At 44.6% G+C, this 72,089-nt stretch overlaps 1 protein-coding gene across 2 annotated transcripts; it reads right to left on the reverse strand.

Moving 5' to 3' along the window:
- Positions 1-7,290: 7,290 nt before the first annotated feature.
- On the reverse strand, positions 7,291-50,372 carry PPIA (peptidylprolyl isomerase A). 2 transcript variants are annotated; one of them, XM_040346027.1, is made up of 5 exons: positions 50,237-50,372; positions 20,621-20,651; positions 19,947-20,035; positions 11,437-11,609; positions 7,291-7,874 (listed from the first exon to the last, which is right to left on the reverse strand). In XM_040346027.1, the coding sequence occupies exons 1-5, from the start codon at positions 50,303-50,305 to the stop codon at positions 7,724-7,726; spliced, it is 513 nt and encodes a 170-aa protein (XP_040201961.1). In that variant the 5' UTR covers positions 50,306-50,372; the 3' UTR covers positions 7,291-7,723. The 2 variants fall into 2 exon arrangements, with proteins under 2 accessions (XP_040201961.1, XP_040201962.1); XM_040346028.1 differs by lacking the exon at positions 20,621-20,651 and having other exon boundaries at positions 50,237-50,292.
- Positions 50,373-72,089: the final 21,717 nt, after the last annotated feature.

The following is a 72,089-nucleotide window of genomic DNA, read 5'->3' on the forward strand; positions in this document are numbered from 1 at the left end:
TTTGACCAATGGTGTGTAGGCAAGATTGATGAAAGTCAGCTTCATCGGATATCCGACGAAATAATCCATCGGATTAGATTCCATCAGATATCCGATCGTGTGTACGGGGCTTTAGTAGAGTCTGATCTGACCAGGATTTTGGCTCCCACTTACAGATCATAGTGGCACACATAGAAGAGGACAAGCTGAGAGTGCCAGTGAGGGACCCGAGGAAATGAGGATCAGGGCTGCCCTGTGCAAAACCATTTCATAGAGAAGGTAAATATGACGTGTTTGTTATTTAAAAAAAAAAATGCTTTTAACTGTACAATCATTTAAAGGCTCCATTCACATGGCCAAAATAGCCAAGGTGCAGCAAGTATAATGTGAATATCTGTGGCCCAAAGAGCCCAGGTGTTTGCGGACAGCCTGCCCATATCTATGACAGGCTGATAAGATCTGTGGTTTCAGCACATTGAGCGGTTACATGTGGTAAGGGACACATGCAGGGCCAGATTAAGAACATCATGGGCCTGGTGCTGAGGATTTTGGTGGGGCCTTTTATAAATAATAAATAAATGTGTGGGAATGACATCAATGCAGCCCGGCCAAGGCAAGTGACCAATGGCTCAGAACCCAGAAGGAAGACCGGGTGAAGATGTAAGCGCCCGGGCCCCGCCTGATTCATCACAGCGCAGCACTGGAGGGCTCAGTCTGAAAATTTAAGTGTACACTAATGTGCTAATATGCTGTGCATACTTGCTCATTGTGGCATAACCCCTACCCCAGGGCCTCTAAAAAGTAGTAATGTCAGGAAAGTTTACTACCGCTTTATTATCACAGGATCCCAGGAGCCTCTCATGGGGCCCCCTACTGACCCAGTGGACCTTGGGCAGTGCCTAAGTGCACAGTTGCCAACATTTAAAAAATATTTTCAGGGACACTTTTTTTATATAAGTGCTATATTTAGAGTAGCTGAGATCCCTGATGTTCCTCTATACATCACAGTAGTAATCACAAAATTAAAGGAGTACTAATAATGGGGCAGAACAAATATGAGAACTGAGATTTCCTTTTGTTGAACTAACAAAAGTGTGTCTATTCTAGAGCTGGTAACATTGAGGGTATTCAGTATAATTTTAAAGAAATGTTTTTGTGGGTAAGCGACATAAGGGAGGAGTATGGACGGTATATAAGTGGGAACTGGGAAGTATGTGCAGGTGAGGGAGAGGAATGTGGAGGGTCTAACAGTGGGCACTATGTACAGGAGAGGAGTGCAAAGGGTACGGCAAAAGGCACTATGTACAGGAGAGGAGTGTGAAGGGTATGACAATGGGCAGTATGTACAGGAAGAGTGTGGGGGTATGACAGAGGGTAGTACGTACCAGAGAGAAGTGTGGAGGGTATGATGGGGCAGTATGTACAGGAGAGGAGTGTGGCGGGTATGACAGTGGGCAGTATGTACAGGAGAGGAATGTAGACGGTATGATAGTGGGCACTATGTATAGGAGAGGAGTGTGGAGGGTATGACAGTGAACACTATGTATAGGAGAGGAGTGTGGAGGGTATGACAGTGGGCACTATGTATAGGAGAGAAGTGTAGAGAGTATGACAGTGGGCACTATGTACAGGAGAGGAGTGTGTAGGGTATGACAGTGGGCACTATGTATAGGAGAGAAGTGTGGAGAGTATGACAGTGGGCACTATGTACAGGAGAGGAGTGTGGAGAGTATGACAGTGAGCACTATGTACAGGAGTGGAAGGATATTTAGGGACTGCGTGGTTAAGCGGGTCATACATGGATTGAAATTACGCCAATTATGCAGAGACCAGCCATAGTTTGGTTGTGAGTGGTTGTACCGGCGCAAATAAATATTAAATATTACGTGTTAATATAAATTAAATTATTTGGTCTGCTGCAGTTGTGGTGTACTCCACCAGGTGGTGCAGTTGTGCAAAATATTAAAGTGTATTCGTACAGTTTGTACTCCTGCGCTGACCTTAAAATATAAATGAATATGTATATATCCGTGACATTCATACACCAGCTCTTGTGAATCGTTATCTCTAAATCTGTGATACATTCACATATATAGAATCTCTGCGCTCCTGAAGGAGCGCAGAGATTCGGGAACCAGAAGAGGAAACCGTACACCATATGATTATATGCAGTTTACCTTTTTGAATCTGGTGAGAGCATAGCGCAATAGGAGGTGGTGGTAACACTATAAGGTGGCAAAGTCACAATTTTTTTTGCAGCAAGGCACAAATTCCTGCACTTACTGGAGGCACGCTTTTTGAGGACATTGTATTAATGCACGATTGCACTGGACCATTTAGTGTATTTATAGTTCCGTATTTTGATTAATAGCGCAGACGCGCTTAAGAGTTTTCAGGGGAGAAGGGGTTCATATATTTTGTGTTTTATATAATTTTTACATTTTGTTTCTATATATGTGAATGTATCACAGATTTAGAGATAACGATTCACAAGAGCTGGTGTATGAATGTCACGGATGTATACATATTCATTTATATTTTAAGGTCAGCGCAGGAGAGACCAGCCATAGTCAATCTATGTATGGGCTAGCTGGTTTTACACAAGTCAATCTATTAATCGACTTGAGTACAACCAGCCTGTTAGGTTTTTCCCAAAACAATCAGTGCTGCCAGCTATAGTTAGCAACACTGATCATTGTACGCACTGGCAGAACACAATAACACTGCAGTAGTGATTCCCCCATCCACAGGTCAGCAGGTGAGAGGGTGTGTGGGGACAGGCTGGGGAGAGATACTAGTCAGTGGCTGGGCAGGCACTGGCTAGTATCAGAGCCAGATACACACAGGTTACATACGCCACGATCGTTAAGCCTCGTACACACGGCCGAGGAACTCGGCGTGCCAAACACATCGAGTTCCTCGGCCAGTTCAGCACTGAAGCCGCCGAGGAGCTCGGCGGGACGAGAGCTCCCATAGAACAACGAGGAAATAGAGAACATGTTCTCTATTTCCTCGTCGAGCTCCTCGTCGGCTTCCTCGGCCGAAAGTGTACACACGACCAGTTTCCTCGGCAGAATTCAGCCAGAAACTCGGTCGGAAGCTGAATTCTGCCGAGGAAACTGGTCGTGTGTACGGGGCCTTAGAGCGAGAACAATAATTCTAGTACTAGACCTCCTCTGTAACTCTAAACATGTAACCTAAAATAAATTTAAAGCATCGCTTAGGATACCAAAAAAAATTGTGCTTACTTAACTAACTAGTGTTTTTTTTAATGAATAAAAAAAACCTTTTTTTTAAAAAAAAACATGTTTGAAGAATTGCTGCGCAAATACCGTGCTAGAGCTGCACAATTAATCGTTAAAAAAAATCGAGATCTCGATTCAACCCCCCCTGACGATCTCCAATGCAGAGTTTGTTGATTCTTTGATATAACAAGTGGAGAGACTTTCAGCTATCAAAAGAAAATATCTGGGCAGTCTGACAGGTTTTTAAAAGGAAACATTGTAACTAACGCTTCCTTTTTAGATCAAAGGGATACACTTCTATGTGTAAAGAAAAAATCTGGGCAGTCTGCGAAGTTTGTAAACAAAATGAAACATTGTAACTAACATTGTAACTAAATTTAACCACTTAAAGTCCAACACTTGTTTCTTAAATTAAAAAGTAATATTATTTGCTAGAAAATTACTTGGAACCGCCGAACATTATATATATATTTTAGCAGAGACTCTAGGGAATACAATGGCAATTGCTGCAATATGTTATGTCACACTGCATTTGCCCACTTCAATGAATAATAAAAACCATAAAAACAAAACAGTGAAGTTAGCCCATTTTTTTTTGTTTGTTTTTTTGTTTTAATGTGAAAGATGATGTTACACCGCAAGAATCGTGAGAGAATCGTCATCTATCTTCTAAGCAAAAGAATTGCAATTCTCATTTTAGCCAGAATCGTGCAGCTCTGTACCGTGCAACATAAAAAGTGCAAAGACCACCATAGAGTAATTTTCTAGCAAAAAACAAATGATGATTTTTACATGTAGTAGAGAAGTGTCAGAATTGGCCTGGGTGGCAAGGGGTTAATTACCATGAGTAATATACAAATAATTATTATAAGCACTGTGATCCTATCAGTCTGCTGCAGTGTGTCAGCTTGTATTTATATTGGCCGCTCTGAATGTAGCTTCTGACAGGCTGTGCAAGCAGGCCCGTATGTCCGGAACCATAAATGATAGCCGTCCCATATTTTGACCAGTTGTGGGGTAGCTCTTCCCATGCCTACCCCCCAAATGTGGGGTTTCTGTGACCTTTGGTCGTCGAGCTACAACCCCCCAAAGTCGATCTTTTTTTTTTTTTTTTCTGAAATTATTTTTTATTTTTTTTGGCAAATGGGCCTATCTTGAGAAAGGGGCCTGGAGCTGCAGCTCCATCAGCCCCCTTGTTAATCCGGCCCTGGACACATGATTATCCTTGGTCATCTAAAAAAATCATCCAAAAATTTTTTTTTTAGATTTTAAATGGTGAGGGATTAGAACTATTGTCAGATTTGTATTCCTACATCCCCATTAGGAAAATTTGAAATAGTCATCAGTGTCACCGGGAATGACAGTAAGGGCAAACCCATAATTTTTATCAGAACAGGAATAGAGGGGAAATATTTCAATTAGGACATGTGTTCTTGTGACAACTGTCAATTCCAGCTTAGTCCTCTGAAGTGAAGGGAAGTATCTCTGTAGGTTTGCTACCTGTCCAGGATTCACCCAGACAGTCCGGGTTTTAAAACATGTATCCATGGCTCCCAACTGTCCCTGATTTCGAGGGACTGTCCCTGATTTCGAGAAATGTCCCTCTGTCTCTCATTCCTCCTCATTTGTCCCTCATTTTTGTCTTATCCATAGAGTTTATCTATCAAAAAGTGTTTTCCAGCCCTAAACCTTTCATCTGATTTCTAAATTGCTGCATTGTAAATATAAAGGAATAGTAGTGGTAAAAAAGCACCTGTGGGTTGAAACAATCTTGTTTTTTGTACAATTCCCCTTTAAGGGAGCGTGGCAAAAGGTGTGTTCTACGCCTGCATACTTTTGCTGATAGATCTCCCTCATTCCCATCTCAAAAAGTTGGGAGGTATGTGTGTCCGAGTTTCAGTCCACCTGAAACCGGGACACATTATTTAGACAGGAATGTGGCTCAGAACAGGGCCTAACAGGAGGGCAAGGCAGCACTATGTGTGCCGCATTACTATTCTCTTTGGAGTGCCCAAAGGTGTCCCAGGTCTGTTACAATCCTGTAGTGTATGTTAAAAAAAAAATTGCTGTGCTCTGCTTAAAGCGGGAGTTCACCCGGAAAAAAAAATTTTTAACATTAGATTGATGCTCATTTTGTCAAGGGGAATCGGGTGTTTTTTGTTAAATCGAAGCAGTACTTACCGTTTTAGAGATAGATCTTCTCCGCCGCTTCCGGATATGGTCTTCGGGACTGGGCGTTCCTATTTGATTGACAGGCTTCCGACAGGCTTCCGAAGGTCGCATACATCGCGTCACGAGTAGCTGAAAGAAGCCAAACGTCGGTGCGGCTCTATACGGCGCCTGCGCACCGACGTTCGGCTACTTTCAGAAAATCGTGACGCGATGTATGCGACCGTCGGAAGCCTGTCGGAGGCCTGTCAATCAAATAGGAACGCCCAGTCCCGCAGCCCATACCCGGAAGCGGCGGAGAAGATCGCTCTCTAAAACGGTAAGTACTGCTTCGATTTTAAAAAAACGACCCGATTCCCCTTGACAAAATGAGCATCAATCTAATCAATCTAATGTTAAAAATTAAGTTTTCGGGTGAACCTCCACTTTAAGTGTTCGGTTTTGGCTTGAAGAAAAAGTGGCAACCCTAATTATACATATGCAACTTTTATAATACAGTGTATTTCATGATAGTGGCTCTTGATCTGACTTGGGCCAATTTCTTCTAAAGCACCCTCCATCTTCTGGTAAAATCCTGGGTTACATTGCACTTTGCCAGTGAGCCTTTTTTTGTTTCCTGGAGCGCTTGCACAGTAGCACGGACTGTATAAGCTAAATGCCCACCACTGATCCCCTCTGACACTGTCCCTTCTGGTGTCCCTTTTATGCAGTTGCTCAGTGAGTGGGCCTTAATGCTGAGCGGTTGCATATATGTGGCTCTATTAAAACAACTTATCATAACTGGAGATGTGCAGCACCCATAGCTGACTTTCTACACAAAGTGCCCATTAATAAAATCCTACTGGCAGGGTATTGCCTCCTGTATCAGGGAGGTCACTTCCATCTCTATCCCCATGTCCATCGAAGTATGTCTTTTGCATATAGTGGAGCCCATGGCCACTACCATAGATATACGGACCCTCCTTACCCTGTTACTATTCTATGCTAAAAAATGTATTATTTTATCATGGAAGAGCAATGTAGCGCCTACTATGGAGTCTTGGAAAGTATTGGTAAATAAGGCTGTGCCTTTCTTCATAGCTACGTACTTGAATAGGGGGGCCCTAACTAAATTCGATAAGGTTTGGGGGGGGGGGTGTGGTTGGCTTCCATGGATACAGCGTCTGATTGAGTGAGTGCTTGCAGAGCCTCTATGCTAAAATTCTGATGGTCAGAAAACTCTCCAATTCATTAAACCATTTCTCTGTTGGGGGGGGGGGGGGGGCTTGGGAAAGTAATCTCTAAATACAGTATCTGGTGGAGGGGCATGGGGAGCTGTGGGACTGTACACTTACATCATGTTTGACCGCCTCCAGACAGAGGTCGGCAAGTTTCCGTACCTGTCTAGTCAAGCATTGGAAGGGGTGATGACTTTTCTGTTGTTAATTTTTTTTTTGTATATGCCGGCACTTTTTTGACCGGTTGCTGTCCACGTTGTGTGGCTTGTTATAATCTGTATTGTATGAAACTAAATAATAAAAAAAAATATTTACAAAAAAATGAAAAATTATCATGCTGAGAGCATGCTCCCAGCACGGTAGCCGGCAGGTACCAAAAAGCTCCCGATGCATATCAGCGTTAGGGAGCTTTCTGATCATGTGACCGCTGTGACAGCCAATCACGTCGGTCACATGATCAGAAACCCTGCCTTCTGGCATCTAAACCCCTTAAAGGGTCGGGAGGCGCCAAGGGATTAAGCAAAAAGACTAAATGCATATTAACAGTGTAACCTGTAGCATCCAATAAGATTCAAGCTTTCCGTTAACTGAAAATTACTGAAAAATGAAGGTCGGAATCTGACTTTACCATAGATGAGACGGCTCTACTTTTTTATTTAATAATAATAAATAACACCATATTTCCATCATATTTTATTTTTAAGTATAAGTTTAAACATGATACAAACATTCAATTGATGTAAGAATCCTGAGTGTGCTTTCCCAGGTGTAAACAGTTGATTTGCAAAGTGTGCTCCAGCAGAGGGTAGGAAAACATCAAAGGCAGTTGAGAGAGAGAGAACTACATGTAATAAACCAGCCATTAGTCAGAATCCATCGATTTCAACTATTGGGTATAATGGACTATTTCAGTAGTATGCAAAATGCGCAGGCAAGCTGCTGAAATGATCTGGTCACACACTGTGTCAATAAATAATGCTATTATATATACTGAGACTTTGTAGTTGACAAAAAATAAACACATGTCGTCACTGAAGTCAGCTTGTCTGCATTGACTATGATGATGGTATTTGTTCAGGTCACAGGATATAGTGTTTCATTTGCGTGTCATTGTCAAGCAGAAGGTGTGTCCTCTAGGACTCCACAATCATCGATCACAATCTTCTTGCTGGTCTTCCCACTGTTGGAGCCATAACTTTCCATCTTTTTCACGACTTCCATTCCTTCCACTACATTACCAAACACCACGTGTTTCCCATTCAGCCTTTGATTTAATGATAGCAACAGAGAAAAACAAAATATATGAGTATATTGCAAGTTGAATTTATGGAAAAACATTAATAGGTAGCACCAACAACAACATTCTAAGTATGTAATTACTTTTCTTCAGTGTTTTGTTTCTTTATGCAACCAAACTGACCTGGTGGACATTGATAGGTGGGAAATTGGTGTTTGGGGTTGCAAGGAGGCGGGTGTATCCAATCTTTCTATGCACACACAAGTTCCTGATTGTCTCTAACAATGCGTTCTAGTTTTATGTTTTAGAAGCAATTTATATTTTAATTACATGGCATAATGCCCTATGTATCAAGGTACCTAAGAACTTGGGATACATGAAACCTATAGTTCAGGGTTTCTCAACCAGGGTTCCGTGGAACCCCAAGGGGTTCCTTGAGCAATGACCAATTTTTGCCTCTCAGGAGCACTCTTCCACTGACCATCCCACTAATATATCATGAGTTGTTGATATAGCCATTTGTAACAGGGGTTCCCTGAGACTGAAATAGTATTTCAAGGGTTCCTCCATGTTGAAAAGGTTGATAACGTCTGTATTTTTACTAGTAATAGCGGCGATCAGTGACTTATAAGTGGACTGCAATATTGCAGCGGACAAATTGGACACTAACTGACACTTTTGTGGGGACCAGTGACACTAATGATCAGTGCTAAAAATATTCACTGTCACTATACTAATGACACTGGCTAGGAAAGGGTTAACATCAGTGGCGATCAAAGCGTTGACTGGGTGCCTAGCTGGTGTTTTCTTACTGCGGGGGATGTGCTTTTACTAGGGGAAAGCATGGATCCATGTCCTTGCTTTGCAGGAACACAGGATCTACGCCTTCCTTACTGACAGAGCGGCAATCTGCCTAGTTTACACAGGCAGACTACAATTCTGCCTGTGTACTGAAAAATCAGCGGGTGCTGGTGGACATCAGGTCCGTGGGACCAGCTGATCGGCCTCTGCTGTGTAAAATCACAGCAAGAGCGGCTCGCTCTCGCGTCCCCTACCCGGAAATGCAGGATCAAGTACAGTGGATATAAAAAGTCTACACACCCCTGTTACAATGTCAGGTTTCTGTGATGTAAAAAAATTAGACAATGATAAATAATTTAAAAACTTTGTCCGCCTTTAAGGTGACCTATAAACTGTACAACTCAATTTAACAACAAACTGAAATCTTTTAGGTGGAGGAAAAAAAAAAAAATAATAATAATATAGTTGCATAAGGCTACTTTCACACTAAGGCGGTTTTTAGGCACTAAAGGGCTAAAAATAGCGCATGTAAAGTGCCTCCCCTGCCCCCCCAGTGTGAAAGCTGGAGTGCTTTCACACGGGAGCGGTGAAAATTGGCTTGGGCAGGAAGGTGCGTAAGTGTCTGGTATGGAAGTGGTTAAGGAAACATCTCTATAAATAATCCATTGCATAATGTATTGCCTTACTGAATACAAACCCCAACAAACAGTCAAAGTCTCTTACTTTCAAAAATTGTTTTAAAACAAGATTTAAAAAAAAGATCTATTAACCTATTTACAGCATGTTTATAGATAAAGATTTTAAAATATATAGTTTGGATAGAAAATGGAATGGTGAAACCCCCTGTAAGGTTTTTTACTTGTGAGGTAGATAACCTCTTATTCCCTGTCTATAAAGTGTAACTAAACATTCTTATGTATCACAGATGAAGATGGCGCCATCTTACAGTAACTGCGTTTTAAACCTGCCGTTGCAATGGTGCTGCATATGTTACTAGCTATGACATCAGCCATACAAGGGCTTGAATCTTTGGTTGAGAGATGATAGAAGCCCAATGGCAACTGTGAGAATTATTATCACAAGGGTCATAGATTAAGAAACAGAAAATTAGTATTTAAAATGTTAATATGCAGATTTCCACAAATTGTTTCTATTCCTATTTAAAGTGTTTTTGAACTTGCTAGAAAATGTGACTACTCCGGGAAGAGTCAGTTCCCCAGCACAGCCCCCTTCCTTCCTTGCAAGTCATAGCCCTCTCCTCTTCAGGAAGTGTCTAATTACTGTCTGGCTGTCCAGACAGTTTTCCATTCTATCGAGAACAAAATAAGGTCATGGCTATAGATGCACTCTTAAAGTGGATGTAAACCCGATTCATGAAATTTGAGTTGAGCACATATATCTGCAGTGTTTTGTTATCTCTTTTCAATGAGCTAAGTCTTATAGCTCGCTTCTGAACGGTTCCTCTGTTATCAGCCCGAGAACTCCTGACATATTTTATGACTTTTTAGACAAAATCAGCCAGAATCTTTTGTCAAAGGAGGTTGCTAAAATAGATTAGCAGAGATCAGCTCCTATTACAAAACGGCTCTGAGAGTTTCTCCCTATGATGAGAGGGGGTGTGTGCCTTTCCTCTAATCAGCAATTTTAGCTATCTTGGCTGCATGCCCAGACAACACACTCTGTGTTAACCAGGAAGAGAAAATCTCCTAACAGGATCTCAACTTTCTAAACAGTATATAAATCTGAAGACAGCAGATATACATATAAAACCTATGTAGGGAGATTTGGTTAATCTCTGTGTATCATCTGAGGCTGTTCACTTCACTGGGTTTATGGAGGGTTTACATCCACTTTAACACCATATTCTTTCATTGATAATTTATGAATTATCTCATTAGCTATGCTTTTAACCTGCTTAGCGGTGTTCCCGAGCGTGACTCGGGGTGGTTTTTCCATGCTAGTATCGGTAACCCCGAGTCACGCTCGGGGTAGCTGTGCAGAGCCTGCAGCGGCGCGGCTTACCTTGTCCCTGGATCCAGCGATGTATCCCCGCTGTGTGAGCGAGCAGGTGCTCGCTCGATTCACACAGTGCCTCTGTGTGCCGCCGATCTCCTGTTCCCTGCGAAGTTACGACGCACGGGGGCGGAGAACGGCGCCAAATTCAAAAAAGTAAATAAGAACATTACATACAGTATACTGTAATCTTACAGATTACAGTATTGTATGTAAAAAATACACACCCCCTTTGTCCCTAGTGGTCTGCCCAGTGCCCTACATGTACTTTTATATAATAAAAACTGTTCTTCCTGCCTGTAAATTGGAGATTGTCCATAGCAACCAAAAGTGTCCCTTTATGTCAAAAGTGATTTTAGAGCAGCTAGAAAACAGCGATAATAAATTATAATCACTTGCAGAATTGAGCGATAGCGATTTGTGGGGAAATTCATCATAAAAAAATAAAAGTAATGACAGCGACAATTCTGCAACTGAGCAAATTTCAGTGTTTTTGATTTGATTACATTATTGAATAATTTTTATTATAATTACATTATCATTTGTTATAATTATTTATAGTTATTTATTATATTATAATTTATGATTTTGTGTTTTAAACTTTATCATACCTGGGATGCCTATTAGACTCTTGTTTGGACAGATTTAGGTGAGTTATTCCTAAGAATTGCAGGCCTACAGTATAAAACGCCAAATTTCCATGCAAAATAATTGTACCGCTTTTGGTACAAAATTCCAGACATAATCATACCGCCAGGGAGGTTAATGATCTTACCAATCAGCCTTGATGGTTGATATAAAGAACTGAGAACCATTGCTGTTGGGCCCCGCGTTGGCCATGGCGAGGACACCTGGGGTACTGTGCTTCAAAATGAAATTTTCATCTTCAAACTTACCACCGTATATTGATTTACCGCCAGTCCCATTGTGATTGGTGAAGTCACCACCCTGGAATTAAGATGGAAAGTGGAAAAGAGTTGAGAATATATGTTATATTTTCATCACCCATTCTCTGCCCTTTCACAGTTAACTGCTGATGCTTTTAAATGTCCATTTTAACCATCTCCATGCCGTGTATGAATGAAAAACTCAACAAATGCTTCATGGTAACTGTTGCTTTTAAAGTGGAGGTTCACCCAAAAAATCTATTTTTAACATTAGATTGGGCCTAATTACGGGAAGCAGAATCGGGTGTTTTGTTTAACCACTTAAATACCAGCCACCGTCATATGACGTCCACAAAGTGGCTCTACCATCCAGAGTGGACGTCATATGACGTCCTGGACTTTGAAGGGGGATATCTGAATGATGCCTGCAGCTAGAGGCATCATCCAGATATCTATCTCTTGTGCCGGCGATTCTGCACAACGTAAGAACGATCAAAGCGGCGGTTCCACCGCTAGATCGTTCTTACAGGCGGCGGGAGGGGACATCCCCCCCCTCCCGCCGCCATCCGGTGCTTCTCCGGGCTCTCCCGTGCCATCGGGGGCCCGGAGAACGAATCGTCCGGTGCTGGCAGGAAGTATAGAGATGACTGGTGACCAGATGGTCACCAGTCATCTCTATGACCGTCGGAGGACCCGGGCGCGATGTGATGACGTCACGCCTGGGTCCCGTAAGTAAACAAAGCCGCTGTAAGCCACATTATTCATGAGATCAGTGAATTTTTTTCACCGATCTCATGGTTTCCAGCCTGGAGGAGAGATGTGGGGTCTTATTGACCCCGCATCTCTCCATAAAGAGGAACTGTCACACACATTCCTATTACAAGGGATGTTTACATTCCTTGTAATAGGAATAAAAGTAATAAAAAAATAAAAAATAAATAAAAAAAGTGTAAAAAAATAAATAAATATGTAAAATAAATAAATAATAATAAAAAAAAAAATTTAAAACCCCCCTGTCCCCGGTAGCTCGCGCGCAGAAGCGAACGCACACGCAAGTCCCGCCGACATATGTAAACGCCGTTTAAACCACATATGTGAGGTATCGCCGCGTGCGTTGTGCATTCAAAGATGGACCAAGGCATTTTCATCCACACAGCTGCCGCTTACTGGATTTTTTATCTTTTTAAGATCATTTTCTGTATACCCTAGAGATGGTTGTGTGTGAAAATCCAAGCAGATCAGCAGTTTTTGAAATACTCTGACCAGCCCGTCTGGCATCAAAAACCATGTCACGTTCAAAGTCACTTAAATCCACTTTCTTCCACATTATTATTATTGGTTTGAACTTCAACAAGTTGTCTTCACCACGACTAAATGTATTGAATTGCTGCCATGTGATTGGCTGATTAGCAGTTTGTGTTACCAAGCAATTGAACAGGTGTATCTAATAAAGGGATTTATTTATTAAGCCTAAAGAAGGCAAAATTTGTCACAATTCTGCAGAGAGACCAATCAGCTTAAAGTTTTTTTTTTGCTAAAGCTTTATTAACCACTTCAATACTGGGCACTTTCGCCCCCTTCCTTCCCAGACCAATTTTCAGCTTTCAGCGCTCTCGCATTTTCAATGACAATTGCGCGCTCATGCTACACTGTACCCAAATTACATTTTTATCATTTTGTTCACACAAATAGAGCTTTCTTTTGGTGGTATTTATTCACGACTCTGTTTTATATTTTATTGCAATATAAGCGAAAAAAGAGAGGAAATTTGGAAAAAAATATATTTTCGTCTTTCTATTTTTAAAAAAATTCAATAAAATCTAATTTTGACATAAATTTAAGCGAAAATGTATTCTACTACATGTTTTTGGTAAAAAAAAAAAACGTTAAGTGTATAATAATTGGTTCGTGTGATTTGTACGCAAATGATCATGTACAGATGTGCGCAGGTGATCACGGACATATGTGTGCAAATGATCATTGGGACATGTGATTTTACTGTTACATATGTGGGGGGGGGCAGGTGTTTTTACTATGTGGGGACATGTGTTTTGGGGATATGTGTTTTGGGGACATGTTTGTTTACTTTGTGTTTTACACTGTGTGGGACACAAGACTGGTGATCAGTGAGTAAAAAGCTGAAAAAAACAGCTCATACTCACTGATCACAAGCCAGCTGCAGCGATCCACCCTCCTCTTCTCACCGACGACTTCTGTGTGAGGAGAGCCGATCACCTAGCAACCGGCTGTATGTTTACATCACATGACGGCTGTGATTGGACATGGCCGTCATGTGATCAGGAGGGCCAATCACAGAGCCCTCCTGCTGATCTATGATGCACCGTGTCAGGGTGACACGAGTGCATCAGGATCGCGCCGCTGCGTCGGAACGCACGAGCGCGATCCCCCTCCTGCTGAGGGACGTTCCTGGACGTCCACTCAGAAGGATAGAGCGCCCACCCGGCCGCATATGTGCAGTGGCCAGGTGGGAAGTAGTTAAACAAGCTGAGGTTAGAAGCTGATTGGTTTCTCTACAGAATTGTGGCTAATTTTGCCCTCTCTAGCTTTAGTAAATAAACCCCAAAGTGGCTGGTGAGTGTATATATTAACCTGCCTGGCGGTATCCCCGAGCGTGACTCGGGGTGGGTTTTTCTTGCTGCGATCTGTATCCCCGAGTCACGCTCGGGGTAGCTATGCAGAGCCTGCAGCGTGCGCTGGCTTGCCTTGTCCCGGATCCAGCGATGCCACCGCGCTGTGTGAGCGAGGCCTCATATGGATTGGGGGGGGGGGCCACACTTTTTTTCCACTTTTTAATATTGTCGGCAATGTTTTTTTTTTATTCAGCTGTCAGCAGGGAAGCCCACTGACAGCTGATGACTCATCCATTGTTAAGGATGCAGCAGCCCCGCTCCTTAACAACCAGCTATTCACTGTACCCTGATTGAGCAAGGTTTTGCTCAATCAGGGCTTAGAATTCACTGTGCTGCGCGCAGTGCATTGTGGGGTGCTCGGCAGTTGAACAGGCAATGTTCGGCCCGAACCATTCGCCCAACACTATTTACCACCATATTTAATACTTTCTTCCCGTGACCCTGTTACTACAGAGGAGGTTGCCAAACTCTTCTCGGATGTCTACATAATCACCTGCTCCCTCACAACTACCCTAGTGACCCTCTATCGCTCTATTCTATGCTCTCTATTTCACATCTTCCATCTCTCCTTCTCAGCTGGCATTTTCCTCTCTCCTCTAAAACATGTACCCATTACCCCCATACTTAAAAAATACTCACTGGACCTCACCAGTCTAATCACCTCCAAAGACCCTTTTGCTCCTATTTATCTCTAAACTCTTAGAACACCTGGTTTACAACTGTCTGGGCCACTACCTTACTAACAAAAACCTTCTTGATCACATAGTCTTGCTTTTGCCTGCAACACTCCACAGAAACTGCCCTACGAAAATGTTTTAGCGACATACGAACTGCTAAAACCAGTGGCCACTACACACCACTGCTCCACCTCAAAAAACTGCGCTCCCTTGACTCTGCTCTCCCCTGGTTCTCTTCCTACCTAATTAATTGTTCCCTTAGGCCTCGTACACACGTCCGAGAATCGCGTCAGGAAAAAACCCGTTGTTTTCCCTGACGAGTCTCTTGGCAAGAAACTCTTGCCGCCGGAGTGTACTGACTTTCATTTTAAAAGAACCGCGGTGACGTCATCGCATATGACGAGCATGCGCTCGTCACATTCGATGCCATCACCACCATCTTGCTTCACCCTACCTATGCCGTGGAAGCTACCGCGCATGCGTCAAAGTCATTTTGAGCATGCACGGGTTTCCACGGCGACAGGTAAGTATACACACCCTCGGGGTTACTCGTCAGGAAACAGGCCGACAAGAATCTCAACGAGAAAAAAGAGAGCAGGTTCTGAGATTTTGACCAGATTTCCAGACGAGAAACCTGAATGCCTCGTACACACGAATGTGAATCTCGGCAAGAAGCAGTTTTCTTGCTGTTTTTTGCCGAGAAACTCGGTCGTGTGTAAGAGGCCAAAGTGTCACTTACAACTCTATTTTCCCCTCTCTGTTTCCTCTTTTTCTAGGGGTCCTCCAAGGCTCTGTCGTTGAACCTCTTCTATTCTATAGTATATCTCTTCCCTTGGTCAGGATACTTCCCATGGCTTCCAATTAGTGGTAGCCTGTGCATTAAGAGCGCACGGATGCCGTCCCCTCTATTCTCGCCACCCCACCCTATGAATAGTGGATAAATTCATGCATAGCATGAATCTATCCATGGCCGCCGCTGCCACCCCCTATTCAGGCGCCTGGCCCCTTTTCGGATGCCTGGCGCCTGAATTACAGCAGCGGGGCATGTATTTTTGAAGCACCTGATTAGAGCCAAAACAGTGTGGATTGGAGCGCAGAGCATTGTGCTCGGAGACCACCCAGATGGGTTAGAAAAGCAAATTAATATTGCTTTTTCAAATTAAAATTTGCTTTTCTAACACTGAATCGCCTCTCCGCCAATCGGGAAGCGTGGATCTGTTACCCATTTCACGATTGGCTAAAATGTTAGGCAATTCTATTGGACGTCTAGGAGGAGGGGAGGAGACGCACAGCAGAAGCCGCCGTGATCTCAGAAGGGAAGAGGACACAGAAGACACTGCAAGATGCCTGCTGTGATGTGCCCACCGATCGGGTTAGTGTCAGTGTACCAGCAAACAGTGGGGGGGGGGGGGGGGTTTAGGTGCCACGGGGGGAGGGTTGAGGGAGGTGCAGCGGGGGGCTGGTTGTTTGAACTAACAATTGAACTTCTCCACCAACTCATCTCCACAGTTGTTACATTTTGTATCACTTCACCTCCCTTTTAGATTGAAAGCTTCTATGAGTAGGGTCCTCTTAACTCCCTAAACATTGTAAAGCATTGCACAAACAGCTGGCACAGGAATCCTGTATAATAATACGTGTAAACTGATTTGTTCTTCCCAAACAGAGATCCAACTGTCCATGGAAGAGAGCAACCATGTGAAGATTTTTAGTAATGAGGTAAGGGTTGAAAGATTACTAATAGAAAAGAATGATTTGAAGATAATAAAGAAAAAATTGATATGTGATCACTTTGAAAGCCAATCATAGTGGTCACATGATCGCAGATCCCCCTGGGCATTAAGAACGTTTAAAAGGGATGCCAGGGCTGGTGAGAAGGAGTTTAGAATTGTAAATGGTTAACCAGTTGCCGACCGGCCGCCGTAGTTTTAATATTACGTGATTTTGCATTTCAGCCACTAGGGGCGCGCTTGATCACCGCCGGGGCACCCGCGATCGCTCGTTACAGAGCGAGAACCGAGAGCTGTGTGTGTAAACACACAGCTCCTGGTCCTGTCAGGGGGAGAAATGACTGTTCGTCTGTTCATACAATGTATGAACAGCGATCTGTCATTTCCCCTAGTCAGTCCCACCCCCCCTTTAGTTGGCACACACCTAGGGAACATAATTAACCCCTTCCTCGCCCCCTAGTGCCAGTGACTTTTTTACAGTAATCAATGCATTTTTATAGCACTGATCGCTATAAAAATGCCAATGGTCCCAAAAATGTGTCAAAAGTGTCCATAAGGTCGCATTACCGATAAAAATCGCAGATCGCCGCCATTACTAGTAAAAAAAAGAAAAAATTCCATAAAACTATCCCCTATTTTGTAGACGCTATAACTTTTGCGCAAACCAATCAATAAACTCTAATTGAGATTTTTTATATGAAAAATATGTAGAAAAATACGTATCGGCCAAAACTGAGTAAAACATATTTTTTTTTTATATGTTTTTAGGGGATATTTATTACAGCAACAAGTAAAAAATATTCATATTTTTTTTCAAAATTTCGCTCTATTTTTGTTTATAGCACAAAAAATAAAAATCTGCAGAGGTGATCAAATACCACTAAAAGAAAGTTCTATTTGTGGGGAAAAAAAGGACGCCAATTTTGTTTGGGAGCCACGTCGCACGACCGCGCAATTGTCAGTTAAACCGACGCAGTGCCGAATCGCAAAAAGTGGCCCGGTCATTGACCAGCAAAATGGTCCGGGCTGAAGTGGTTAAGGAAGATTTTGGCAGGTAAAGATGAACTGATCATTGTTGCTCACCAAACTGTTCTTTGATGGTTGGGAGAGGTTGCTCTCGGAGGATGTTTTGTACTATTCTTTATTCATGTTCTTAGGCAAAATTGTGAGTGAACTCAACTTCCTTGGCTGAGAGGCAACCCCACACATGAATGATCTCAGGACTATTCATGTGTGACCTCAGGTCCCAAGATTCCCTGGCCAATAGGGGCTTCCTGATTGGCCGGTAGGAGAATAAGGGAGACAGTAGCGAATATTGATTCACTATTGTCACACAAGTGGGTGTGCTCTAATCACGTGCTTCATATGCGTCTAAAAAAAAAAACATTGGAATACATGCGTCCGGCGCCCCACATGTAGATTGGGGGGCCAGACGCATGGATGAGGGGACGGTGCCCCCTGTGCCCCTAATGGACGGACCGCCACTGCTTAGGATGATTTTGTGTTGGCATAACACAAAACTGATGGTAGTGCTCACCGTTTCTTCTCCGGACAAGGATTTTTTCTGGATGCCCCAAACAATAGGAAAGGGGATTCATCAGAGAAAATTATGTTACCCCAATCCTCAGCAGTCCAATCCCTGTACCTTGTCCAGAATATCAGTCTGTCCCTAAAAGTGTTTCCTGGAGAGAAGTGGCTTTTCTTTTCTGCCCTTCTTGACACAAGGCCATCCTCCAAAAGTCTTTGCCTCACTGTGCATGCAGATGTACTATGGCGCTTGCTGGACTATTTTGGGTGCCCTGAAGCCTTATTCACAAATGTAGTGGAATTTTTTTTTATGAGATTAACTTTATTTTCATGGCAAAGAGGGACTTTGCAATTCATTTCAATTCATCTGATCGATCTTCATAACATTCTGCAGTATATGCAAATTGCCATAATAAAAACTGAGGCAGCAGACCTTGTCACAAAACTTTTGGCCACGGCTGTACTTCTCACAATTTTTCTTGCTGGAACAACTGACAAAGAGACACAGGGGTTGGTTTACTAAAGACAAATATATAGCCGGATTCAGGTAGAGCGGCGCTTCTTTCTTCCGGCGTATCGCATCTTATATGCGCTACGCCGACGTAACTCTGAGAGGAAGAGCTGTATTCACAAAGCACTTGCTCCCAAAGTTACGTCGGCTTGGCGAAAATGGGCCGGCATAAGCCTGCCTAATTCAAATTAGGCAGGTAGTGGGCGTACTACATGTAAATTAACCGTGACCCCATGTAAATGAAGGACCGTTGGTACGGCGCATGCGCGCGCATGCTCAGAATCACGTCGCAAATACTCCCTACGATACGACGACTCAATGCGTACGACGTGAACCTAACTTACGCCCAGCCCCATTCACGTACGACTTACGTAAACGACGTAAAAGCCGACGGCAGTTCCGACGTCCATACCTTGCATGGGCTGCGCCACCTATAGAGGTGTTTTATCTTTACGCCGGCGTATATGTCTTACGTAAACGGCGTAGCTTACTGCGACGGGCGTACGTACGTTCGTGAATCGGCGTATCTAGCTCATTTACATATTCTACACGTAAATCAACGGAAGCGCCCCTAGCGGCCAGCGTAAATATGCACCCAAGATACGACGGCGTAGGAGACTTACGTCGGTCGTATCTTGGCAACATTCAGGCGTAGCTCATTTTAAGAATGAGCGCATAGATACGACGGCGCATTTTCAGACTTACGCCAGCGTATCTACTCGTCGGCGTAAGTCTTTGTGAATCTGGGCCCTACTGTGCACTTTGCAAAGTGCAGTTGCCCTCTGCAAGTGAAGTTGCTCCAGAGCTTAGTAAATGAGGTAAACCTTCACTTTTTAGGGAAAACCCAATCACTTGCAAGGAGAATAAAAAAAACAGGATTATTGCTTGCACATGATTGGATGATGGAAGTCAGCACAGCTTCTGCTCATTTATTAAGGTCTGGAGCAATGCCACTTTGCAAAGTGCACAGTCTATTTGTCTATAGTAAATCCACCCCACAGAGTGCAGAATAAGTCATGGCAAGTCACACATGGGGCTACAGGAAATCAACAGTTAATACTGGTGACTAGCCCTTCTATATTTGGCAACAGTTTCCAGTGGTCAGCCCGGCTCAGCCAGTTATGAAAGAGCCAAGGAAGGTATCGAAATAGAGTGGTACAAGATGAAGTTTAGGTTGGTTATTAAGGAAAAAAAAGTTGGTGGGTTCAAATGAAATTGAATTGTGTTTTGATGGTTCAAGACCCTTTCAACAAATGATACATAGGTTTGAATGTGATAATATAAAAATATATATATACTGACCTGGCACATAAAGCTTGGGATGATACGGTGGAAAGTGCAGCCCTTGTAGCCATATCCGACTTCCCCAGTACATAGCTTCAGAAAGTTCTCTACAGAAGTGAAAATGTATAATGTAATGGAAAATAAAAGAACTGAGCTGAGAAATATAAAGACACAGTAAACCCAAGGAAAACTTTAAAGGTTAGTCCACCCAAAGCTCATATCTTAGTTTTGTAGGGTCACTGTTAGGTTAAATCTCCTACTGGCTTCTTATATAACTTGTGGGCTCTGAAAGCAAGATTTCCCTGCTTCTGCCTTCTCCATAATCTGACATAAAGGGCTGATATAGTTGGGAACTCAGACGCAGAAACCTGCAAAATCTGGTTGATGATTCTAACCATCATCATCCGTTCAAAACTGAAAATGAGTCTTGAGTGGACTAACCCCTTAATAATACAAAAGAGACATACTGTTTGGATAAGAGTTAGTTCTCAGATGTTAGTAAATTCAAAAACTCTCTTTGTAAAGAATGGCATCAGCATGCTCTTTATATACGCCACACTGTGTATCATCATGTTGGTGGGTAATTAGATTGTTTAACATTGTGTGAATCCTGCAGTCTTCTGCACTGACTGTGTTAGTCACACACAAAGAGAAATGTATTCATATCACCGTGACCTGAACAAGTGCCCTACCTGCAGTCTTGGGCACTACATCAAACCGGAGCTAAGAAAGGATAGGAGCAGAGGTCAGCCATGTGCACTTCATTGCTCACATAAAGATCTACACTTAGAATATTGCATTGCTGCTACTGCAGCTGCTGTCCATCTCAGTGAAGTGTGAAAATCACAGTGTTAAAAGGCAAAAAGAAAAAAAAACAAGCAAAATGTATGGGTCTATTTATGAAAAATTTGGCCATAGGCCATAGCTATCTATTCAACAAAACTGCGTGTACATTTCTTCTGTGTGGACTAACCATCTGTTGTGAAACTGATGCCCCGTACACACCATCACTTTATGTGATGAAAAAAAACGACACTTTCTGTGAAGTAAAAAATGACGTTTTTGAAACTTCAATTTTCAAAGACGAAGTTGCCTACACACCATCGTTTTCTCACAATGATCTTGCAAAATGAGGTTACGTTCCACCACGTTTTACCATTGAAGCTTGCTTCATAAGTAGCTTCTGGGCATGCGTGGATGAAAAAACGTCTTAGAAAACGACGTTTTTTGCTACACACGGTCAATTTCTGTGAAGTAAAAAGTGCACTTTTGAAAAACGACACATAAAATTGAAGCATGCTTCAATTTTTTTTGGTCGTTTTTTACAAGACATAAAACGACGTTTTCCCCCACACACAGTCAATTAAAGTGACGTTTTTAAAAACGTCATTTTTTTTCATCACATAAAGTGATGGTGTGTATGCGGCATGAGGCAAAATAAAATGTTCTTAAAGGGTCACTAAAGGAAAAAAAATGTTTTGCTGACATGACTGTTTATTGGGTATAGAGACATAAAAGTTAACTGATTGCTTTTAAAAATGATTAAAAATTGAATTTAATCTATCATATAATGTGCCTCTAGTTTCACTTTCGGTTTTAAAGGACATACATGAAGTTCCGGGTGAGAGGTGAGTCGGGAAGACTCACAGAACAGAAACAAACAAATCCAGGGCAGTGTTTTGTTTTTAAAATGAATCTGATTGGTTCTGAGGAGTTTTAGACACACAGTAATGACAGCTTAGACCACCGTGAAAATCTCCCAGTATGATGGTTATAAGGAAACCGGGAAGTGTGGAGATCACCGCAGAATTACAGCTACTTCAAAGCAAAAAATAACAATAAGGACATGAAACCAGTACTGCAGTAAGGTAAAGGAAGCTATTTAGCTAAAAAAAATATTTCCTTTAGTGACCCTTTAAGCCATTTTCTCTACTGGTCAAATGACATGGAGAGGATCCAATTGGTTTCAATTGTACATAGCGCACCTCATCCCGTAAGGTAACAAAAGAAACAGAGGATGACAATGGGATTATAACGATGCTGAATAAGGCAAATTATAAATATAATAATTAACCAGTAATTGATAGCCAGCTCAAACTATAATAAAATATTTTATATTACCAAGTCTAAAATGTACAAATATCATTCAAGAATTGAAATGTGAATATTGTGGAAAGGTGAATATTATCTGTATCATCATTTATCTTTGATATATCCATTTATTTGTATTATCCCGAAATATACCTGATTATTAATTTGCACTGTATTTTTAGTTAATAAATATATATTTTTAAGCATATCATTTGTGTCACTTGTCTTCAAAATAGCACGGATAGCCTATAGTTAGAACACATTGAGGTTTATTTACTAAAGGCAAGTCCACTTTGCACTACAAGTGCTCAGCAAATGCACTTGGAAGTGCAGTCGCTGTAGATATGAGGGGGGACATGCAAAAAAAACAAAAAAAAACAGCATTTTTGCTTGTACATGATAGGATGATAAATTCAGCAGAGCTTCCCCTAATTTCTGATCTTCCCCTCAGATTTACAGCAACTACACTTCCACGTGTGCTTGTAGTACAGAGTGGATTTGCCTTTAGTAAATCAACCCCATTGTGTGGTCCTATCTCTCAAAATAGGGGAATCAGCCATAACGGAATTAAACAAAGAGGTAATATGTTGGAGGAGGGGCCAGAAAAAGGTTTTGTAATAGGAATATGGCAGGCTGTCAGGTCCAGGGGACTTGTTGGCTGAAAGGGACTTAATCGTAGCAGTATTTTCCTCATCCGAGATAGGGGAGTTAAAGTGGTTGTAAACCCTCATGTTTTTTCACCTTAATGCATCCTATCCATTAAGGTGAAAAAACTTCTGTCACTGACCGGCCCCCCAGCCCCCCCCCCCCCAGTATTTCCAACGACGGAGATGCACTCTTCCCCTCTGCCCGTTGTCTCAGCTCTTGATTGGATAGATTGATAGCAGCACAGCCATTAGCTCCCTCTGCTGTCAATCAAATCCAATGACGTGGGCGCCAGGAGTCTGGCATTCTATGGATGCAAATGCTTGACTCAGGAGCGCACCCACAAGGTAACCCCACGGGACAGTGCTTCTCCTAGGGGCTTATACAATGAGGGGAGGAGCTACCAGCGCCGCTGGGGGACCCCAGAAGTCGAGGATCGGGGCCACCCTGTGCAAAACGAACTGCACAGTGGAGGTAAGTATGAAATGTTTGTTATGTAAAAAAAATAAAAAGCAAAACCTTACAATCACTTTAAGACTAGCTGAATCTAAAGAGGAAATTGTGGGGCGTTTGCAATCCTTCAAGTAAGATTTTAGAGCCTGAAAGAAATCAGGAGGTGGGGGATTATGCGGTATAGTCGGGTCCTTATAGAGTGCCGAATAGTATTCATGAAAGAGTTGTGCTATTTTGGAAGGATGAGTGTATGGCCTCGTACACACGACCGAGTAACTCGTCGGGCGAGACACATCGTTTTCCTCATCGAGTTCCTTGTTAGGCTTGTCGAGGAACTCGACAAGCTTGCTTTGCGTACACACTGTCAAGACAAAATCTCCTCGTTCTCAAACGCGGTGACATACAACACATACAACGGCAGGGGAAGTTCGATTCCACTGGCACAACTCTTGGGGCTGCTTTTGCTAATCTCATGTGTTTGCTTGTTAAGTAAAAGTTTGTTAAGAGACGATTTGCACGTTTCAGTCTGTTACAGCTTTAAAAATGTGTTTTCTCCATTACAAATGCTACTTTTACTCCCGTCTCATACTTTATTCTGAGCATGCGCGGGTTTCTTAGCATACACACGCTCGAGTTCCTCGACGAAAACCAGCCTGACGAGGAACACGACGAGCAAATTCAGACTCCCGTCGAGGAAAAAGAGAACTTGCTCTCTTTTTTGCTCATCGAGTTCCTCGACAGTTTCCTCGATGAAAAACGTACACACGACCGGTTTCCTTGGCAAAAAAGCTCTCCCACCAAGTTTCTTGATGAATTCTGCCGAGGAAACTGGTCGTGTGTACGAGGCCTAAGGGGTACCTGTCTTATCTTTGCGTGAGTGATGTAGCAGTCAAGCGCTCACAAAGTTGTCTAGCCAGTAACGTGTGTAGTTTGTTGGCCTTGTCGTAGTAAGTTTGTAGGAGCCGAAGAAGGGCTTTCTCAACCTCACTAAGCTCAATATCCCTCAACTAGTGTTGCTCACGAATATTCGCATTGCGAATATTCGACTCGAATATAGCATATTCGAGAAATCGCGCTATATTTCGAATTTCGCGGTGAATATTCGCAATTCCGAATATTCGCATTTTTTCAATTTGATTTTTAAAACAGATCACATCCTATCGACGTCTAAAAGCATTGCTGGTATGATTAGAGACCCTGGGCCGAGTAGCTAAGCTAAGGCGATCCTTTTATGTTGCCAAATTGAAAAAAAAAAAATTGCGATTTTTCGCTATTGCGAATGCGAAAATGATTGCGAATTTTCGATAACTGTGGTAGGAGAACTCTGATTGTCTCTGATGCAAAAGGGGGGGGGGCTTTGTGTATGTGTATGTTATGAATATTTGTATGTTTGATATTATTATTTTTTGTAAGAAGGAAAAAATTGCGCATACCTTAAAAAAGGGGAGAATACAGCAGAAACTCAAAAATGTTATACAACATAAATTAATACAAGACAGAAAATGGAGTCGCTCTACAAGAATAAAAAATATGTCTAGTGACAAGACATGTGGGCAAATTATAAAATAAGCAAGCGCAAATAACTTGTGAAATACACAGTGAAACAAATATATAAAGAAATATAGTCCCAATAATAGAAAAATAATCTTTCATAAAAATGTCTTTGATATGTGAAGTGAAAAAAAGTCCAAAGCATGCAGCATGAACGTGTTCAATCTTCAAGGTGTTTGATTGACAAATGGCTGTGACAGATGGATAGAGTAAAGAATCACCACCAATGCAAAACACTTTTTATTTTCTATTGTAAAATATCACGAATATTCTGAGCCAATCAGAGTGCTCCTTCCGCATTTGCCGAATATTCGCAATTATTTTGTATTGTAAAATATCAAGAATATTCTGAGCCAATCAGAGTGCTCCTTCTGCATTTGCCGAATATTCGCAATTATTTTGTATTGTAAAATATCAAGAATATTCTGAGCCAATCAGAGTGCTCCTTCCGCATTTGCCGAATATTCGCAATTATTTTGTATTGTAAAATATCAAGAATATTCTGAGCCAATCAGAGTGCTCCTTCCGCATTTGCCGAATATTCGCAATTATTTTGTATTGTAAAATATCACGAATATTCTGAGCCAATCAGAGTGCTCCTACAGCATTTGTCGAAATTGCGCAATAAATATCGCATTCGCATGTTGCGATATTTCGATAAAATATCACGAATATTCTGAGCCAATCAGAGCGCTCCTCCAGCATTTCTCGAAATTGCGCAATAAATATCGCATTCGCATGTTGCGATATTTCGATAAAATATCACGAATATTCTGAGCCAATCAGAGTGCTCCTACCGCAGTTATCAAAAAATCGCAATTATTTTCGCATTCGCAATAGCGAAAAATCGCAATCATTTAATTTCGATAAAATATCACGAATATTCGAATTTAGCGAATATATCTCGAATATTCGAATATATATTCGAGATATATCGCGAAATCGAATATGGCGTATTCTGCTCAACACTACCCTCAACCCAGCTCTGGTGCTATTTCCTTTAGAGTTGACAGCGTGGGGAGGACAACAGTTGCACTTCCAGCTGCTGGAGTTATCCATGAGCAGCTGATGAGAAGCTCTAGAGTTTAATTTTAAGGCGATGGAAATGGATATGCATTGGCCACGGAATACCATTTTATGACCTTCCCATAAGGAAGTGAGGGAGACATTAGGGGAAATGTTTTCTGCAAAATACAATTTCGGAGTGTTCTCCATTTCTGTTTTGGAAGGGACATGCTTAAGCAGGAACTTGTTTAGGTGCCAATGACAAATTCTGAGGGATCCCAGCGAGAAAGCTAAGGAAATTGTAATTGGGGCATGGTCCGACCATGAGATCACCAGAATATCAGACCCGTCGCAGACTGGGCCATTTATGAAAAATAGTCCAGCCACGATTGCGATTTATTGGGGGTGAGAATAAAATGTAAATTGTTTAGCTGACGGTTGGTAAGTACACCACACGTCAAATAAAGCATACCTACCTTCTAATCAATTGGAGAAAAAGAGTGGATTGTCTAGCTAGGACTGAGGAAGATTTTCTACATCCCACAGTGTGCTTATCTAAGCAAGAAGAAAAAGGCAGGTTAAAGTCTCCTCCAATGATCAAGTATTGGTGGGGTGCAGAAAACAGGCTTTTTTATACTTTAGACCAAAAAATATATTTGATGTACATTTGGGGCATAGATATTATAAAGAGTAAGGCCTTTCCAAGAGTCTCAAAGGATAAGGTAACGCCCTAGAGGATCAGCATATAGAGATTGTAGTTGAAAAGGGGAACCCTGTTAAAAGTGGTAGTAAAGCCCACTTAGTGATTTTTACCCACAGGTAAGCAAATAATAAGGCTTAAATCTAGATAAAATTAATATCTCCTAAACGTGCACTGTTTAGAAGATATTCACCCTAGATGCAGGGACGGCGCTATCGCAAGGCAACATGGGCACTTGCCTTACGGCGCGCCAGGGAACAGGGTGTAAAATTGACCGGTCGCCCGCCCGATCATCGAGATAGTAGAGACAAGTGTGTGTCTGTGGCAGCACTGACCTGTGCAGTCACTCTGACTGTCACTCAGTCTCAGTGTGTGTGTCCTTGGCTACGCGGCGGCGGCGCCTACGTCAGTGATTTACATAAGTGGACCCGCCCTGGTTCCCCTGGCCGATCGCTCAGCCGCATGATGTGAATGAGCGAGGCCGGGGGCTGCAGGAGGCGGAGCAACAGATGGACCGGACCCGCACCAGCAGGCAGTGCAGCCTGCGGAGTCTTCCTGGACCTGGAGGCGAACCAACGGCAACCTGTTGAGGGACTCGCAACGGAAGCCGCCCGGTGCACAGGTTGTTCAGAAACAGGTAAGGGGGACCAACCTGTTTTAAAGTTTCCTGTTAAAAAAAAAAAATGGCACACTGCACTGCTGGGATTTGTAGTCATCTGTAACTGCTGGTATTCTGCATTGCGTTTTATATAATGTATTGCTGGGATTTGTTTGTTGTTCCTCTATAGCTGCTGGTATTCTCCATTGCGCTTTATAATGTATTATTGCTGGGTTTTTTGTAGTTCCTCTATAACTGGTCAGTGGTAATCTGCATTGCGTTTTATATAATGTATTGCTGGGATTTGTAGTCCTCTGTAACTGCTAGTATTCTGCATTGCGTTGTATATAATGTACTATTGCTGGGAATTGTAGTTCCTCTATAACTGGTCAGTCGTAATCTGCATTGCGCAGTATAATCATTATACATCGCAATTTTTCGGGTTGTAAAAATCAATGTTTTTCAGCCTCTAGAAAAAACAACGTTTTTTTCAACTTCATCATTAAAACGAAGTTGCCTACACACGATAGTGTAAAAAAAATGCTCTAGCAAAGCGCAGTAACGTACAACACGTACGACGGCACTATAAAGGGGAAGTTCCATTCGGATGACGCCACCCTTGGGGCTGCTTTAGCTGATTTTGTGTTAGTAAAAGACGATTCGCGCTTTTCTGTCTGTTACAGCATGATGAATGTGCTTACTCCATTATGAGCGGTAGATTTACCAGAACGAGCGCTCCCGTCTCATAACTTGCTTCTGAGCATGCGCTGGTTTTTCACGTCGTTAAAGCCCACACACGATCATTTTTTACAACCCGAAATACAACATTGTTTAAAACGTCGTTAAAAAATGCAGCATGTTCGGGAAAAAAAATTGTTGTTTTTTTAGAACCCGAAATATTATGTGATTTTGTGAAATTATGTGATTTTTTTTAAAACGTAGTTTTTTACATGCCGAAAAATGATCGTGTGTATGCGGCATAACAGCTCAGACAAGCTGTACAAATTCTGGACTTTGAATGGATGTAGAGAAGAGAAGACTGCAGATAAACAGCTACAAATTATGTAGGAGGACTTGTTTCATCTATGTATCACCTGAGGCCAGTCGCTTCATTGGTTATAAGAGTTTTAAGACCTACCCTAATGTGCTACACAAATATATAGATGTATATCTATACCTTATCTAAAAAAGCCTATTAAAGATCTAAAGCCTATTAAACATCTGTGGGGCATCCTCAAACGTAAAGTGGAGGAGCGTAAGGTCTCTAACATCCACCAACTCTGTGATGTCATCATGGAGGAGTGGAAGAGGACTCCAGTGGCAACCTGTGAAGCTCTGGGGAACTCCATGTCCAAGAGGGTTAAGGCAGTGCTGGAAAATAATGGCGGCCACACAAAATATTGACACTGTGGGTCCAATTTGGACATTTTCACTTAGGGATTTACTCACTTTTGTTGCCAACGGTTTAGACATTAATGGTGTGTTGAGTTATTTTGAGGAGACAGCAAATTTACACTGTTATACAAGCTGTACACTACTTTACATTGTAGCAAAGTGTAATTTCTTCAGTGTTTTCACATGAAAAGATTATAATAAAATATTTACAAAAATGTGAGGGGTGTACTCACTTTTGTGAGATACTGTGTATTATGTATATAGAAGTTTTAATAAATCAGTAAAAAAAATACACTGCTCAAAAAAATTAAAGAAACACTTTTGAATCAGAACTCCTTGGATTTTGATCTGGTCAGTTCAGTAGCAGAGGGGGAGGGGTGTATAGAGAGGGGGTTGTTAATCAGTTTCAGCTGCTTTGCTGTTAATTGAAATTAATAACAGGTGCACTAGATGGGCAACAATGAGACAACCTCCAAAACAGAAATGTTTTTTCAGGTGGATGTATCTGACATTTTGTTTCCCTACTCATCTTTTCTGACAGTTTTTCACTAGTTTTGCATTTGGCTAGGGTCAGTGTCACTACTGGTAGCACAAGGCAATACTTGGACCCTATAAAGCAGACCTGGACAAACTACGGCCCGGCGGACCTTTTAATCCGGCCCAAACCGCCGCCGCTGCCACGTTAATCACCGCGGCGGGGAACATTAGACAGCGTTCGTTTGAACAGCTGTTTTCCCCGCTGCGCATAGACACTCCCCCTTGGACGGATCTGTCCAATCGCGAGCAAGGGGGAGTGTCTATGTGACTCCCCCTTGCTCGCGATTGGACAGATCCGTCCAAGGGGGAGTGCCTATGACATAGACACTCCCCCTTTGGACGGATCTGTCCAATCGCGAGCAAGGTGGAGTCACATAGACACTCCCCCTTGCTCGCGATTGGACAGATCCGTCCAAGGGGGAGTGTCTATGCGCAGCGGGGAAAACAGCTGTTCAAACGAACGCTGTCTAATGTTCCCCGCCGCGGTGATAACAGTAGGCAGGGCCGGGAGGGGTCACACGCAGCCACTTGTGCCAACACACGCAGCCACTTGTGCCAACACATGCAGCCACTTGTGCCAACACATGCAGCCACTTGTGCCAACACACGCAGCCACTGTGCCACCATAAATTGTCGCCACTGTGCCAATCACACGCAGCCACTGTTCCCAAACACAGCCACTGTGCCAATCACACGCAGCCACTGTGCCAATCACACACAGCCACTGTTCCCATCAAACACAGCCACTGTGCCAATCACACGCAGCCACTGTGCAATCAATTGTTGCCACTGTTCCCAAACACAGCCACTGTGCCAATCACATGCAGCCACTGTGCCAATCACACGCAGCCACTGTGCCAATCACACGCAGCCACTGTGCCAATCACACGCAGCCACTGTGCCAATCACACGCAGCCACTGTGCCAATCACATGCAGCCACTGTGCCAATCACATGCAGCCACTGTGCCCATCACATGCAGCCACTGTGCCCATCACACGCAGCCACTGTGCCAATAACACGCAGCCACTCTGCCCATCAAACGCAGCCACTGTGCCAATCACACGCAGCCACTGTGCCCATCAAACGCAGCCACTGTGCCATCACATGCAGCCACTGTGCCAACACACGCAGCCACTGTGCCAACACACGCAGTCACTGTGCCATCAATTGTTGCCACTGTGCCCATCACACGCAGCCACTGTGCCATCAATTGTCGCCACTGTGCCCATCAAACGCAACCACTGTGCCATCACACGCAGCCACTGTGCCATCACATGCAGCCACTGTTTAATCAATTGTTATTGATTAAACAGTGGCTGCCTGTCCCCAGCCTCTGTCCCCTCCTGTGTCATGTCCCCAGCGTCTGTCCCCCTCCTGTGTCATGTCCCCAGCGTCTGTCCCCCTCCTGTGTCATGTCTCCAGCGTCTGTCCCCCTCCTGTGTCATGTCCCCAGCGTCTGTCCCCCTCCTGTGCCATGTCCCCAGCGTCTGTCCCCCTCCTGTGTCATGTCCCCAGCGTCTGTCCCCCTCCTGTGTCATGTCCCCAGCGTCTGTCCCCCTCCTGTGTCATGTCCCCAGCGTCTGTCCCCCTCCTGTGTCATGTCCCCAGCGTCTGTCCCCCTCCTGTGTCATGTCCCCAGCGTCTGTCCCCCTCCTATGTCATGTCCCCAGCGTCTGTCCCCCTCCTGTGTCATGTCCCCAGCGTCTGTCCCCCTCCTGTGTCATGTCCCCAGCGTCTGTCCCCCTCCTGTGTCATGTCCCCAGCGTCTGTCCCCCTCCTGTGTCATGTCCCCAGCGTCTGTCCCCCTCCTGTGTCATGTCCCCAGCGTCTGTCCCCCTCCTATGTCATGTCCCCAGCGTCTGTCCCCCTCCTGTGTCATGTCCCCAGCGTCTGTCCCCCTCCTGTGTCATGTCCCCAGCGTCTGTCCCCCTCCTGTGTCATGTCCCCAGCGTCTGTCCCCCTCCTGTGTCATGTCCCCAGCCTCTGTCCCCCTCCTGTGTCATGTCCCCAGCCTCTGTCCCCCTCCTGTGTCATGTCCCCAGCCTCTGTCCCCCTCCTGTGCCATGTCCCCAGCGTATGTCCCCAGCGTCTGTCCCCCTCTTGTGTCATGTCCCCAGCCTCTGTCCCCCTCTTGTGTCATGTCCCCAGCCTCTGTCCCCCTCCTGTGTCATGTCCCCAGCCTCTGTCCCCCTCCTGTGTCATGTCCCCAGCCTCTGTCCCCCTCCTGTGCCATGTCCCCAGCCTCTGTCCCCCTCCTGTGCCATGTCCCCAGCCTCTGTCCCCCTCCTGTGCCATGTCCCCAGCCTCTGTCCCCCTCCTGTGTCATGTCCCCAGCCTCTGTCCCCCTCTTGTGTCATGTCCCCAGCCTCTGTCCCCCTCCTGTGTCATGTCCCCAGCCTCTGTCCCCCTCCTGTGTCATGTCCCCAGCCTCTGTCCCCCTCCTGTGTCATGTCCCCAGCCTCTGTCCCCCTCCTGTGTCATGTCCCCAGCCTCTGTCCCCCTCCTGTGCCCTGTCCCCAGCCTCTGTCCCCCTCCTGTGCCATGTCCCCAGCCTCTGTCCCCCTCCTGTGCCATGTCCCCAGCCTCTGTCCCCCTCCTGTGCCATGTCCCCAGCCTCTGTCCCCCTCCTGTGCCATGTCCCCAGCCTCTGTCCCCCTCCTGTGCCATGTCCCCAGCCTCTGTCCCCCTCCTGTGCCATGTCCCCAGCCTCTGTCCCCCTCCTGTGCCATGTCCCCAGCCTCTGTCCCCCTCCTGTGCCATGTCCCCAGCCTCTGTCCCCCTCCTGTGTCATGTCCCCAGCCTCTGTCCCCCTCCTGTGTCATGTCCCCAGCCTCTGCCCCCCCCTGTGTCATGTCCCCAGCCTCTGCCCCCCTCCTGTGTCATGTCCCCAGCCTCTGTCCCCCTCCTGTGTCATGTCCCCAGCCTCTGTCCCCCTCCTGTGTCATGTCCCCAGCCTCTGTCCCCCTCCTGTGTCATGTCCCCAGCCTCTGTCCCCCTCCTGTGTCATGTCCCCAGCCTCTGTCCCCCTCCTGTGTCGTCCCCAGCCTCTGTCCCCCTCCTGTTCCATGTCCCCAGCCTCTGTCCCCCTCCTGTGCCATGTCCCCAGCCTCTGTCCCCCTCCTGTGCCATGTCTATAACAAGTACTCGTACCAGTTTTCCAACAATGATATTTACTGCTTTTTATAAATAAATACAATTGATTTTATGCAGTATTGAGTTTAGCCTTTTGGCCCGGCCCTCCAAAATATTTTTAGTTTTTCATGTGGCCCCATCGAAAAAATAATTGCCCACCCCTGCTATAAAGGTTGCACAGACAGTGCAACTCCTCCAGGATGGCACATCAATATGTGTCATTGCCAGAAGGTTTGCCGTGTCTCCCAGCACAGTCTCAAGAGCATGGAGGAGATTCCAGGAAATAGGCAGTTACTCTAGGAGAGCTGGACAGAGCCATAGAAGGTCCTTAACCTATCAGCAGGGGGACTGGTATCTGCTCCTTTGTGCAAGGAGGAACAGGATAAGCACTGCCAGAGCCCTACAAAATTACCTCCAGCAGGCCACTAGCGTGAATGTCTCTGACCAAACAATCAGAAACAGACTTCGAGGGGGTGGCCTGAGGGCCCGACGTCCTCTAGTGTGCTCTGTGCTCACTGCTGGACACTGTGGAGCTTGATTGGCATTTTCCATTGAACACCAGAATTGTCAGGTCCGCCACTGGTGCCCCATGCTTTTCACAGATGAGAGCAGGTTCACCCTGAGCATATGTGACAGACGTGAAAGGGTCTGGAGCAGGGGCGGACTGACAACTCATGGGGCCCCCGGGCAATAGAAGATTATGGGGCCCCCCGGGCTTACAGATGGCCACCACGCCAGGAGGCAGGGCAGCTAAAATCTCAGGATTTTCACATCAAAAGCATGTCGGTCATATGAGGGACAGATTTTAAAAAAACACAGATTTTTACATACTGTCCCTGGTTTTATTGAGCCTGGCAACCCTGATGGGGCCCCCTAGTGGCATGGGGCCCTCGGGCAGTGCCCGAGAGCCTCAATGGTCAGTCCGCCCCTGGTCTGGAGAAGCCGCGGAGAACTTTATGCTGCCTGTAACATCATTCAGCATGACCGGTTTGGTGGTGGGTCAGTGATGGTCTGGGGGGGCATATCCATGGAGGGACACACAGACCTCTACAGGCTACACAATGGCACCCTGACTGCCATTAGTTATCGGGATGAAATCCTTGGACCCATTGTCAGACCCTACACTGGTGTAGTGGGTCCTGGGTTCCTCCTGGTGCACGACAATGCCCGGCCACATGTGGCTAGAGCATGCAGCCAGTTACTGGACGATGAAGAAATTGATACCATTGAATGGCCCCCACGCTCATCTGACCTAAATCCAAAAGAACACCTCTGGGACATTTTTTTTTCGGTCCATCCGGTGCCGCCAGGTTGCACCTTAGTCTGTTCAGGAGCTCAGGTCCAGATCTGGGAGGAAATACCCCAGGACACCATCCGTCGTCTCATTAGGAGCATGCCCTAATGTTGTCAGGCATGCATGCAAGCACTTGGGGGGCCATACAAACTACTGAGGACCATTTTGAGTTGTTGCAATGAAATTTCAGCAAAATGGACTAGCTTGCTGCATAATTTTTTCACTTTGATTTTCAGGGTGTCTTTGAATTCAGCCCTCTGTAGGTGGATAATTTTCATTTCCATCAAAAGATGTGCCATTCTTTCATTCCTAAGACACACGATAGAATCCATCCGCTGAAAAATCTCAGCGGATCTGTTTCAGCGGATAGATTCTATGGTGTGTACATTCCTGCGGATATTTATCCGCGGAAATTTCCCAATTCCAGCAGATAAAAATTTGTAGACATGTCTACAAATCTATCCGCTTGAATTGGCTCCCGCGGATCGATCCGGTGGTCTGTACAGACTCACCGGATCGATCCGTCCGAAGGGATCCCCCGCATGCGTCGTAATGATTCGACGCATGCGTGGAATTCCTTTTATGACAGCGTCGCGCACGTCGCCGCGTCATCATCGCGGCGACGGCGCGACACGTCATCGCGAGGGGATTTCGCTGCGGATTTCGATCCGATGGTGAGTACACTCCATCGGATCCAAATCCGTGGAAATCCTCGAGAGGATTTTTCTGCGGATACGGTCCGGTGGACCGTATCCGCGGATAAATCCTCTCGTGTGTACTAGGCCTAACACATTACCCAGTCCATATCAGTATAGATATCCAGCATGAGATTTTTGTCTGTTGAGATCTGATATGTTTTCAAAGTGTTCCTTTAATTGTTTTGAGCAGTGTACATTTTGATTTTAGGTTCCTTTGTAATTGTTAGAAAAATTGTACCAGCCTGCACAATCGGTTACTGGCACAAGCTCCTGCACATACGTGTGCACATAAATGGTTCTACACATTAAATTGTGCACGGTTCTGTGCCTCTGCACAAACAGGTAATTTAAATCTGAGCCCCACCAGGCCTCAGTCACAAGTCTTCAGTAGTTTACCCTTGATTTGTTTTCCTGCAACTTCATTCTTTTTTTTAACACTGCTACTGAGCCGACGTGTCCTTTCAGATGTCTGCTCATATCTGCTCTTGTACCAATTCTGACTTATGATTCTGCTGGCTGTCCTGTACCTATTTGACCTCAAGTTGCTGACCGAACTTGTCCATGTTACTAGTTTTGTACCCCCTTCTCTCCTGAATCTGACTTGTTTTCCTACCTCATCTCAATCAGAGATCTACACTAACCTGATACTCCAGTCTTCTTGGAAACACACTTCTTGAATTCCAGTTCCAGTGTAGGGATGAGCCGAACACCCCCCCCCCCCCCCCATTCGGTTCGCACCAGAACCTTCGAACGGACCGACCGTTCGCACGAACATTTCGATTTCAAAAGTGCTAATTTTAAAGCCTAATATGCAAGTTATTGTCGTAAAACGTGTTTAAGAACCCGGGTCTTACCCCAGGGAACATGTATCAATGGAAAAAAAAGTTTTAAAAACGGTCGTTTTTTCTGGAGCAGTGATTTTAATGATGCTTAAAGTGAAAAAATTACTTTAACCACTTAAGGACCGCCTCCTGCACATATACGTCGTCAGAATGGCACGACTGGGCACAAGCACGTACAGGTACGTCCTCTTTAAGTGCCCAGCCGTGGGTCGTGGGCGCGCGCCCACGACCTGGTCCGAAGCTCCGTGACCGCGGGACCCGCGGACCCGATCGCCGCTAGAGTCCCGCAATCGGTCCCCGGAGCTGAAGAACGAGGAGAGCTGTGTGTAAACACAGCTTCCCCGTTCTTTACTGTGGCACCCTCATTGATCGTGTGTTCCCTTTTATAGGGAAACACAATTAATGACGTCACACCTACAGCCACACCCCCCTACAGTTAGAAACACAAATGAGGTCACACTTAACCCCTTCAGCGCCCCCTTGTGGTTAACTCCCAAACTGCAATTGTCATTTTCACAGTAAACAATGCATTTTTAATGCATTTTTTGCTGTGAAAATGACAATGGTCCCAAAAATGTGTCAAAATTGTCCGAAGTGTCCGCCATAATGTCGCAGTCACGTAAAAAATCGCTGATCGCCGCCATTAGTAGAAAAAAAATAATAATAAAAATGCAATAAAACTATCCCCTATTTTGTAAACGCTATAAATTTTGCGCAAACCAATCGATAAACGCTTATTGCAATTTTTTTTATCAAAAATAGGTAGAAGAATACGTATCATGAAGTGGCACGTGTTTAGAACTGTCCCTGCACAAAATGAGATTACTATAAGAAAAAGGTCATTTAAAACTGCTTGCGGCTTTAATGTAATGTCTGGTCCCTGCAATATGGATGAAAATCATTGAGAAAAATAGCACAGACACAGACAGTACACACACCATGTAGCTTTAGGTGCACACTGCACATGATAATGGCAGTACACACACCACGTAGCTTTAGGTGCAAACTGCAGAGGACACAGGCAGTACACACCACGTAGCTTTAGGTGCAAACTGCAGAGGACACAGGCAGTACACACCAAGTAGCTTTAGGTGCAAACTGTAGAGGACACGGGCAGTACACACCATGTAGCTTTAGGTGCACACTGCAGAGGACACAGGCAGTACACACTATGTAGCTTTAGGTGCACACTGCAGAGGACACAGGCAGTACACACTATGTAGCTTTAGGTGCACACTGCAGAGGACACAGGCAGTACACACTATGTAGCTTTAGGTGCACACTGCAGAGGACACAGGCAGTACACACTATGTAGCTTTAGGTGCAATCTGCAGAGGACACGGGCAGTACAAACCAAGTAGCTTTAGGTGCAAACTGTAGAGGACATGGGCAGTACACACCACGTAGCTTTAGGTGCACACTGCAGAAGACACAGGGCCAGATTCTCAAAAGAGTTACGCCGGTGTATCTACAGATACACCGGCGTAATTAAAAATTCCCGCCGGCGTATCATTGTTTTGTATTCACAAAACAAGATACGCCGGAATTCGGCTAGGATCCGACTGGTGTAAGTCACTTACACCTTTGGATCCTAAATGCAATACAACGCTGACCGCTAGGTGGCGTTTACATTCAGGTCTCATTTTACTATGCAAATGAGCCTGATACGCCGATTCCCGAACGAATTTGCGTCGCGTACGTCGTTTCCGTAAGCGTAAGGTTACCCCTGCTATATGAGGGGTAACCTTACGCCAGTCCGCCGTATGCCATGTTAAGTATGGCGTCGGGTCCGCGTCGGCTTTTTCCGTCGGTTACATCGTTTTACTAAGTAGTTCTTGAATACGACTTTACGTCAATGACGCTCACGTCGGCGTCATTGACGTTTTCCGTCGTGAGCTGGAGCATGCGCACTGGGCTATTTTTCAGCCCGGCGCATGCGCAGTTCAATCGGCACAGGGGCGCGCTTAATTTGAATACAAGACGCCCCCTTTGAATTACGCAGCCATACGCCGGGCCATTTACACTACGCCGCCGCAAATTACGGAGCAAGTGCTTGGAGAATACGGCACTTGCTCCAGTAAGTTGCGGTGGCGTGGTGTAAATGGCTTACACTACGCCGCCGCCGATTCTATGAGAATCTGGCCCACGCTACGTAGCTTTAGGTGCAAACTGCAGAGAACACGGGCAGTACACACCATGTAGCTTTAGGTGCAAACTGCAGAGTACAAAGGCAGTACACACACCACGTAGCTTTAGGTGCAGACTGCAGAGGACACAGGCAATACACACTACATAGCTTTAGGTGCAAACTGCAGAGGACACAGGCAGTACACACTACGTAGCTTTAGGTGCAAACTGCAGAGGACACAGGCAGTACACACACCACGTAGCTTTAGGTGCACACTGCAGAGGACACAGGCAGTACATCACGTGAGAATACTGCAGCTAGCACAATCACCTGCCTACCAGTAAATTAGGAAGAGCTGATCTAGCTAAACTATACAGTGTATAAATATAGCGTAGCTTTAGGTGCAAACTGCAGAGAACACGGGCAGTACACACCAAGTAGCTTTAGGTGCAAACTGCAGAGGACACGGGCAGTACACACTACGTAGCTTTAGGTGCAAACTGCAGAGGACACGGGCAGTACACACACCACGTAGCTTTAGGTGCACACTGCAGAGGACACAGGCAGTACACCATGTGAGAATACTGCAGCTAGCACAATCACCTGCCTGCCAGTAAATTAGGAAGAGCTGATCTAGCTAAACTATACAGTGTATAAATATATATACAACACCTGGGATGCATATATATCCTCTACACACTGTAACTTTAACTGACTAGCCTGCCTGCTCTATCTACCTAGAAAAAATTACACTCTCTCTCTCTAACCACTGCCGCAACACACTACACAAGGCCGACCTGCAGGCGGCCTTTTATAGTATGGGCGTGTACTAAACCCCCTGAGCCATAACTGGCCAAAGCCACCCTCTCCGTTTTTTGCGCACTGTGATTGGCCAAGCATGCAGGTCATAGTGCATGCTTGGCCAATCATCAGCCAGCAATGCACTGCGATGCCGCAGTGAATTATGGGCCGTGACATGCCACTCGAATTTGGCATGAACGGCCCGTAACGTTCGTAATTTGACGAACATACGATGTTCGAGTCGAACATGGGTTTGACTCGAACACGAAGCTCATCCCTATTCCAGTGTTATCACAGTATCGGTAGTGGTGCCACAACTTCTTCATCCCTATACTCTGTTGCCCTTAAACCCAGGGGTTTTGTACTGGAGAAGAAATTGAAGCCATTCTTGTCATCCTAAGCTCTGCATCATAGTTACATAGTTGGTAAGGTTGAATAAAGACACCAGCACCAGTTCAACCTGTGTGTGTTTATGTGAATACTATTTCCCATATGCTCCTATACTGTGTTTGCTAAGATGCTCATCCAGGTATGTGACAGTAAACTTGCATATTTGTTGATGTTGTACGTAACTTAGGCCTTCCAATTTGTTACCAAATCAAACAGTGATTGATGCAATGAGTTGGGAATCTTTACTTAGTGGCAATAACTGAATAAATAGTATAATTATTTTGTTACAACTTGAGATAAATGTAATTTTCAGAAGGAGCCAAGGAGGTTACCAATGATATCTCAAATATTTCATGTGTCCTTTAGCTTTCGCTTGTATCTAAAACTATGGTGTCACTGAAAATACATTATTCTTTCCTTTTAATTAATCAGTTCTATGTGCCCTGTAGGTATATTCTTCGTAGAAGAATGTGGTGCACCTACAGCATGCAGTATGTAAGAAAAGCTGGATATATACTCAGTAATGAATTGTGTCTTTCTTTGCTTGAGTCACTTTGCTAGAAATGGTGTTGCTGTCCTATATTTTGCACCCACGCACTATGATGACATCATCAGCCTTCTTCCCTGGGGTGACAGACATTGCAGTGCGTCCAACTGCTGCCGAAAAATAGCGAGAGTAGCTGAAGTAGCACAGATATACATTTCATTCCGAGACTTCATAGCTCTGACACAGATCTTGTTAAGCTATATAAAACTGGATGCGCTGTAAAATTTACACAGATGTACAGGGAAGCTGCCATTTAACCCTGTAACTGCTGCCACATAAATCCAGCATCAGTAATGAGTTCCTGACAGGCATGCCAACAGTGGAGGGAGCGGCTCCAGGAAGGCTCGTTGAGGATTAATCAGTAATTCCTTTGTCCCTCTTTATAATCAGTTGACATCTGTTCCTATATTGTGACGTGCCACCATCCCATAACAATCTTTAGTATATAATGTCATCATATGCCCTGGTGCCCCAGCAGTATGCTCCATATAGAATCTTGTGCAAAGTGCTGATAATCTATAGTAATCCATTCACAGTCTTTGTGTTTGTTCTGAGCATTGTAACTGACTGAAATAGGAAATATGATCGATTGCTATAGGTTATTGCTATTTGCACCATTTAATTAAAGCTGAAGTTTAATCTGCTTATAGTGATTGCTCCTTGCCATCAACATACAAATTAAATTTTTTATTAAAACGTTTCTATTTTGATTATGTTCCTAATTTTTGTACTCTGTGACATCATCCCTGTGTCTTGTTGCTTATCTATGCAATGCAGGCAGATCATGGCTGGTGGGAGGGTCCAGCTAGGTGCGGTACATAGGATCCTGAAAACAAATGCTCCCTACTTCAGTACTCCTTCCAAGAGCCATTCACCCTGATACAAGCAGTAGGCTGGCTTTTGGGAGGAGTTATGCAAATAGCTTGTTGGGTGAGTATCAGTCTGGAGGAGTGAGCGTTCATAAGCAGGCTGTATTTGCATTCTGACTATCCCTAGGTAACACCCACATGTGATGCTGAAATACTTGAAATATAATGAATTTAAGGGGTGGGCCAGAGAAAATCAGTCTTTTAATTCACACTTCGAGATGCTGACAGTGTGCAGTAATATCAGAATTAGCAATTAAGGACAGAAAAAAGAGACAGTGCCAGATTCAGACCTTGGAGGCTCTGGGGCACTTCAATTTTGGGGGCCCCTCAACATAGAAATGTAATTATATTACTGTAGCGCTACCCCCACAGGAGCCGCTGGTTGTTTGTGGGATCGGCGTATTGAGTTACCTTGCAGGGTGTCTAGGGGTGATACTAGTGAGTTGAGGCAATGAGCGAAGGTCCAGTCATCAATTGGATTTTCTTCAATGCTTTATTCCAAGGCCCAACATGGCCAACATCAACATAAGACAAGACAGGAAAGGTTGATGAAGCATGAGAACAACTTTAGTATCAGGCCTTGGATATGAAAAAGAGCAGTCCCGCTCTTTTTAATAATGAGATCAGTTCGTCGCCACTCTAGCCAGAGTGGGTAAAGTGCCCCCGGACAGACTTCTGCCACAAGCCTGGCAGCCGAAATGTCACTTGCAAATCGCTGGGAGGAACAGACCTCTACCACAGGCCTGACTCTGGACCTCTGCCACAGGCCTAGCGATTTAGGGTGCAATAATTGGATTGAGCGAATCCTCCCAGGAATTCAGTTAGAGCCACCAGTTGACAGCTGCAATATACCTGTCAGTATCGTGGTGACCAGATGCCCGATGGTTCGTTCAGGCCTCCTGGATAACCTCTCTCCGGGTTCTCCCTGAGCCGATTCCCCACCGCACAGCTCTCAGCTTAGGATCCTCTTAGCAAAGGTTGGGACCCAGCAAGACCCTGGGGCCCCTTTCCACATCAGGATGGAGCTCCGCATGGTGCGCAACTCTGGCCAGGTAGGCCATGGTGGTGGGGTCCATGGATGCGCGCACCCTGAAGGTGAATGCCACACCTGGAACTTGGACCCCGCGAAAAAGGACTTAGAATCAATGGCGTCTGCCCCAGATATACCCTTCCCCAGCACGCCCAGCGAGGGAAAAAACTCCTCTAATTGGCTGCTGGGCAAAAGTGGCTCTGCCAGAACCCCTCTAGTGCCAACTGCCGCCCAGAGGTGGAAACGCACCCCTGAAACGCAGACTGACCTACAAGCCAGTTCTGAAAGGACAGCAGCCCTGCAATTTAACAAATTGTGAATGGGAGCAAAATAACTCTCCCATTCCCCACTAACTTTAGTGTAGTGCCCATACTGAAAGTAAGGGGGCGCTACATTACAAATAAAAAGTTATATATCACAGTAATGCATCGAACTACAATATTTACAAAAAGTCTTCCTTCCTGCACTTAGCATCTGCAAAATGTTTAACTTAGGCAGGCCATACACAATTTTTATGGTTGCAGGAAAGAATTCGCACAATTCCACCATCAACACAGACATCGCTGACAGTGAAATTAGGAATTGTCTTCTCCTGGCAGGGAAATATCACTAGTAGCTGCTATCACAAGAGATACATTCAGCCTACCCTTTAACGGTTCGAATCTCAGGTGTATTCAAACTGTGTATGGCCGGCCTAACTCATCAAACTGTATCATCTTGAGGACACTGCTCTCAACAGCAGTGGCGTTGCTATGGGGGTGCACACCGCACCCAGGTGACAACCGCCAGAGGGGTGACACCTCTCTGGTGTCCGCTCCAGCCCCGGGAAGGCCAGGATCCTTGGTTGGGATGAGCCACCATGTTTCTGAAGTCCAACTCCCATTCATTCCTATAGGGGGAGCCGGAAAGATGGTAACGCCCATGAATCGAGGACAGGAGGTGGAGACTCGGGGGCAGGGGGTTTGTGGAGAGGAAGGGATGAAGATTTCAGCTGCTTATGTGCTGGAGATCAGAGAGAAACCAGAGGAAAAGAGAGAAAAGACAGCATGTCAGTGTGTCCTGTGTACCTCCTCCTCTACCACCAGGGGAAGACATTCATCCCCTGCCCCAACCCCCTCTGACATCACTGAGACATTGGACATTCCAGACCTCTTTTATTGCACCCCTACATAGTGACATGGTTCAATCCAATCATAGCCCCCTACATACTGATATGGTACATTCCATCAACCCCCACCCCCACACACACATACTACATGATAACCATCACCCCCAAATATTAACAATCCATTCATCACCTTCCCTACATACTAACATATTTCATCCATCAACACCCACATACTAACATGGCATATTCCATGTCAAGCAGGGGGGTGATACCGTGTTTTACTGCACCTAGTGACGCCACTGCTTGACAGCCAGTAGGCACAGAGCACTAAGACCCCTTTCACACTGAGGCATTTTTCAGGAGCTTTTGGGCTAAAAATAGCACCTGTAAAACGCCTCCACTGCAGTCCCAGGGGTGCTGCACTGGCAGGACCTTAAAAAAAGTCCTGCAAGCAGGATCTTTGGAGCGGTGTACACACCACTCCTCCACCGCTCCTGCCCATTGAAATTAATGGACACCGCTGCTGAAGCGCCTGCAAAGCGCTTCGGCAGCGGCACTACATAGGTGCATTAAACCCTTTATTTGGCCACTAGTGGGGTTTAAATGTGCCCTGCTAGTGGCCGAACAGCGCCGCTAAAATGATGGTGAAGTGCCGCTAAAACTAGTGGCATTTTACCGTCAACGACCGCCCGCAGCTGAGCGTAAAAGCAGACTTCTGCCTCGTACACACGATCGGACATTCCGACAAAAAAAACGTGGATTTTTTTTCCAACGGAATATTGGCTCAAACTTGTCTTGCATACACACGGTCACACAAATGTTGTCAGAAATTCCGAACGTGAAGAACGCGATCACGTACAACACTACGATGAGCCGAGAAAAATTAAGTTCAATGATTCCGAGCATGCATAGGATTTTTGTGCGTCGGAATTGGCTACAGATGATCAGAATTTCCGACAAGAACTTTTGTTGCCGTAAAAATTGAGAACCAGCTCTCAAACATTTGTTGTCGCAAATTTTGACAGCAAATGTCCGATTGAGCATACACACGGTCGGAATATCTTGATGTGGACTAATTATTTTCCTGACACAATTTCTCAGGGAGGAAACCCATTCTACCGCCTGATTCAAATTACTATGGTGAGACAGTGCAATCTACAGACAAAAATATTTCACATGCTCACCTTCCAACGTTCAACAGCCAAGAGAGAGCCTGAGCTATGGCCCCCATAGCTTTATTAAAAGCATAGAATCACAAAACATGCATTGATTGGTTCACATCATACACCCACACCCACCGATCCCTCCCATTCACCCACTCTACCCTCTTCCCTCCCTGTGACGTCTGTAGCACATGGCACCTCATAGGTCAGTTCATATAGGGGATGGTTTCTTCTCACAAGTCCATTCCTGGGAAAGCTGCACACACATCCTCTTTATAAGTCCACGTGATATAAAAGTTCATTGTCAGCTCAGCAAGTTTCCTCCACAAGCTTCACACAGGGGGGGAAGGGGTGGTTTTCCTCTTCCATACAGAGCAAGGAACGAGAAGGGGGTTTTGGAATAAAAGCCATCTAGGAATGCAATAGGGGGATGGGCTGGAGCACACATTCGAAAGATGAGAAGCAGAAGGAGATAATGGAAGATGAACTTTTCCTTTATCCCTTTTGTATATCCATCCAAGTTGAAATATACTTAAAAAACCATATCTGACAAATCTTATCAAGGAAAACAAGCAGTATTGATCATTCCCATACATACATATGCATAATGCGTATGAAAACAAACAGTATAAGGAATATAGGAAAGAGAAATAGTTCAGTGATTCTAATCATAACATAAAATAAAATTTTCATTTTAGCACGTTCCCACAATCTGAACAAAAGCTCACATCGAACATTTGTTGTTGGAGATTCCGACCGTGTATATGCAGCATTAGTCTTTCATGGGTCATCATGGTTCTCAGATAATTCTTTATCAGTGCCAATTTGCTGAATGACCTTTCTCCTAAACAGCTAGTGGCCATCATGCTCAAATATATTCTAATGCTGCGTACACACGATAGGTTAGTCTGATGAAAACGGTCTGATGGACTGTTTTCATCAGACCAAACCGATCGTGTGTGGGCCCTATCGGTTAAAAAAATAGGAACTTGTTTTAAAATTATCTGATGGATAAAAACCTATAGAAAAATACGATCGTCTGTAGGTAAGTCCATCGGTTAAAAATCCATGCATGCTCAGAATCAAGTCGACGCATGCTTGGAAGCATTGAACTTCATTTTTTTCAGCACGTCGATGTGTTTTACGTCACCGCGTTCTGACACGATCGTTTTTTTAACTGATGGTGTGTAGGCACGACGGACCATCAGTCAGCTTCATTGGATAACTGATGGAAAAATCCATCAGACCGTTTTCATCAGAATAACCTGTTGTGTGTACAGGGCATAAGAGCTACATTAAAACCTGGAAAGGTATTAGCAATCCTTTTATCATGTAATAAAATGACCTGTAGAAATAGAGTGAGACATGACTGGAGCTTGGCAAAGGCTGCAAACTGGACAATTTCCTTAACAAACATCTACTGAATTCTTGAGGGAAGATAAGTTAAATGTTTTCATAAAGGGAGTCTGGGGCCCCCTCTGGCAGGAGGGGCCTGGGGAAAATGTCCCTTTTGCCCCCTTATAAATCCAACTCTGTCTGTACAGTTTGGCTATAGCAACCCACCAGAGTAAACTATCTTCATGTGCAGAAAATGGAACGTGGAATCTGGTTCCCGTAACACATTAACTTTTTTAAATACGTAAATCAACCATGTCTAAAAGTGCCTAAAAAGAGCTACTGTATGTTTTCTATAGTGGCCAAGCTAGAATCTTTTGATCATTTTGTTGGCACTGTGAAAGCTAGGGTTGCCACCTCATCCCTTTAAAACAGAACACATATTAATTACACAGGTTCTGTGGCTAATTAAGGTGGTAATTAGACTCATTTGGTGCCTTGCCTGCATTAAATTAGCCTCAGAACCTGTGTAATTCATATGTGTTCTGTTTTAAAGGAATGAGGTGGCAACCCTAGGCTATGCTAGTGTCCTAAAGAACAATAGGAGTCATGGAGGCAGTGCAGAAGGAAGTCCGGCTTTGAAGAAGGGTCACTCAGTAGCAGAAAGAGCTGAATTGGGTTGTTTATTTGTTTAGTGTTTTGGTGAGGTGCAATAACAGGGCTGAGTCTCAAGATGGTGATATAAGCAAGGGCACATTGGTATACATGGTATAATATGACACACACTGGGAAGAATTGCAAAAGAGCATTCTCTGATGACGACAGTGACAGGTACTGATTGATATTCAGATATGATTTTTTGCCCAGGGGCCCTCAGTGGTCTGCCACTGATTGAATGGGACGGTAATTGGCTGCGGTGGGAAATACACTCAATACATCTTTTCTTTAATCCTATACATGAGACTTATACCGTTTTAATTTATATTAGTGCTCTTGTTCTCAAGTATGCTAGTTATGTGATCAGACAGTACCAGTGCATTCCACATCATAATGATATATATATATATATATAATGTACAGACACATTACTATAACTTCATAGCCTTTTATACTGGGAAGGATGCAATACCTATGCTAATGCCAGATGAAACAAAAGGGGATAAGCAATCTGTCCCCGGGAGCTTACAATTTATTAGCAAAGTGTAACTGATACAAGAAGTGAAGGTATCATAACAGCCCATCCTGTCATCTCTTTGATCCTTTGTAGAGAAGGTATTTCCATTATTTTAAGGATTAAGATGCCTCTGGGGCTTCCCTGATGAAGGTTAGTTGAGCTGACAGGATAGAATCTATTTTTTTCCTTGTATTAAAGGCATTAATGTGCTGGGCATTTTCTGCATTGCAGATTTGGGATTGAGCTTGTGAGGCTTTGACGTTATACCAGGTCCTACTGCTATTAATCAATGCACCAGTCAGAGAGGCTATTAATAGGTGCCTCAGTGTTCAGTTATGTGTAATTCAGCTCTAGTGCAATTTACACAGCTTCTCTCTATATGGCTGTTTTCTATCGATCATAAATTCTTTTTTAGATGGCTCTTTTTCTAATCCTCAGTTATGTTTGTTCCTGTAAGTATGCGTGATTTGTAATGTGATACTGAATGTGTCATGTAGTGTGTATAAGTGCACAGGGCTATAGAATAGTGCTGGATCCTTTGCTTTGGGTGCAGGTATTTATTGGCAAATGACTACTAGCTTTGAGCATCAACACATTTTACTTCTTCTTTCCCCAGCAGCACCTACTTTCCTTTTTACTCTCCTGCTGCTCTGTGCAGCCACTAAGGCCCCGTACACACGGTCGGACAAAACCGATGAGAATGGACCGAGGTTCAGTTTCATCGGTCCAAACCGACCGTGTGTATAGCCCATCGGTCTGTTTTCCTTCGGTCCAAAATTTTAAAACATGGTTCAAAATCGAACCGATGGACCGCTGCCCGATCGGTCCAAACCGATGGTTAGTACAGAAAGCATCGGTTCAAAACCCACGCATGCTCAGAATCAAGTCGACGCATGCTTGGAAGCATTGAACTTCGTTTTATTCAGCACGTCGTGTGTTTGACGTCACAGCGTTCTGACCCGATCGTTTTTTGGAACGATGGTGTGTACGCACATCAGACCATCAGGCCACTTCAGCGGTGAACCGATGGAAATGGCCCGTCGGACCATTCTCATTGGTTTGGAACGACCGTGTGTACGCGGCCTGAGAGTGAGAAGAGGAGCCCCTCTATAAGCTTCAAGTTGCAATTTGGAATTTACACTGGGCTAAAAACTAGCAAAAAAACAAAGCAAAAAAAACGTTCCTTTTGACAAGGAAAACCTTTCTTATATAAAAATCTTTGGACAACATTTAAGGATCCTTGGTGTACTGGCGAATATGTGCGTTTATTTGTGATTTTCCAGTAACCAGCTGGTAGTCGCTGCAGCACCCACTACAGATGAGCCTTGTCTCCAGGAACGTGCGTGAGGGGAATATAGACAAGAGTGGTTATGTACCGGCTTGTTCAAGCCAATAACAGCATGCAGCTATACTCTGGCAACTGTACATCTGAGCTTTAACTTGCATACAGGGATGGACGCATGCCCCTTTTAATCACAATTGTTTGTATTCATTTTTCTGCTTTCATTTTTTATTAGTACATCTAAATCTAAAAATGGAGTTTGGCAGGCTGATTCACCATAAAACTGAACAAGCAATAGTTCATCCATAGAAGGATTGATTTAACACCTTCTAGTAGATCCTGGGGCAGGTGTAAATAAAAAAGCAACTCAAAGTTTTTTCGTTTATTAAAAGTCGGCAGCTACAAAAAGCATAGCTGCTGACTTTTAATAAACCGTCACTTACCTGCCCCACGGTCCAACGATGCGGCCGACCGGAGGCTCGCTCCTCTTCCTCTCCTCTGCGCCATCATAGTAACTATGGGCACCCGACAGTGACAGCCTACGGCTTCACGGCCAGGCACGCACTGAGCATGCGCGAGTCGCGCTGCGCTCTCCTTTTTGCCAGCTGATCTTCTGGGACCTGAGTTGTGTCCCAGAAGATCGCTGGCAGGGAGGGGCCTACTAGGGCCATAGGAGGAGTCGCCTAGGCGGTCGAAGAAAGGAAGCAGGGCAGGAAGTCCCACTAAAAAGAGGGTACACACTCCCCCCCCCCAAAATGACATGCCAAATGTGGCATGTCAGGGGGCGAGGATTGCTTAAAGCAGAAGTTCCAATTTGGGTGGAACTCCACTTTAAAGTGGTTGTAACCCCAAACATTTTTAAATTAGATCCTGTTCCTTAAAGGCATGCTCTGTATATATCTAGATCTCCTATCTTGTAATATACCTGGTTGATCCTGCCAGTTCCTGTGTCCCCCTGTCTGTGCTGACCACAGTAATCATGACTGTGGATCCATGATTACCGTGGTCAGTTCACATGCCTTCATCATCCTGCTGCTCTGCTGTGACAGTCTCTTCCCTCCCTCCCTGTCAGCGCGAGAGCGGCTCTCTTCCCAACCCCTCCAACCACTATTTAGCTGCAATATGCAGCAAATATACATGAACACCCTCTGGTTTATGCTGCCATTAACAATAGTGTATATGTTGTTATTTAAATGAAAAGGCTAATTACCTTTTCCCACACCACCGCTGTGCATTCACGTGATCCCCCTGTGCCGGTGGGCTGACATCACAGGGTAATTTCGGCCCCTCCTGTTTCACTCCATAGATCTGGGAAGTCGAGCGGAGGGGGATCATGTGACTGCATAGCTGTGGTGTGAGAAAAGGTAAAACACTTACACTATTGTTAATGGCAGCATACTCTTGAGTGGATACATGTAAAGTCTTTAAACTTTAAAGCTGGCCATACATAGGTTGAATTCTGAAAGAATTTTCTTTCAAAAATTGTAGTTACGAATTTTAGTTAGAATTTTGCACCATTAGTGGGACGATTTTTGTGTAGCCATCGAATATGAGCGATAGGGCATGTTGGAAATTTTTTGAAAACGAACGATTTTCTAATCAATAATAGAATTGTGTGAGAAATATAATTGGAAAAAAAATCTGCTTAAGAAAAATTCAATCCTGAAAAGAAATGAGAAATCCCAGCCACAAAAATTATTATCTGTAGCAACATGAGGTGAAATTGAAGGCTTGGTTGGCCAAATTTCAAAATCAATGGTGGCACCATCAGATCACAAAACACACATAATTTCTGATTTTCGAAAGAAAATTCATTCAGAATTTGACCCATGTGTGGCCAGCATAAGTTACACTTGTGATTTTTATTTATTCTCACAATAAGTTACTAGATGATGAGGCAATAAGCTCCATATACTAAAAGGTACATGGCTGCATATAGCCACATGAATTAGGAGATTTTACCCCCATTCTTTAAATTGACAGTTATTTTAAGGCAACTTCATTGCTGTTTCCAACTCCTTGCCTGATCAGTTTTTCTTCATTTTCATTACCATGCTTTGTCCTCTCAGTCAGGGCCGCTGATAGAAATCGTAGGGCCCTGTACAGATTTCCTGACAGCATAACAAAATTATTAGCAGACACAAATACAACATAGACAAAAACAAAAGCAGAGAAGTGCCTCTAAGTGCAGTAAGACTTTAGGCTCTGCGCCTAAAACCTCCTTTACAAATACAACATACCTCAAACAATTCCTGCTAAATCTAAAAGATAAAACTGAGTTAATTAAAAAAAAAAGTTGGAGGTCTTGGATCAAAGAGTCACAAGGAGGGGGATTAGTGAGGGATGACTGTCTTTCTCAGCAGATAAAAGCTCACAGCAGGGAGAGGGGGAGAGACCAGCTTTCAGCCGCTGGAGGAAGAGTTTTGCAATTGTCGTCCATCACTAATCCTCCCTGTGTGGGCCCCCCTGTGTGCTTGGGCCCCCTACAAGAGGACTGGTGGTCCCCCCCTATCAGCGGCCCTGCTCTCAGTGCTATTGCTATTTAGCAAAGTTCTAACTAGCTGACTGCTTCATGCAGCATTAATGTATAGTTATTTTTTTTAGACATGGCTGGTCATATGTACAAAAATGCATCTGTTCTTATGTCTCATTTATCCATTTCCTATAGATTGTGTTTGTCTTGTGTACAGAACCCTCCACGGTACATCTTACTGTTTGCGACAATATAACATTTCTTAAATTTTCGGATTTCTATACATTATAAAGTTCTGAAAAGCATTAGAGATGTGCAAGTAAAAAGTCATAAACAGAGACCTGGAGCAAATCTGAAATGTGCCAACTATCTCACACGTGATCTTAGAGATCTAGTTACCCTCAGAATCAGGCATAGGTTTATAATTTAAAAGGATAGTAAAACATTTAAGAAAAAAAAAACATTATTTGATATTCACACTTGTTATCGGAATGAATACATTTCCAAAATGTATGTAATAGAAACAAATAAGAGATAACATAATTAAATGAAGGAAGCGATGAAGGAAGCGATTAAAAAAGATTCTTTGCGTACTTTGGGCACATTGTTAAAGTATCAGTTTTTCTTGGACCCCACAATCTCGTGAGCCGAATTACAACTACTCCCGCTTCATCATCTGGTTTAGAGGTTCTTTTAGACATTAGATTACATTTTGTGGCAATCAGATGACAGTCTTATGTCAATAGGGTAGCCTATAGTCCCATACAACTGTTCTCAGGGAGATAAACTTATCAGACAGGTCCACTTGAGATTTTCTTTCCCTGAGCCAATATCAGGACTGAAGAACTCCACAGAGTGAAGCTGTGCCTTCCTGAGTTGAAGCTGGCACAGAAGGCATCAGGCGATGATTAGTACTGTACATTCAACTGTTTTGTGATGTCTATGGCCAGTTTTATGTCCTAGGTATAGTACATTCAAAAATCCCAAAATCAATAGTATGACACTCATTATTAAAATAAAATAGATCAAATAAACAGTGGACATAACTTATTTATCAGACTGTACCTCCATCACTATACGGCCAAGGGGAATCTCATCTGCTGTTATGTCAAAGAACGCCCTTTTGTTTTCCATGATGAAGGTGGTCACGTTGCAGAAGCCTCTGAGATGCTGTACAGGGATCTTTGCGTCCACTGCCTTATATACCTAGCTTACCAGTAGTGTGTCAGTCTCACACAATAACGGATAATACCTCCCTCCCCTTTCCAGTAACAATGAACCCAAGAATATTTGATACTAGCTTAGGATATTTCCTCACTAATCCTGTCAGATATATTGTGGGTAGCACCAAATGCTGTGTGATTAGGGAGGGAGAGCAGGGGCAGAGAAGACAAAGCTATTTTGGTAACGTCAGAACCATCTGATGACTAAACTTGTATTATTCTGGCACATACCCCCGAAGTGTCTACCTTGTACTGGGACATTCCCGGATCTGAACCAAATCCATTGTCATTATCATATCCTTTGCTGATCCTTTGTGGGGGCTTTTTGTATTTTTTTAAAAAATGGCAGCATTGAAAATCTGCTTTGCCCGCACAGTCATACAAAATATCACTATAAATATATTTTGCATGTGATGTAATACTATGTGAAGTTTTTGGCTATGCAGAAGATGGTATGTATTTAGATAACTGCCAAGGTATTTGTCTGTTTCTATATATAATTCGGGTGTCCCACTGGGGTTTGAGTAGAAGGATAGAGTTTTTTCAAAAGTAAAAATAAGACTTATGTAAGATTAACTAAGTTTACGTTTTGAAACAAATGTTTTAAATCTGATTCTCTCTCTCTCTATCTATACAAAGTGTGTTTTACAAAAAAAGCATTTAGGGCCCCTTTATACCTATTCATGTGCATTGCCAGGGGTCATGAGTACCCTGCCGCAAACGGCGCAGTCCAGCGACAGAGACATGTTTTCTTTCACATGAAGGAAGAGAGCAGGGATGGCCTTCTGGGAAAAGTAATGGCAACCGTTAACTGCCACCCAGGAACAGCTCAGACCATGACCTGGCAGAGGATGTTTTCCACCTGTTTGTATGAGAGCAGTTATAGTGCCAGCAATGCTAAGCTGGCATTGAGACACTAGGTGCAACTTTTTTGACAATAGGAATTAGGGGGAGGGAAACCTAATGAGTCCCCACCTTGTCTTGGTCGGGTGCGTGCTCCCACCACACTGCAGAGAAAGCTAAACTGGCCTTTGGGGCAGTAGTTCTGGGGGGGGGGGGGGAGATTGATGGAACCCGAATCTACAGATTAATAATCATTTTAAGTTCCAATTGGTGGCACTCTTGTGTTGGTATTGTCCGCATAAAGCATATGATTTGCAGGTAGGTAGTTTCCACATCCCAAGGGGTCAAAATGGCCGTCTGGGTGTGAAGGAATCTCTTGAATAGAAAAAAGACCCAATTTGCTAGGGTCTTTATTATGATGTAAGGCAAAATGTCGAGAGACACTACATTTTAATAATCCTTTGTCCACATTCCTTCTATGTTCCACAAAATGCACCCATAGGGGTCTGATGGTTCTACCAATAAAGGATAACTATGCTCCCATGGCTTCTTTCATGTGGGCAGAGCCATCAGATCCCTATGGGTGCATTTTGGGGAACATAGAAGGAGCATGGATTGTCAAAATTCTGTGTCTCTTGACATTTTGCTTTACATCATAATAAAGACCCCAGAAAATTAGATCTTTTTGTTATTCCCTTCATACCTCCAAGATGGTGACAGACTCAAAATGCTGTGTACTGAGGAGATATATTGGATTTTCCAGCTAAACAGCTTGCACCCTAAAGCTGGCCATAAACAGAGCGTTTTTTCTTTCCTGCGATGTACTGACATTTGCCGGTTAATGGGTCTTCTTTCCTCGCAGAGTGGGAGGAAAGGACTGCCGATAACCGGCAAGCTTGTTAACATGTGATCAGCTGTGATTGGCCCTTTACCGTGATCTATGATCAACCAGTCACAGAGCATGCTGGATGCACGCCCCAGTGGACACGTGGAAGGCAGGGTTCTGGGAGGATGTCCATGTCCCAGAACTGGATGCCCGGGGGTTGGATGGAAAGGGGGGAGCCTTTATGATTTCTTGCACCAGGGTCCTGCAGGTTGTAGTTACGCCTCTGACCATGGGCGTCCGCTGAATTTTATTCAGGGGGGGGGGGGCGCTTCGGCAGCAGCGATACAGAGTCGCATTTTACCCTTTCTTCGACCAATAGTGGGGGTTTAAAGCGCCCCCCTAACCCTGACCCCCTAACCCTACCCCACATTAAAATGTACAAACACACCACTGTACCCCCTGCATCTTTCAATATCTCTTTGTCACTACTGTGTACCCCCTCTCCACAACTGCACCTCTGGACCCCTTTACATTACACAGCACCTCACAGCTCTGGACCCCTTTACATTTCACAGCACCCCACAGCTCTGGACCCCTTTACATTACACAGCACCCTGCATCACTGGACCCCTTTACATTACACAGCACCTCAAAGCTCTGGACCCCTTTACATTACACAGCACCTCACAGCTCTGGACCCCTTTACATTACACAGCACCCTGCATCACTGGACCCCTTTACATTACACAACACCCCTTTCCCTTGACTGAAACACTACACTATATTGACAGTATATTTATTTCAGGTCTAAAAGAGGAACCTTTTGGAATGAGGGACAAAGAAATGGATTTGATTCCAGAAGAGGGACAGGAACTCTAAATAAGGGACAACTAGAAACTATGCCGTAGGCTACAACTCTGTGTTGTGTTTGCTCTGCGTTTCCAGACTTGCTAAAAATACATCAGAAAATAGTCTAGTGTTACCTGTGGCAACAGATGTTGGAACAAACGAAGCACAGGCCTAGTAAACTATATAAAATGGCGCTTCCCTCCTCTGTCCTCTGGCGCTCGTATCGTATGTCACAGAGCTGGGTCTGTGTGCAAGGTCCCGCCCCCCTAGTTCGGCTCGTGTGATAGGCGGAACACTAGAAGACTATCAGAGGAGCCGAACTAAGAGGCGAGACCTTGCACACAGACCTAGCTCCATGACATATGATACAAGCGCCATAGGACAGAAGGAGGGGAGCGCTGCAGTCACCGCTTAAAGCAGCCCCAGGGCCAGTTCAGCCCTGCTCCTGGCTCTCCCTGGTGATTCCAGGGGGGGAAAACGACCCCCCTTGCCCTAAGGAGCGGATGCCCATGCCTCTGGCTATGATCTTAAAAACCAAATATGATGTTTGACCATGTTTGTTCAGCCTTAGGATAAGTTTGGAAAGCCCTTTACAGATACTGGATCCTGCAGGGGCATCGCAAGACATAGATCATAAATTATAAAGAATAGGTCAAGAATGACCTGATGGACCATTCCATGCCTGTATTTGTCAAGGCAATATATTGGTTCCTCATTGGAAGAGATCGCACTTTTTGGCCCTGTTCCCAGCTCAGAGTTACCATTTCCGCTGCAACTCCTGTCTCATTCATTAGCTTTTCCAGCACACACCCCTGGTCCAGGTCCTGCCTCATCTCACTTATTAAAATGGTAGTGAACCGCCAACCCCCCCCCCCCAAAAAAAAACCCTGCAAGAAACTAGTATAATGCGCTAGTATGCATTGTCAGTGGCTGCATGCAGGGTTAATATCTCCTAAATCGTGCAGGTTTAGGAGATATTCAGTTTAACTACAGGTTAATATAGGCTTACCTGTAGTTAAAGCGGAGGTCCACCTCAAAAAAATAGACAAAAAGGCTCCAAAAAAATAAATAAAAAAGAATGTTATACTTACCAGAAATGGCTGTTGCTAGGCAGATCGTCCTAATCTGGCACTACCTATTCCGCGGTGATCTTCTGTCTTCTCCTCCTTGCGTTGTCTTCTGGGACATGTGTGTGTCCCAGAAGACAGCCGGTCATTCACAAAGCACTGCGCGACTCGCGCACGCAGTAGGAAATGGGCAGTGAGGCTGCAAGGCTCCACTGCCTGTTTCCCTTAGTGAGGATGGTGGCACAGGCACACAACCCAAAGGACGGATCGGCCTCGGCGGCCAACATCGCGGGCACCCTGGACAGGTAAATGTGCTTATTAAAAGTCAGCAGCTACTGTCAGCTGGACCTCCACTTTAATAATAACCATGCAGGGATATTACCGTTTTAACTAGACCCCCCCCCCCATTTCCACCTATCCTCTCACCTCCTTCCGGTTCTCTCCAGGAGAAGAAGACTGGCGCCCTTTATGTTTTTTAAACAGCATGGCAGGAGCAAAATGTTACTGTGTTGTATTGTATACCCACATGTTTCTGTCACTATAGATTCCATTCCACTACTCCCTTTACAGCATGTTCAATGTTCTTACCATAGCCTCATTTCACCTTCAGATATATCATTTTTTTCTTGATTCCTAGAACATTCGGTAAAATGCATTTATTTCTCACATTCATGTATTTCCCCAGCATGTAATTCTCGATTTCCCACCCAATTTATATTATTACCACCACAGTCTACTGCTGCATAATGAATTATCACCTCAGTTTCCATTAATATTATTGCAAAATGTCAACGATCACCACCGTTGGAGGTTCACAGTGCACAAATTAATTTGTAATAGTAGATATGTAAGACTAGAATACAGTATATATCTGTTCATATATTTATAGAAACAGGGGCAGATTCAGGTAGCTTTTACGGCGGCGTATCACCAGATACGCCGCCGTAATTTGAAATCTGCGCCGGCGTATCGTTACGCCGATTCTCAAAGGCAGATACGCTTAAAAAATAGGCTTCCTCCGCCGACGTAACTTGAATGCGGCGGCGTACAATTGTGTGCAATATTACGTTGACCGATAGGGGCGCTTCCGTTGTTTTCGGCGTAGAATATGCAAATTACCTAGTTACGTCGATTCACGAACGTACGCGCGCCCGGCGGTAGTTTTTTACGTTCGTAAAACACGTCAATCACGTCAGGTCATCACACATTAGCATAAAACACGCCCCCCTTTCACATTTGAATAACGCAGGCTTACGCCGGCCCCATTTACGCTACGCCGCCGCAACTTACGGAGCAAGTGCTTTGTGAATACTGCACTTGCTCCTGTAAGTTGCGTCGGTGTAGCGTAAATACAATACGCTGCGCCGCCGTAACTAGGCGCGCAGGTACCTGAATCTGACCCATAGAATTTGAAGTAAGTTTTAAAACTTTTTTTTTTTTTTGGATATTCATATCTTATGTTTGTCATGAATATATTTTAAGCTGTAATTCTTCACTTTTAATATTTGTATGCTTTTTTTGTTATTATTATTATTTGTTTAATATTAATGTTTAAACATATCCCTATGCATTTGTCACTTTAAGATTGCTCAATAAATATTGTTATTTTATTATTATTATTTATTTTCCACCTTTCATGTTCAATTCTAGCCCTGATGAAGTGGGTGATGTCAGGGCCCAATGTCTCTCCTACCCTCCAAAGCAGCTAATTGAGCACATTTCTGCTCAGTTAGGTGCATCAGCCAGGGAACGACAGCTCTGAAACCAGAAGTGAGGAAATCATTGTTACTTACAGCTTCATTCACTGCAAAGGAGATCAAAGAATGGATATTCCTTGGTCATCTCCCACTTGCCATTCTGAAAGGCTAAGTTTGTTGGATAGGGCCCTCATCACACAAAAACTGGGTGGTAGTAGTGAGATGAGGGGGTATATCTCGGAAATCTATCCATGTTTATGCGAGGGAAGCATTGAGGGCCCAGAACAGCTCAAAAGTAGAGAGAAATGGGAGGAAGACCTGGGGACCATAACAGATAGACAATGGAGGAAGATATTGGAGAGAGGACACATGGTGACAGTCTCGCCGCACAGAAGTTTTCATTTCTGAAGATGATACACAGGACGTATTATACACCAAAAAGATTATTTAACTACGGGTGGAGAGTAGACGCGAGATGCCCTAGATGCCAGGACACGGGGGACCTGATACACGTTATGGAGGTGCCCAAAATTGTTTAGGTATTGGCAAGGGATCCTCAATGTTATAAACAAGACATATAAAACAAAGTTGGAGATAGACCCCAGAACGTGTATTTTGGGACTGGGGGAAGAAATTAGCAGAGTAGCCAGTACAATAAAAGCAGTGCTAAGGTGCCTCTTCCAAGCAAGAAAACCAGAGCTTTTTTTCTCAGAAAATAGGTGCAGGAACTCAACCACGACCCCGTTGAGATTTCACAAACATTATAAGGGTCCTAAAGGGTCATTAAATACCAGGATTGCATTACATACAGAGTGCAGAGTTCAGGTGGTTACAAACAGAGTGCAGAGCTGTCACTTGTAAACACAGAAACCAGACTTCTGTGTTTACAAGTGATTGTAGTGAGCAGGCACCAAAGGGTCTGAGCCAGAGGTGGTGGAACTGAGTTCCCCCAAGTTCCCCCTGAAAAAAAGCCCTGAAGAAAACTAATTGCCCAAAGGTGGCAAGCAGAGAATCCCCCATCAGTAAGAGAGTGGATCAATGTAGTAACCAAAACAATATGAAAGGAGAAGGTAGTATATATTAAGAGAAGGAACATCAGGGAATTTGGCGAAATGTGGAACCCTTGGCTGGAAAAAATGGGATACCATATATGAAAGGAAAACTCATCAACCCTGATAGCAAAGAAGAGGGGAGGAGGGGGGAAGAAATGTAATAAATGTATGATATTGAAAATATTACAGTTGTATTCAAAATTATTCAACCCCCACTGAAATTGATTGTTTTGGCCAGTTTGACATTGATTTTGATCATCCTGTCATCCTGCTTACAATTAAATCAAAGAGGCACGTGTAGGTCAGACAAATATAACATAACATTTATAATGAAATTATTCAACCCCCAAGTGACATTCAATCTTAGTACTTAGTACAACATCCTTTTACAGTTATAACAGCTTTTAAACGTGAAGCATAGCTTGACACAAGTGTCTTGCAGCGATCTACGGGTATCTTCACCCATTCGTCATGGGCAAAAGCCTCCAGTTCAGTCACATTCTTAGGCTTGCACACTGCAACTGCTTTCTTTAAGTCCCACCAGAGGTTCTCAATCGGATTTAAGTCTGGTGACTGCGATGGCCACTCCAAAATGTTCCAGCCTTTAATCTGCAACCATGCTCTAGTGGACTTGGAGGTATGCTTGGGATCATTGTCCTGTTGAAAGGTCCAACGTCTCCCAAGCCTCAGGTTTGTGACGGACTGCATCACATTGTCATCCAATATCTCCTGGTACTGAAGAGAATTCATGGTACCTTGCACACGCTGAAGCTTCCCTGTACCTGCAGAAGCAAAACAGCCCCAAAGCATGATTGACCCCCCGCCATGCTTCACAGTAGGCAAGGTGTTCTTTTCATCATAGGCCTTGTTCTTCCTCCTCCAAACATAGCGTTGATCCATGGGCGCAAACACTTCTAATTTTGTTCATCAGTCCACAGAACACAATCCCAAAACTTGTGTGGTTTGTCCACATGACTTTTGGCATACTGCAGTCGACTCTTCTTATTCTTTAGAGACAGCAAGGGGGTGCGCCTGGGAGTTCTGGCATGGAGGCCTTCATTACGCAGTGTGCGCCGTATTGTCTGAGCAGAAACTTCAGTACCCACATCTGACAAATCTTTTCTCAGTTCCTCAGCAGTCACACAGGGACTTTTCTCCACTCTACGCTTCAGGTATCGCTCAGCAGTCAAAGTCAGCATCTTCTTTCTGCCACGACCAGGTAGCGTTTCAACAGTGCCCATTGCCTTGAATTTGCATGGTGTCTTTTGGTATGTTTAACATCTTTGCAATCTTCTTATAGCCATTGCCCTTCCTGTGAAGAGTAATCACCTCTTCTCTTGTCTTCCTGGACCATTCTCTTGACTTCACCATGTTTGTAAACACACCAGTAAATGTCTAGAAGGAGCTGAGTATCACAGTCATTTTAAAGCTGCCTAATTGGTGCTTATTAGGCTTTATTGCTGCTCCCTGACATCCACAGGTGTTTTCAATACCTGATTGAATACACTTCAATGAACCTCTGTTCTTCAGAGTGGTAGTCTTTAAGGGGTTGAATAATTGTGTAAATGAAGAATTCACAAAAGAAACATTTACTACTGTATTACAAAACCAATTGATGTCATTTTAGTTGCATATGGGGGTTGAATAATTTTGAACACAACTGTATGTTATATGAGTAATAAGAAAAGATAATATTAAGGTTTTATATGGATGTAATCTGTTTTTTATATGATGAAGAAAATTAATAAAGAAGATAAATTTAAGTTTTTTTTTTCTATGTACCAATACACCATTAATGTACCTCTGATGTAGAAAAGTAAAAGCTGTCCATATAATCTGCACAGGCGTCACCTCAGTCTCTGCTTTATTCTATAGAAAACTCATCCATGACCTCCTAGTATCTGTCCTTCAGGACACCTGAGGCCAGGTGACAGATGCACACCATTGGGGTCAGGAGTGCACCGCTAAGGTAGAGGACCCTATGGCTGACTGCTGCGAATGGAACTCTGGGTGGTTCAGGAAAGCAGGTCCACTGGAGCACCAACACGGATCCCACTGGGAGCTAGAGCATAAGATTTCCAAGGGCGCGGAGTCTAAGAGCCAGCAGGTGTTCACCAGAGCCTCTAGTGGTGAGGATGGACTTCGCTGCAGCTGGCTCCAGGTCGTGGCCCCCAGGGTCTCCCAGCTAATGCTCACAGTAGGCTACAGGAGGATAGAGAGGAAGCAGCAACCCAGGACAACAAGGGATAGTCAGGAGATAAGACAAAGCTCGGGGCAACTAGCAGACAAGGATAAAAGAGAGCACGCCAAAGGTCAGGGTAACAAGCAGGTAGGGATAGTCAAAGAACAAGCCAAGATTGTTAACAGTAACAGACATAGAGCACACAGTAAGAAGGAGACAGGAGACCAAACACGCAATATTGCTCAAACAAGGCAGACTTGGACAGCACAGTGTTCAATAGTGTATCTTGGAGAGACTAGGGTGGAGCCACTCTGAGGAAAGATTACTTAACCATGCAGGTGTGAGAGTGTAGGCCCAAGGCTGAGACACAGACCCGAGGTAAGCAGACAGACAAGGCATGAAGATATTACTGGCAATTCATGACAACACCAGAGCCCTTCGTAGAGTAAGGTAGTTCTACAACAGCTGATGTAAAAAAAAACTGATGGGGCCCACACACGATCGATTCGTCCGATGAAAATGGTCCATTTTCATCAGACGAACTGATCGTGTGTACAGGGCATTATAGTTGTCCTGTGGACATATTCTCCCACCTAAGCTGTGGATCTCTGCAGCTCCTCCAGTTACCATGGCCCTCTTGGCTGCTTCTCTGATTAACGCTCTCCTGGCGTGTAAGTTTAGGTGGATGGCCATGTCTTTTTATTTTTGGATGATAGATTATACACTGCTCCATTTTCAAAGCTTGGGATATGTTATTATAACCTAACCCTGCTTTAAATGTCTCCACAACTTTATCCCTGACCTGTCTGGTGTGTTCCTTGGCCTTCATGGGATGCTGTTAGTTCACTAAGGTTCCCAAGCAAACCTCAGAGGGCTTCACAGAACTGCTGTATTTATTCTGAGATTAAATTACAGACAGATGGACTCTATTTACTAAGTAGGTAAATTCTGAAGGCAAATGGTGTCACTGTTTTTTAGTTAGGTGTATCAGCATAAGGGGGGCTGAATACAAATGCACACCACACTTCTCACATATTTATTTGTAAAATATGTGCCACTTTGTGTTGGTCTATCGCATAAAATCCCAATAAAATACATTTACATTTTGGATTGTAACATGACAAAATGTGGAAAATTTCAAGGGGTATAAATACTGCCTGAAAAAGGTGAACTTAGCTTTAAAAGCCCTCCAATGTGGAGTCCAGTGTATTTTGTAATCTGCATCATAAACGCATGGACAGTGTTTTCCATATATTCCAATGACCCTAGTTAACACCAGTGCAGTCAAAAGTAGAACATATGCATCAGAACGCACAAGTCCTGAGATGAAATGAAAGAAGGGAAAAGCTGCACCAGAATGCATTAAAAACACACATGCAGGAACAAATCCGGAATGCAAAATTTTTGGTGAACCATCTCCTACAGAGTATGCAGCTTCTTTAAACTTTTAATCCTTGCCTGCTTCTGTTTAAGCTGGTGCCATGACTGCTATCCCAGGTCTTATGTTTCAGTGTCTCCTTTCTCTTGCAGCATCCTATGGAACTACCCCTGCTTGCAGGGACTAGAGATCAATAGAAACACACAGACCTGTAGCCTAGGATAGCAAGGCACTCATTAGCTCCTTCTTTTTTCAAGCTAGGAGGTTGGCTTGAGACTGCACTCTTCACTGCTGACTCTTTCCTGTGAAGACTTGAAGTTCAGAGGAGTAACACTGAGAACAAAAGCCAGCAGCCTTTAACCACTTCAGCCCCGGAAGAATTTACCCCCTTCCTGACCAGAGCAGTTTTGGCAATTTGGCACTGCGTCGCTTTAACTGACAACTGCGTGGTCGTGTGACATTGCACCCGAACAAAATTGACATCCTTTTTTCCCACAAATAGAGCTTTATTTTGGTGGTATTTGATCCCCTCTGCGATTTAAATTTTTTGTGCTACAAACAAAAAAATAGCAACATTAAAAAAAAAAAAAAGCAATATTCTTTACTTTTTGCTATAATAAATATATTAAAAAAAAATAGGATTTTTTGTACTCACCGTTAAATCCTTTTCTCTGAGGCCATGGACGGACACAGTTCCTTAAATCTTGACAAGTGGGGTTATGTTCCCTGTTTACAGGAGAGGACTAGGCAGAAACATGTTAGATAATTAAATACATGTTACATTAACAGAGTTGAACAGTCCCTCCAGACATAACCCTCCTCACTGCAGCATGCAGCCTCAGTTCGTAACAAGCAGTACAAACCTAAAAAGGAGGGGTGGGTGATGTGTCCGCCTATGGACTCAGAGAAAAGGATTTTATGGTGAGTACAAAAAATTATATTTTCTCTTATCGTCCATGGACGGACACAGCTCCTTAAATCTTGACAAGTGGGACGTCCCCAAGCAGTGTCAAAAACGAGGGTGGGATTATATCAGTAAAAGCAATTTTTACTTCACTCCAAAACAAGCAGAGCTCCTCAACGGAGGAGGTGCAACTTTAAACAGCCGCCGGCAAAAGCTAGCGTCCGAACAAAGCATCAGAAGATGAACTCACAGCACCCATGTAAATTCTGGAAAAAGCGCGAACGGACGAGCAAGTCGCCGCCTCGCACACCTGTGAGACCGACGCATGATGTCGGAAAAAAAAACAGGAAGCACCAATTGCCCTGGTCGAAAGTGCCGTGACCGGAAAGGGGGGCCCGCCCCTTAAGAGCATAGGCCTGTATGACTCCCTGATCCACCGAGAAATGGTGGTCGATGAGACCGCCAGGCCCTTTTGTGGACCAGACACCGACACAAAAGACAGTCAGAACTCCGAAACGGAGCCGTAGCAGGCTGGTACACCCGCAAAGCGCGTACCACGCCTAAAGTATGAAAGGCAACCTCCGTAGGATGCGCCGGCCAAGGACAGAAGGATGGAAGAACAATGTCCTTATTCCAGCGAAAGGCCGAAACCACCTTCGGAAGAAGGGAAGGTCGCAGGCGCACCACCACCTAATCCTTATGGAGGATCAAGCATGGCGGCTTGCAAGACAAGACCGCCAACTTAGAAACCCCTCTAACAGAGGTAAAGGCCACTAAAGGGGCCACCTTCTGAGATAGTGTCAAGAGAAAATCTCTCTGATGTTTCCAAAAGGAAGGCTCCTGAAGAACCGAGAGCACCAGAGTCAAAACGCATGGGGAAAGAGGTGGGCCAAGAGGGGAAAGTATATGACAAACCCTCTGCACACAAAAAAGGGACCCACCAGGCAACGGGCTGCAAAAAGGCCACTGAAAGAACACAGCCAAGGCTGAAATCTGCCCCCAAACGGTGCTTTAAGCAATTTTTAGATGCACTCCAAGCTGTAAAAACAGCAGGACCCTGGACACCGAATACGTCCGTGGACGTCACTCCATCCCTTCACACCAAGAGATGTAGGCCTGCCAGGTGCGATGGTAGATCCTCCGAAAGAAGACTACCGTGCCCTCAGCATTGTTGAGATGACCTAGTCGGACAGACCCCGGTCACTTAAAGTCTGGCTTCCAATGGCAATGTTGAGCAAGTCAGTGACTATACAACAGGAGGAAGTATGGGACCTCAAGACAGAGGGACCTCCCGCCCTGGCAACCGCCAGGGTACCTCTGCTACCAGGCGCCCGATATTGGCGTACTAAGGACGCTAATGTCAATCTGGAGCGATCAGAATCATCGGGATCTCCTCAGCCTCCACTATGTGGAGCAGCCGAGGAAGCAACTACAATGAAGGAACGGCAAAAAGTCGCCGATACAGACCCCAGCGCGACTTACGCGTCTGTACCAGATCACTAGACCTGGCCTCTAACTTCGACACCCTTGCGGTGGAGACAAGCGGCCAGGAGATCCATGCCCTGTGAGGCTCACCTCCTGCAAGGGAGCCGAAAAACACCCCAAGCACAAAGACCAGTCGCCCTGGTCCAGCATCTGGCGACTCCAGTAGTCCGCCTGATGGTAAACCGAAGCCACGCTGGCTGAAACCAGATCGGACGACCTTGCAACCTCGACCACGAGGAGAAGCATAGCCTGATCGCCTAAAATAGTAGGACAATTAACGGTAGACAGCACCTGGCACTAGCCAGGCCCGACCCTGGGTAGCTACCGAGACCATACGAGAGTGGCCACATTCAGGGAGGTGTGGCCGTAGGTCCACGCAAGTCCAGCGACTTGGACCCCCCAGGTTCACAATGCGTGAGGCTGGCATCCGTCGTAAACACCGACCACTGGAAGGAAGAAACAACTTCCTGGACCAGAGATCTCCGTCGCCAACTCAGAGAGACTCTGACTAGGTGGCGCACCGGAATCTGATGATTTCAGAGACGAGAGATTTTTACCACCTGAACAGTATTTCCCCTGGAAAACCAGAGTGTGGAACTGGGCATACAGTACCGCCTCGAAGGAGGCTACCCACAGGCCCCCGACGAGCAAGCGCCCGGAGAGAAGACCAATTGCGTGATGCCAATACCTTCACCGCAAACTGAAGAGTCTGCAATTTCTCCAGGGGAAGAAGGACCTTCGCCACCGAGGAGACCGGATCACCCCTAGATGCTCCAACACGGAGTTGGAACCTAGCATGCCCAGGATTTGAACCCTGGGTCGCACACATGGAGGGCAGGCTTGATGCCACTGAGCTACACCTTCTAGCCTAAACGTTTAACACCCACCCGAATCTTCGGAGGTTCTGAATGGGAATAACACATCCACTAGGTCTGAGAAGCTCCTCTCAGAAGAAAGGCTTACTTAGTTAGGATAAGTGCGAGCTCCCAGCTGAAAACCCATGGTGCTGACACCAGATCAAAAGGGAGGGCCACAGGCTGACAGAGACCCTCTCTCATCACGAAGCACAGGAAAAAAAAAAAAAAACACTGTGACATGTGCAAAACGGGACATGCATGTATGCGTCCCTGATGTCCGAGGACACCAGGACGTCCCCCGAATGGAGCGCAGCTACCACCGAACGAATGGACTCCATGCAGAACTACCCGACGTTCACAAAAGGTATTTAGGGCCTGAGGCCCATAGAAAACCACAAACCTCTCGTCCTGCAGGAAAGGTAAAATTACCCCTTAGCAAGTCCCACGCTGCCCAAGGCAGACCGACGGGACGGGAGAGGAAGACACGAGGAAAGAACTTTGTTCTGTGGATAGGAGGAAACCCTATCTAGTACTCCAAAGAGACCACCTCGCAGACCCACTGGTCAGAGAGCAGGGAGGTTTCACCGAATTGTGAACCTGCAAGCCGCCCCTCCCACCTAGAGACAGGGAGGGAAGGCTACATACATTGGCAGGATTTGGGTGCCAGTGTCATCGGCTTATGCACCCAGGGACGGATTAGTCCCCCAGCTGGGCCTTTGACGGCCTGGGAGGGTTGCCCCTAAATAATACACACACATACAGTGGGGATCGAAAGTTTGGGCACCCCAGGTAAAAATGTGTATTAATGTGCATAACGAAGCCAAGGAAAGATGGAAAAATCTTCAAAAGGCATCAAATTACAGATTAGACATTCTTATAATATGTACAAAAAAAAGTTAGATTTTATTTCCATCATTTACACTTTCAAAATTACAGAAAACAAAAAAAATGGCGTCTGCAAAAGTTTGGGCACCCTGCAGAATTTATAGCATGCACTGCACCCCTTTGCAAAGCTGAGACCTGCCAGTGTCATGGATTGTTCTCAATCATCGTCTGGGAAGACCAGGTGATGTCAATCTCAAAGGTTTTAAATGCCCAGACTCATCTGACCTTGCCCCAACAATCAGCACCATGGGTTCTTATAAGCAGTTGTCTAGAAAACTGAAAATAGTTGATGCTCACAAAGCTGGAGAAGGCTATAAGAAGATAGCAAAGCGTTTTCAGATGTCAATATCCTCTGTTCAGAATGTAATTAAGAAATGGCAGTCATCAGGAACAGTGGAAGTTAAAGCAAGATCTGGAAGACCAAAAAAATATCAGACAGAACAGCTTGCAGGATTGTGAGAAAAGCAATTCAAAACCCACCTTTGACTGCACGATCCCTCCAGAAAGATCTGGCAGACACTGGAGTTGTGGTACACTATTCCACTATAAAGAGATACTTGTACAAATATGGTCTTTATAAAAGAGTCATCAGAAGAAAACCTCTTCTACGTCCTCACCACAAAAATCAGCGTTTGAACTTTGCAAATGAAAATATAGACAAGCCTGATGCATTTTGGAAACAAGTTCGGTGGACCGATGAGGTTAAAATATAACTTTTTTGGCCGGAATGAGCAAGGTACGTTTGGAGAAGAAAGGGCCAACTGTTTAGCATGGGGGCAGATCAATCATGCTTTGGGGTTGTATTGCAGCCAGTGGCACAGGGAACATTAAACGAGTAGAAGGAAAAAATGGATTCAATAAAATTTCAGCAAATTTTGGGGTTAAATGTTTTTATTATTTTCAGTATAATAATACAATACATATAAACATTAGGTGTCTATAGTATAGGATGGAACATATTAATATATATCGTTACAAATTCAGTAAAATGAAAATTCTATAAGAGTCTAATGAGTTTGTCTCCTAAGTCGGACGGTTAACAGTGTTAGACATGGAGAAACAAGGAGAACTGAGAGAACATAAAGTAGTAGAACTACTGTTGGTCATTATAAAAGAGAGAAGGAGAGAAAGTAAGGTAGAAGAGAGGAAGAGGAGGAAAAAGATGGGTGGGTGAGGAGGGAGGGAGGAACCGAGAACCGAGCGGGCCATGACGTCTCAGTTGCATAAAGAGCATAAGGAACTAATATTAGGGCTGAACTTGAGGTGTCAGAAATGTCTTCAAGGAATCAGAGGAAGAGTAATCAATCCATAAGAGCCATAAGGTCCTGAATTTATCGTAGGTGTCAGAATCTAGGGCCAACATCTCCTCCATCCGCATGATATCATTAACTAAAGAGACCCACAGGGATAATGGAGGGGTAGAGGTAGATTTCCAGAATAGGGGGATAAGTTGCCGTGTGGCCGATAGAAAGAAACGTAGCAGACTATCCTTCTGTGATGCTATAGAACCCGGTAACATGGACAGTAAGCCAATTTCCGGTGACGGCGTCAGGGGTCGATTATAGAGCTTATTATATATGGCAAAGACCTGAGACCAAAGGGGCTGAACGGCCGGACATGCCCACCAAATATGGAGGTAGCTACCATCTAATGAGCCACATCTCCAACATATCGGGGGCATAGATGGAAACATTTTATGTAAAGAGAGAGGGTCCCTGTACCATCAAGAGAGGAGCTTAAAGTTTTTCTCCTGAGAGTAACAGGAGATAGAGGATTTGTGCGTGAAGTAGTACGATTTCTACCAATCTGTTGTATGGAGTTCCTTTCCCAGATCCGTGGACCACTTCCTTGTGTAGGGGGAGGTTGATCATGTATCAGTGCGTGCAGCATCGTGTATATGGAGGAGAGCAAGTGTCTTGGCGTTTCTGAGAGAGAGCACAGTCGCTCGAAATCCGTTAGGGGTCTGTGAGTCTGGGACGAGGAGAATAGTTCAGAACAAAAGGAGGATAAGCGCAGGGTTGTGAGCCAGCTATGATGGTCCTTGGGAAATATAGGGGAGCCAGAAGCGGGATGTATAAATGAGTTTGCTACGGGCCAGGCAGGGCGGGAATATGGGCCCACTGTGTATGAACCCAGTCCCTGAGGTAGCCCGGGGTGGTCGAAGAGGGATGTAAGCAGTAGACAGTGGCAAGGAAAGCAGTCCCTTCTTGTACCATAGCTGTAGGGCAGCTGTTGTCAATGGAGAAACATGAGAAAGTAATTGTAGGTCATGTTCATAACCCCAAAGCAAAGCTCGTAAATCAAAAATGGATAAGTCTTGTTCTATCATGGTGGACGCTTAAGGAAGGGACGAGGTAACCATTCCAGCACTCTGGATATCAATGTAGCCTTATGGTATAATTCAAAGTCGGGTAAACCCGCCCCTCCCCGATTCTTGGGGTATGTAAGTAGAGTGTGACTGATGCGAGACTTGCCGTGGTGCCAAATAAAACGTATGGATATAGAGCGTAGGGAGGAGAAAAAACGTTTGGGGACAGAAATGGGTAAGGTTTGGAATAGATAAAGTAATTTAGGAAGCGTATCCATTTTTAATGTGTTAATGCGACCAAACCAAGGTATTATGGAAGAATTCCAGGTTTCTAATTCTTTTCGTATCTGGGCCAGAAGAGAAAGATAATTGAGGGCATAAAGTTGTGATAAATTCGAGGGGATCGTTACACCTAAATAGGGGATGCCTTTAGTACTCCATTGGAAGGAAAAATGTGCCTGTAATCTAGTGAGGGTTGTATGAGGAAGGGATATGTTCAGGGCTATAGTCTTGGACATATTTAATTAAAAATTACTAAAATTCCCGAACCTACGAAATTCATGCAATAATGAGGGGAGAGATATATGAGGTTGTTGAATGTAGACCAGTAGGTCATCTGCATATAGGGAAAGTTTGTGTTCAGCAGATGGTGTCTGAATCCCCGATATGGATAAATTCTGTCTGATGGCTTGGGCCAAGTGCTCAATTACTAGGATAAAGAGTATAGGCGATAGGGGGCAGCCTTGACGTGTACCGTTTGCTATCTGGAAGGATGCGGAAGAGGAACCATTGACCAGGACAGAAGCGGAGGGGCGAGAGTATAGGCCCATAGTCTTGGATATGAAAGCGGGGCCCAAGCCTAGCTGTAGTAAAGAAAGACGTAAAAACTGCCAACTGATCCGGTCAAAGGCCTGTTCCGCATCAAAGGACAACAAACAGGCTTTTAAGTTACGGCGTTGAATGTAAGAAATCAGGTGAATGGTTTTAGTCGTATTGTCCCTGGCCTCACGATCAGGGACAAAGCCCACTTGGTCTTTATGGACGATTGAGGGCAATAGGGGGGAGAGGCGGTTGGCTAAAACCTTGGCGTAGAGCTTAACATCTATGTTAAGAAGCGATATCGGTTGGTAGCTATTGCACTTATTGCTATTTCTATTCAGCAAATTTTGGATGGTAACTTGATGCCATGTGTGAAAAAGCTGAAGTTAAAGAGAGAATGGCTTCTACAAATGGATAATGATCCTAAACACACCTCAAAATCCACGGGGGATTACATCAAGAGGCGTAAACTGAAGGTTTTGCCATGGCCGTCACAATCTCCTGACCTCAACATAATTGAAAATCTATGGATAAACCTTAAAAGAGCAGTGCGTGACAGACTTTTGTAAGGAAGAATGGGCAAAGATACCTCAAACAAGAATTGGCTTGGCTGGCTACAAAAAGCATTTACAAGCTGCGATACTTGCCAAAGGGGGCAGTACAAGATATTAACTCTGCAGGGTGCCCGAACTTTTACAGACGCCATTTTTTTGTTTTCTGTAATTTTGAAAGTGTAAATGATGGAAATAAAATCTAACTTTTTTGACATATAGGAATGTCTAATCTGTAATTTGATGCCTTTTGGAGATTGTTCCATCCTTCCTTGGCTTCGTTATGCACATTACTACAAATTTTTACCTGGGGTGCCCAAACTTTCGATCCCCACTGTAGTATGTATGTATATTATGTAGGTGTATGCACACATGCCTTTGGAGGAAACCGGAGTACCGAAGGAAACCCACGCAGGCACAGGGAGCGACAATGCAAGTTCCAGGCAGATTTGCGTCAGTGTCCGGATTTGAACCAATGACTTTCTTGCTGCCAAGTAATTAATGGAGTTAACCACTACACCACCATGTGCATAAAACCATTCTGAAACAGAAGCCCTGGATAACAAGGGCGCAGCATTCAATGAAGCATCACAGAATGAGGCCCTGGACTAGCTGGTCCGCTAGCCTAATAACTTTGGGAGAGTCGGTGCTCCTCCACTGTCTGGTGCAAAATGCTCACTCTGTGAGTTGTATACAGCACTAGGGGTCAGTACTCCGCAGAGCGTTCAGAACGCAGCCACAGAAAAATGGCCGACCGCAACGTAAGCTGCGCCATAGCGCGGCTACGACAAAATGGCCGCCAATGGGAGTTTTCAATGTAATTGAAAAACCTCCCAAAAAATGGCGCCAGCGCCGACTGAGACCCCAGAGTAGTGGTCACAATAGGCCGCAAGTCAGACACCAGCATGGTAAACATAGAACGGGTCAGTACTTCGGATCTTCTATCAGTCAGATCCATACAAGCGGGGGTTCCCGCAATAGGGAGAGTGGTCACCTACATGACACCTTGAAGGTCCATCACCTTGAAGCCCACCTTTTGAAAAGGCTCTCCTCAAAGGGGTACTGAACCGCCCGGCAGTGAGGGACTACAAAAGCCCTCAGCGGCTGTTCTCATTCCGCCTCTTATAAATTATCAAAGAAGGGCACAGAAGGAAAAAACCTACACAGAGCGGTCTGATTTTTGTGAGCAAAAAAGGACCGAGCCCTCCGCGGAAACCCAGCTGCACTATCCAGCTTAAGAGAGTCCCTTGCAGCAGTGAGAAGCGCACCCATAAATGCCTTATGCTGCTTTTTTTAATTTTTTTTTTTTACTACCTAGGTACCTGGTCCATGGCTTCATAACAGAGCATTCCCCAGGGGATAACAGGGGAAGGGGGCACTCTTTTACCGCCCATCCACAGTCCACCCCCACCCTGGCAAACGTGTCCAGGACTAACAATAAAACCTCTGTGGGAATCCCAGGTGCTAACACCTTCTGCCACCACCAGCATGTTGGGGAAGGACCCAGATACTGACTCCAAATATTAATAATATTTACATAGTGTGTATGTATGATATGCACACCTGTCCTTACAAATAAATAAAGGCTCCTAGAGCCCTATTCAGGGCCTCTCACCCACTTGCTGCGCTGATCAGGGGTACCCAGGGGACTCACCTCAGGCGGAGACAGCCCAGCGCTGCCGTCCGCTCTCAGCACACAGCGTGCGAGAGGAAAAGAACCGCGAGGTAACTGTGCGGCATCTGCAGGGACCTGTGTGCCAAACGGCGGCAAAATGCCACGTTTAAACAGGAAAAGCCTTATAGAGCTTTTTAACAGTGAAAAACCCCTCAGTGAAAAACCCCATACAAAAAAGAAAAAACACAGGCCAGATAACACAGTCCCCTCAGGAAGGCCCCCTCCCCCTGACAGCGGCAATGTTAGCAATGCAGCAAGGGAAAAGGAGCAGGGAAGGGAGAAGAGGACCCTCAAACCCCAGCTGTACCAACCCACCGAAGAGGGAGGGACTGTACTTACCCGTCCGAGCGAGGACTTGCTGATGCATTCCTGACAGAACTACAACCGCAATGGAGGTAGCTGTCAGCCCGGTCCACTGTGAGTGAGACAACACCACAGCCCAGTCATATGTGGACCTCGGAGCAAAGCTCAACGGCCACCCCAGGAGCCATGGGGTATGGCAGACCCAGCCTCTTTGCAAAGGTGTGCCCACGCTTGCGGGTCGGACTGAGTAGACTACAAGGATCTATATTATTCAACTTGTCTCTCAGCCGACAGTTGAAAGAACATTCTTCAAGAAAAAGTAAAATAAAAAAATTTCTTCTCAGGGCGCTGGGCCCAAAGGGAGCCATACGTCCTCCACCTTGCTAGGCAGAACGAAACTGAGGCTGCAAGCTGCAGTGAGGAGGGTTATGTCTGTTCAACTCTGTTAATGTAACATGTATTTAATTATCTAACACGTTTCTGCCTAGTCCTCTTCTGTAAACAGGGAACATAAACCCACTTGTCAAGATTTAAGGAGCTGTGTCCGTCCATGGACGATAAAAGAAAACAAATTTCTTTCTCAGTTTAGGCTGATATGTACCATATTTATCGGCGTACAACGCGCACTTTTTTCCCCTTAAAATCAGGGAAATCATAGGTGCGCGTTATACGCCCACATAGACCAAGCCGAGCGTACTGCGCACTCGGCTAGGCTCAGCTCCACCCGCAGGACCGCAAGAGAAGCCGAACACACAGGAAATCCGGCTCTGTACAGCTCGGCTGAGGCGCCAAACTCAAAAATACAATGCTGCAACCTTGGGCAAGATGGACACCTCCAAAGACGCAGACGGACGCCGGGCAAGACAGCAGACGAACACCGACAAGGCTGCACCGACCTCCAAAGCCGCAGATGGACATCCACAAGGCTGGATGGACTCTGCGCAAGGCCGCAGACGGACGCCGGACAAGGCCGCCGATGGATGCCGGGCAAGACAGCAGACGGACACCGACGAGCATTCAAAATGTAAGATTTTTTTTCCTTAAACTTCCCTTCTAATCTTGGGGTGCGCGTTATACGCCGATAAATACGGTATTCTTCTACATATTTTTGTTAAAAAAAAACGCAATAAGCGTATATTGATTGGTTTGCGCAAAAGTTATAGCATCTACAAAATAGGGGATAGTTTTATGGCGTTATTTTAAATTTTTCGTGACTGCGACATTATGGCAGACACTTTTGACACCATTGTCATTTATACAGCGATCAAGGGGTTAAGTGTGTCCTAGGGAGTGATTCTAACTGTGAGGGGCTCACTACAGCATGATAGAGACCACTGCTCCCGATGACAGGGAGCAGTAGATCTGTCATGTTGCTAGGCAGACCAGGGAGATGCATATAACAGGGAAATGCCTTGCATCTCCCCGTTCTGCCGCTCCGTGACACGTTCGCGGGCACCCGGCGGACATTGAGTCCACGGGACCGAGGACGGTCACGGAGCGCACGCACCCGCCCACTATGCCGCGCTTTAAAGGCGACATACAGGTACATTGCTTTGCGCAGCTGTGCCATTCTGCCGGCGTATATTGTCGCACAGCGGTCGTCAAGCGGTTAAAATTGTAAACTGCAGGTGCTCCGGTAAAAAAGTACTATTTTTAAGAAGAAAATACAATTATTTTCCTAAATAGGCAGGAGACACAAAGGAAACAAAAGAAGAAAAAAAAAATCAAGGACCAAAATTCAGCAACAGACTGACAACTTTAACTGCCAGCTATATAACAAACAGGAAGCTCAAAATTATTTCCCAAAGATATTATGTATGAACAGGGAAATAAATATGGGAGAATGTTAGCTAAGACTAAAAAAAGAGAAAATCCGGATATAGTTGGTTTTGTGCCCACAAACTTTCCACTTTTTCGACTGACATTCTGTGCAGCACCATGAATCTCCCTACCCAATATAATGACTCATGAGAGAGATGGAACATTCCAAAAAAATATTTAACTTTAAAATAAA

Source organism: Rana temporaria, chromosome 3 (genome assembly GCF_905171775.1).
Source record: "Rana temporaria chromosome 3, aRanTem1.1, whole genome shotgun sequence".
In the NCBI taxonomy this organism is placed as follows: Eukaryota; Metazoa; Chordata; class Amphibia; order Anura; family Ranidae; genus Rana; species Rana temporaria.

Excerpts from the sequence above, each read along its gene's own strand:
- PPIA (XM_040346027.1), bottom strand. The coding sequence starts at position 50,305 with ATGGAAAACAAAAGGGCGTTCTTTGACATAACAGCAGATGAGATTCCC. Across the intron at positions 20,652-50,236 it reads TTGGCCGTATAGTGATGGAG|CTCCGGTTTGATGTAGTGCC; the intron begins GTACAGTCTGAT and ends ATCCTTTCTTAG. Across the intron at positions 11,610-19,946 it reads TCCCAAGCTTTATGTGCCAG|GGTGGTGACTTCACCAATCA; the intron begins GTCAGTATATAT and ends TCTTAATTCCAG.